Here is a 72,089-nt window from a genome sequence, read left to right as displayed (position 1 = left end):
GTATCCCCATTATACACACACAAAAGTTAAGCCCCAACTAAAAAGTTGTGGGATTCTGTGTTTGGGGTTCACAGATTTAAAAACGTATCCCCATTATACACACACAAAAGTTAAGCCCCAACTAAAAAGTTGTGGGATTCTGTGTTTGGGGTTCACAGATTTAAAAACGTATCCCCATTATACACACACAAAAGTTAAGCCCCAACTAAAAAGTTGTGGGATTCTGTGTTTGGGGTTCACAGATTTAAAAACGTATCCCCATTACATTTTATTTATTTATTTATTATTTTCAAGGGTATTATCTGCTTACTTGTGTTTTTTGTAATTCTTGTGAGTAAAATGAACCCAAGATTTCTTCTCCATTTAAATCATATAATTTGTAGGTCCAAGGGACTGTATCCATTACATCAATGATTTTAAATAATTCACGAGTCCATTTTTGTGTATAACCTTTCTCAAAATGACTTTTCCATTTGTATATTCTTACAATATCACCAACTTTAAACTTGGGCTTTCTCAAATTAATCTCCTTTTCATATTCTAATTTTGTAAATGTTTCTGATGGTTTTGATTGTGTTGATGAATGAACTGTATTATTGTAATTATCTACAATATCCTGAATTAAATACACCCATTTTTGAGAACCGAGTTGTGTGAATTTTTTATATAATTTCTCTTTTAAAGTACGATTAAAACGCTCAATAACAACTGCCTTTCCTTCATTAAAGGTGCTGTATAATTTAATATCCTTCCCCTTAAGAAATTTCATGAATATTTTGTTATAGAACTCTGTTCCCTCATCAGTCCATAACTTCTTTGGTTTCCTTTTATCCCGATCAAATATTAGCTTAAAGGCTAACATTAAAGTATCACCCCTTTTATTTTTTAAAGGGACAACCCAGGCAAATCTACTCCTCAAATCAATAACGGTTAAAGCATACCTGTATCCCCTGTCATTATTCAATTCAATTAAATCAGCGGACCATATGTGGTCAGTGTATTTAGAATAAACCTTCCTTCTTTTAAACTTTGTGATTATAGGTTTGTGTAATTCTTCAGCCAAAAGCTCCTCAGTCTTGATGACATCATTAGAGCCTAATAGTTTTTTGAGGAATAACCAAGACCAAGTTTCAATTTAGCATTTATCAAATTTCTCACAATAAACCTATCAACTTTCTCTCTCAACGTTGGATTTTGTATCAAAGACAAATTATACAACATTTCGCTGTCGGCTTTATGTTTTTCAGTCAACGTAGTGGTTTTCCCATAAGCAATATCATGCTTCATACACACTTCGTCAACCCTATTTGTAGGTTTAGACCAAGGTTTAGGATTGTCAGCCTCATCTAATCTTTTATCCAAGTTTGTTCCTGGACCACAGAAAGAATACCCTGGAAGGTGTAATTCCCCTGGAATTCCAGTTGTTGTAAATTTACTTCCTGACAGAAACTTTTGTATGTCTCCTCCTCTTTTAGGAGAGATGAATTGGCACTTTTTAGAGCCACATACTTGACATATTCCTTTTTGATAAACTCTATTATTTTTAGCTTTAACATAAGAGATATTTTTAGATTTAGTTTTCTTTTTACATTTGAGACAATAACTCATATTTATTTATCAGAAAAATTCCGACAGAGTATCAAAACCTTTTTGGTTTTCAACATATACATTTCAATCTTTATTTTTAAAACATAAAGAATCCTAAGGAATGCCTTCACTCTCTCCTCCATTTATTTACAAATAAAAACTAACTAAAGTCAATGACACCAACATCATCAATCACATAATCTTTTCCTTCTTCTTCTTCTTCTTCTTCACCACTTTCTCGTTTAAATCTCCTCCCTGAAATTGAAGACATTGACGTTCTTATTTTTGAAACCATTATCTTCATAAGAGTTGTTAATTCTTTAATTTCCTCTTCGGTGCGTTGAGATTGATTTATTTGCTTTAATACACTCAATCTTTTATGAATCTCAATGATTTCCATCTTTTTATATTTTTCCTCCCTCTCTCTTTGCTCCCTCTCCTCCTCCTCCATTTTCTCCCTCTCCTCCTTCTCCTTTTTCTCCCTTTTCTCCCTTTCCTCCTTCTCCCTTTTCTCCCTTTCCTCCTTCTCATTTTTCTCCCTCTCCTCCTTCTCCTCCTTTTTCTCCCTCTCCTCCTTCTCCTCCCTCTCCCTTTCCTCCTTCTCCTTTTTCTCTCTTTCCTCCTTCTCTTCTTCAACTCCTTCCTCATCCCTTGCTACCCTTGAGTTTGAACCCCAAAGAATATTATACATATACTCATCTGGATTTTGAGATATTCTTGTATCTATAATTATTTTTCTCATAATAGGATACCAATAAGATTTGTTGACGATTTCTAAAAGAGTTTTATATTTCATAACTTTGAGAAGTTCATTTTTATTTAATATTTTAAACAAGTCTCTATTTGTGGGTTTAACAATATCAGTATAAGGCCAGTTTTTAATGACAAAATTCCCATGTATATGCTCCAAATCATAAGGTATGTAATACCGAGCACCCTTTTCTTGTAGGTATCCTTGAATACAAAAATTATAATTCTCTTGTAGTCTTCTTCCTGCCATTTATGTATCAGAAATATATGTGAGATTAATATTATGACAGGTAATACCACCCCATCTTCCCACTACCAAATCGGTTTGTATTCCTCGGCTTTCTATCCTTATCTCATTACCTTCCTTCTTTGTCATACGAACCATCGCTATACTATCATATATTTTTCTTTTCTTAAAATCACGTATTTGTTGTTTACTAATTGTACTTCCACATAAATCCTTATCCTCACCAAGTGGATAATATTCTTCTTTACGAGACTGATTTAAATCATGTAGGTCTTCTATGTTTATTGAAAAAGACCAATTATACCCTAAATCAGGCATATCATACCCCCATTTATTAATTCGCATATTAACTAAATGTCCTTCTTTATAAAATTCAATTGTAAGCAGGTAGTTAAATTCAATGAGGAAAGGTGTATGGTCAGTATAACCAGGTGTTGTGGTTGTAAATTTTACTTCTTTCACAAAACGTGCTGTTTTCTTTAAAAATATATATTGTGATAAATCACTTAATCTAATTAAGTCATTCGCATCTGTAGGGTTTGGATAATTGATTAATTTATAAGTATTCTTCATATTAATATTTTTACTTACACTATATTTTTGTCGTTCAGCCTGTGCCTTTGTATAATAATTTGATAAATCAATATCCTGAGAGGATTTTCCAAAGATAGAACCATCTTTTCCAACATAAGTCATTTATATTAGATTAAAAATGATATCATAAAAATTTTCATTATTGTTGAGTTGAAATAATACATATAAACATAATTGACCACAACATTTAGAATTAATTTCTTGAACTTGAAATGTTTGATAAACACCATTCTGTAAGAATTGTATTACTTCAACAGGTGGTGGCATACCATAACTATCAAAATAATATTTATCCTGACTATTATGAATACAAACCCAATGAGAACCATTCTGTGTGTCTAAATTCATAATAATATTCTTTGTATTCTTATTTATATGTATTAATTCATCTCTCATACAGATTACCACATTATCAATTTTTAGTGTTTTACAATACTTGGCGAGTTCTATATTTGACGTTGTATTCTTTCCAAATTGTTTAAACCATTTATCCATTTATTTATGAGAAAGATACAATCCATTACCCCGTTTAGTTAGTTTAACACCCGCTTGAGCGATAGAGGAAAGCATATCACCAACCAACAATCTAGCTTTATCAGGTAGACTTTCAAGTTTTTGAGCAAAATCTACAATTACACCACTTCCACTAATTTGTTTCTCCAACTCCTTGTTATGTCTTTCCAATTCTTTTTGAGCTTTTAGTTGTGCCTTCCTTTCGTTAGCAGTTTTTACCGCTGCTGAAATACCACCAGTCAATGCTCCCGCCGCACTTAAACCAGCAAATAAAGGAATTAGAAACGGGAGAAATCCTCCTCTTGACTCGTCTATTGAATATTTCTTTAACATAGGTTTCGTCATTTTAATTTTAAGTGATCCAACATCATTTAGTGTTTTTACTTGTGTGTGTGTGAGTAAAACATCAATTCTTACAGCTCCTTTTCTTTGAATTGTATTAACATTAATAATACAAGGCTTTTGATTTTGAATACAAGATGTTAATTTATTAAGATTGATTTGATTAACATATACCCCTACCATTTATTTATGAGAAAAAACCTATGTGATATTAATCATAACACCATTATCTGTATTAATCTGTAATTCTGTTTCCTCCAAAAGCAAACAATAAGCATCAACTTCTTCATTCTCCCCTCTTTCAATGTATAGAGAAGTATCCACTCGATTAGACTTTATAGTTTCCTTTTGAGAACTCAGGTCAATTGCGTAGATTGTATATAAACCTTTAAATGCAACCATATCCAAAATAGGATCATTATTACCATTACTTTCACACACTTTTTGGTAGGACTTGTAGGCTTCCGCATAATCATTTTTTTCCCAATCAATTTCCAATCTATCTCGCGGATAAAATGTGCCATCAAGAGAAACCCGAAGTTGTTTCACCTTAGCATTATCACTCAGCGCATTATTCTTATTAGTACCCTCCTCTCCATCTGGTTTTTTAAAAATGAGCCATAGGTATCGTGGCTTTCCTTCAAGAACACCCAAATTCCAAGTGTAGGTAGTGTGTTCCAGTTTAACGTGTTGACATCTTCTTTTAAGGTATGATACATTTAGCGGTTTCTTTGAGTTAAGTCTTCTATTTAACATCTCCTCCGTTTTAAGATTAGGAGTATATTCATTGATATACCAACACAAATCATTAATAACAAATTTATTATTGTCGCCAAAAGCATTTTCAGCCCCAAAAAGCAATCTATTTACATTATCATTCCTTTGTAGTTGAAATCTAATTTTAAGACCATACAAAACTTTATCATAATCACAAAATCCAAATATACCTTTAAGAGGTACTGCTACGGTAAAACTATTCTCAGCTTTTGCGTCATCATTATACATTGACTTCCTTTGACTATAACCAGGGTCTGTGTTTGTTCCCGTTGACATATCAGGAATAAAGCCTTCAACAGCTCCCTTACCCATTCTATCACCAAACGAATATAGTGTAAATTTCATCATTTCAGATGTAGCAGAGACATAATCAACCGCTTCAACCTCTTGTGTTCCAATATACAGGCGAACACTGTCAAACATTTTCCAGAAGAAATCATTTACGAGTGTAGCATTAGTATTATTCGCAGCCTTAGTGAATTTAAATTTACACAGCAAGAAACTATCAGCTATATTCAAGTAAGTTTGTTGATTATTTATTTCAAAACTTTTTGTTCCGTTTGAATTCCAGTCGGTTCCTGTAATAGCATTTACCTTAAAATAGTCTTCCTTTTTAGTAGAGTTTGAAATGATAATCGTATCATCCAAATCATAGATACTATCAATCGCTTCCATACTTGTATTTATATAGTATTAAAATTGTTGAAACCCTGACCCAAGTATTTTAATGATTTTTTGTCGTTCTTGTGAAGATAGTTGAGTTTTACCTTTTTTAATTTCTTTGATTGCTTGTAATTTATGGGACTCCTTTTGAGCATCTTTTATACTCTTTACAACACCTGCTACATTTCCCATGAGAGAAGCAGTTGAACCAATTAGGTCTTTATGTTTAAGAATGGTTGAACCAATACCCATTAGAGTATCAATTATCCCATCTCCTTTATTTCGAAATTGATGACCCACACCCCGTTGTCTCTTAGGTTTATAGTATCCTTTACCCACATACCTTGTATAGTCTGGTGAAAGGAACATGCCCTCCCCTGTAATTATTTTATATTTTCCCAACTCGTGTTTTCTTACAATAACCATTATTTATTTATTGAAAAACTTCACGTAGGTGAATTCTGATGGATATAATTTCATCATTAAAGGATATCATACGATTATCTTGGTCGGTTATCCTAAAATTTACTCTGTATATGGTTTTTCCTGACACAGGTAAATAGACAAGATTTTTTGGTTCCATATTAAATTTATAACCAATCGGGGTTGAGTATGCACTGAATGAAAATATTGTATTTGTTCTTATTCCATCGTTATAAGCACCATCAATCAAATCACAATGAATTAATACTGAATTTATACCGGAGGATATTTGGATAACATTATCACTGTAAAACGTCCCGTTATTTTCAATCTTTTTTGAAGAGAAACCCAATAGCTCTCTGAACGAATTTTCAATCGTGAAATCAACTTTATAATTATTTTTCAGTTTAATAGTTGATTTTGAAGTGTGTGTTTGAATATCTATTACAATATTTTTTGGTTCATCACCTTTTTCTTTCATAAGGCGAGAGACTTCTGAAGATATTTGAGAAATCTCGTAAGCTCCAGGTGAAACAGTTATAGTTTTGTAGGCAGTGCCTGGATTATAACTAAACTTGTTGTTTTTCTCTGTGATATTAAAAAGGGTATTGTAAGTTTCCATTGACAACAAAGATGCCTCATATGAGGTAAGGGGGTCAAGTTGTAGTGGGTAAGGGAATGAAGCTGTGTAATCGCTCGTTGTGAAATTAAAACTAAGAATTGTGCTTCTCATCTTATTTAATATCTAATAAAATATCTTTGTATTGACATTTATTAATTATTTTCATGTTCATCAACTGATCTAAAATGGCTGAGGATTCATTAAAACAATTGTTGTTTCCAGCCTTCTTACTACCTAATAACAATAATAGCCTATTAACTAATTGTGATGGGTCATTTGGAAGAAAACTAACACCCGAACCAAGCTTACTTAAAGCATCAATAATATGTTTCTCCTTCTCATTCTTCTTACTTTTACCAGCAACAGAAACTCCATAATCAAGTGTATTTAACAACTCAATATATACCCTATCTTCCTCTCTTTCCATATCAAGTGGTTCCTCAAAATATTTTGAACCGCTGAATCCGGGGTTTGTTAGAAGAAACATTAATCTTGGAGTTAATTTAACATTTGGTTGAGTAGAACTCAAGAACATCAATTCATCATTAAATATCAATACCTTTTCTTCCACAAGATGAAACACTGCTGGTTCTTCTGTTGGAATGAGACCTGCTCTGGTTTTTGAACCCGCAGAATATTCATTGTTTTGAAGAGCTTCCACAACATAATTAGGGGGTTGATTTACCTGCTCAAGTTTCCGAAATAATCCCTCGTCATCATATTCTAATTCACCAAGTTCTTGTTTTGTTATCTGACTAAAATCTTTGAGCATTTGAAGTTTTTTCGGAGTAAATTCTACCGTGGGAACTGTAGGGTGTTGAGTTTTCAAAAGTGGTTTAAAGAATTTCTCTTGTTTTCTTTCAAAGGCTTCTTCACCAGTTAGTTTCTGTCTCCGTTTCTTCTTTATCTCTTCCTGTTGTTTAACAACTTTTGAAACTAATTGTTGATGTTCCTTAAACTTTCTTTCTCTTTCTTCAGTATTCATTTTCTGTATTTATTTATTGAAAAATATCATTTAGTATCTCATCTTGTTTCACAACAATATATTTATATTTTCCAATCGTGTGTTTCATATAATTTTCAAATTCTTTTTTACTACATAACGTAGAGCAATTATCTCTCCAAAAATTATTTACATCTATTGAATTTAACTTAAATAAAATAAAAGTATTGGCATTGTTTCTTATTGAGCGTCGAGGGAGTTGAAAATATGATTGACTAAGATATATACAATTACAAGAAGAATGTCTCCCTCTTGTATAGTAGCTATCCATTACTGTTTGGTTTCTCTCATTAACACAATCATCAAAGATGACAAGGTTCTTTTTTGATTTATCTAAATCTTGAGGTGAAGGTATATCATCCGTATTATCACTGAGAATACAAGTTATGGGTTTCGATTTTGATTTCTGTGTATCACAAAATAATTGTATTATATCATCAATATTATAATCATTTAGTTTGTTTTGAAGTTTAAATAAACCGATAATGTCTTCCTTTTTAAGACCCGCATTAAAACCCTGTGAGAGTAGTTGATACTCGGGTTGAAAACTTGACTTTGTAAAAATTATTAAATTATCATAATCTAAAAAATTAGAACCAAGGAGCATCTTTAAAAGTAAACAGGTTTTTCCACATCCGCTTGAACCAACTATTAGACATCTCAATGAATTTGGAATGTTTTTATGGTTATTAAATTTTATCTTATTTTCCCAAACGGGTAAAAAATCATTCATTTATATATTTGGAAAACAAGTTATCCAACTTTTTTTGAGCTATTTGAGAAACTCTATATTTTATCCTGAGTTCGGGTTTAATTTCAAAATAATCCATTATTTTATTTATATAGTATCTTGTATTAACATTTCCATTAAAATTATTTTGAATAATAAATATCATTAAACCCTTATACATTTCCTCAATACAATTAGTCTCTTCCCTTGAAAGAAATGGTGTATTATCATCACAATACTTAACATTCATCTCTCTTATTAATCTTGTAAAGTAATTCATTTTTGGTTCTAATTTAAAAGAGTTATATATTTTTTTATATTTCTTATTATCATTAATTAAAATTAAATCACAGAAAATACATTGTTTATATGAATCCTCATCATTAAGCCCCACTCTATCACAAGCCGGACAATTCTCTAATTTATCATATGGAGAGTCTGGAAATTCTAAATATCCTTCAGAACTTATCATATTTATGTGGTAAATTTTTACTTAAACTAAACGCAAGTTTATTCATTAATAAATACAATGTTTCAAAGCACAAAAGACAAATTTCAATCAATCTCTACTTCGGTGGAAGATATAGAAAAATATGTCAAAGATGTTAAATTGAACAAAGATAAATATGGAAATTTTTGGGTAAAACCAGTTATGGAAAATAACATGAGCCCCTCTATTTCATTTAAAGGAAGAGCTCTAACTATACCTGGAAAGACATCCATTAAAGTAAATCTAACAAAAGTTTCTCCTCTACTCCTGGCAATTTATTCAAAGCTTGAAAAAGTGATTGACCACGATACTTTGAAAAAGAATGATAAGACCATTAATAATTCTAGAGGAGACATTTGTATTTTCTTTAATAATCCAAAGGGTGTAGATCTAAGTAAAATGAATGATGTTAATATTTCTGGTGAAATGTCATTTCGTTCTATGATAGTTAGAGATTATTTAAAGATAACTTTTGATATAAAAATTGTAGAGATTGAATCTGTTAATGAAAGAAAGTATATAGATATTGATGGGAATATTTTTCTTGCTAATTAAATATGAGTCAATACAGCAGTGAAGATTTTACTATTTCATTGAACTCAGACGATAGTGATGATAGTATTTCATTGAACTTGGACGATGGTGATGATAGTATTTCATTGAACACAGATGATAGTTATGATACTAATAGTTTGTGCTCAAATGATAGTTATGAGAGTAGCTTTATTGATGACTCTGAGTATGATTCTGAGTATTCATGTGATAGTTATGACTTAGATGATTCTGAGTGAAAAAGTGTTTTAGTTTAAGCACAGCGATATATATAAAACGGAGCTGTAAAGCTCAAAAGTGTTTTATTTTAAGCACAGTGATATATATAAAACACCACGTTTTCTCACGCTATAAATATGGTTTATTGTGATACTTGCGAGAAGGAAGTAAAATATTATAAACAACATATTCTCACCGCAAAACATACATACAACATTTTAAACAAACTTTCCCCTCTTCCACCTGAAACAAAACACTGTTCTACATGTAATAAAAATATCCTCAAGAAAGGCTTCAAAATACATCTTAAAACAAATCTACATTTATCAAATTTTATCACAACTAAAAACTCTGATGGAGCATTCAAAGGACATATTAAAATAAGAGTCTTTAACTTCAAACCTCCTGAACCAGAGTCTATAGTTGATGCTGTAGAAATAGTTAAACCTGCTGTTCAAACGTTGATTGAAAAAACACTAAAGGAAATGAAACCACTTAAATTTTATATGGGAGTAAAATTAGAAATGACAAAGGATGAAGGAGTTATAGATGCACCATACATGAGAACTGAGCCACACTTTATATCTTCATATCAAGATTTTAAAACATCAGGAGTCTATGATGAACTTATTAAACAAGAGCAAGATGTGGATAATTCAATCGTAGGAAGTGGATTCAATATAGGAAAAATTATTTACATAGACATTCATATTCTTAAATCAGATCCTCTAAAAGCTTCTTCTTACATTGATTTACCCAGTGTTATCAAAAATAGAAAAGCAGTTATCAATATCAAAAATAAAGACAATAAATGTTTTCTCTGGTCTATTTTAGCACACTTACATCCTCCACATTTTCATGATGAAAGAGTATCTCATTATAAAAAATATGAGAATACATTAAATACGAAAGATCTAAAGTTTCCGATGACTTTAAATGATATTCCTAAATTTGAAAAGATGAATAATTTATCAGTTAATGTTTATGGTCTAACAGAAACAAACAACATTCAGGTTTTAAAGCTTTCTGACAATTGTAAACAAACTCATATTAATCTTCTATATTTTAATTCAGACGAAAATTCACATTATACATACATCAAAGATATTGCTAAATTAATAAAACCACAAGTCTGTAAGAGAACAAATAAAATATATATTTGTTTGCGTTGTCTTAACTTCTTCAATTCACAAGAAAGATTAGATAAACATTCAAATTATTGTGGCGAACATAAATCAACGGTAATCAATATGCCTAAAGAAGGCTCAAAGATCACATTCAAAGATGAAAATAAAAAGATCAAACATCCATTTGTTATATATGCTGATTTTGAAAGTATTTTAGAAAAAATTGATACTGCTTCTCAAGATCCAAAAGAATCATACACAAATAAATATCAAAAACATACTCCTTGTGGTTTTTGTTATTATATCAAATCATCCGTTGGTGATAAATATAACAAGTTAGAGATGTATAGAGGCTCAAATACCCCAGAGGAGTTTGTGAAACGACTAGAAAAAGACTGTGTTCGATTAACCAAGATAATGAGAGAAACCAATAAACCAATGTCCTTAACAAGTAAAGAAAAAAGGGAATTTATAAAAAACAATGTCTGTCATATTTGTGAGGAGAAAATTGGTAAAGGTCTAAAGGTTAGAGACCATTGTCATCTCACTGGTAAATATAGAGGTCCGGCTCATCAAAGTTGTAATATTAATTATCAACTCCCCTCTTTCATTCCTGTCTTTCTTCATAACAACGCTCATTATGATACACATCTATTTATCAAGGAACTCTCAAAGACTTCTGGAAGTATCTCAGCAATTCCAAACACGGATCAGAAATACATTTCATTCACAAAAACAATTCACACATCTCCTATTACTCATATCAGATTTCTTGATACATTTAAATTCATGGCAAGTCCATTGGTTAACTTGGTTCAAAATCTAAAAGAGTTTCCATGTCTTTCAGAGTATTTTTTAGATAAAGATTTTCTAACACAAAAGGGAATTTACCCCTATGACTATATGGACTCATTTGAGAGATTCAATGAAACACAACTTCCTTCAAAAGAAAATTTCTATAACAAATTAAATAATAGTCATATATCTGATAAAGATTATGTACACGCACAAAATGTTTGGGAAAAATATAACATCAAGAATCTTGGCGAGTATCACGATTTGTATCTCAAAACTGATGTGCTTTTATTGGCCGATGTATTTGAAGCCTTTAGATCTGTTTGTCGCACTGGATATGGATTGGATCCTGCTCACTACTACACAGCACCTGGATTGGCCTGGAGTGCGATGTTGAAAATGACAAAACAAGATTTGGATTTGATAACCGATGTTGATATGCTTTTGATGATTGAAAAGGCAAAAAGAGGTGGAATTTCACAAGTCTGCTCGAGTAGATACGCAAAAGCAAATAACAAATATCTTCCAAATTATGATCCAACGAAAGAGAGTTCTTACTTGATGTACTATGACGCGAACAACCTGTATGGCTGGGCAATGTCTCAGGCTCTTCCTTATGGAAAACTTAGATGGGTAAAGGAAAAAGACTACAAAAACGTTTTACAAGATGTATGTATCTCTACACAAAAAGAATTGGATGAAGAAAAAGTTGGTTATTATTTTGAAATTGATTTAAAATATCCAGAGGAACTCCATAACCTACACAAAGATCTCCCATTTGCTTGTGAGAAAGCAAGTCCAAAGAAAGAATGGTTGAGTGATTATCAACGATCGTTTGATATAGGTGAATCAACAGAAAAATTACTTACTACATTATATAACAAGAAAAATTATGTTCTACACCAAAGAAATTTGCGACAATATTTATCAAAAGGTCTAAGAGTAGAGAAGATCCATAGGGTTCTAAAGTTCAATCAAAGTCATTGGTTAAAGGGGTACATTGATTTTAATACACAAAGAAGAACAGAGTCAAAAACAGATTTTGAGAAAGACTTTTATAAATTGATGAATAATGCGGTCTTTGGTAAGACTATGGAGAATGTGAGGAAAAGACAAAATATCAGACTATCAACATCTTGGGAACAAGCATCAAAATTAATTAATAGACCGAGTTTTACTCGAGCTGAGGTCTTTACTGAGAACTTTTGTGCGATCCATTTGATTAAAGAGAGTATTGAAATGAACAAACCTATTTATATTGGAACAACAATTCTTGATTTATCAAAGTCATTAATGTATGATTACTTTTATAATAACTTGAGGAAGAAATATCAAAATGATGTTAATCTACTTTATATGGATACAGATAGTTTTATTTTGAAAATTAATACCAACGATGTTTATTCAGACATGAAAAGAGACATTAATATCTATGACACGAGTAATTACAGTCCAGAGAGTGAGTTGTTCTCTTCTAAAAATAAAAAGGTGATTGGAAAGTTCAAGGATGAATTAGGAGGAAATGTTATGAGTGAATTTGTGGGATTGAGGTCAAAGGCTTATGCTTATAAATACATTGTGAATAACGTTGAAAAGACTGATAAGAAGTTAAAAGGTGTAAAGAAAAATGTTATTAAAGAAACAATAAACTTTAAGGATTATTATAACTGTTTAACAACAAAGAAAGAAGAGTTTAGAAAGATTAATGGAATAAGAAGTTATAAACATCAATTATATTCAGAAGAGATAAATAAGAAAGCATTGGGGGCTTTTGATGACAAGAGGTTTATTTTAGAAAATGGAATTGATAGTCTCCCTTATGGTTATATAAGTATATAAGTGATAAGATATATATATAAGTGATAAGATATATATATAAGTGATAAGATATACATAAGTGATAAGATATATATAAGTGATAAGATATATATAAGTGATAAGTTAAAAAGGGGGGGGGTTGGGGATTTTAACGGGCTACCGCCGCCTTTTTTACTATTATATAAATGATAGAACCAAGTATCAACCAGACTAAAGAGTGGAGGTGTAATCAACCTTGGTATATAAATGGAAAACATAATGAATGTGAAAAATATCAAATAGGTATAATTGAAAAGGCAACTGGTAAAAAAGTTCACAAAACAAATAAGAGAATTAATTTAAATACCGGTGAATTGGGTAAAAAAGATGGAAATATTTTTGAGTGGACGGAAAACTTTGATGGTTGTCAGGAAAATATATACTTTAATTTAAAAATGGTATGTGGCACTGGAGGCGCTCAAACAAGAACATTGAGGGAGGTTTACCATTTTATCTTAGCTCAGTTAAAATATCTTAATAAAGAACCAAACTCAAACATATTTTTTGTTAATATATTAGATGGTGAAGAGAGTTGTAGGAGAATTAAATTATTTCCCACGCATAAACAAATATTTGTAGGGTCGTTGTTTGAGTGGGTTATATTCACCAGATGATATTAAGAGTAAAAGGTTAAAAGGTCCATGAGGTCAGAAGGATCACAGGTGTTTAAGTGGTCTAATGAATAAGGATAACATGTCAAAAGGTTAGAAGGTTCGTAAAGAACAGGGTGAGAGAAATATAGGTGTTTAGGGGCAATGAGGGAGGGAAAGAATTAATATGGAAGTGAATGGGTCAATGTTTGAGTGGGTCAAAGATTAATCTGCCAGATGATATGTAGAAGAAGGATGATAGGTCTATAAGAGAAAACAAATATTTGTAGTGTTTGAGTGGTCTAATGAACAACATTAAGGATAGGTACTACAGACAAAAGGTTCATAAAGATGAGGGTGGGAGAAATAGAGGTGTTTATGATTTTTGAAAAAGACAAGGGGGTAAATGACATTAGATAGGGATTTCCCATGTTAAACGGAGGTGTCCCAGAAGCAACATTATTACACTACTGACAGATTCTGACACTGTGTGTGTGTGTGTGTGTGTGTGTGTGTGTGTGTGTGTGTGTGTGTGTGTGTGTGTGTGTGTGTGTATATATATATATATATATATATATATATATATATATATATATATATATATATATATATATATATATATATATATATATATATAATAGAGGGATTATAGAGGGAGTTATGGCATAACATAATTCCCCAAAAAACGACTGAGAATATGTCTTCAACTTAAAGCACTTTCCGATTTTTTTTTCCCTCTCTACAAGATTGATGGTTGTGGAAGAACAACGTTTAAATGACAGTGGCTCGAGGGTAAAATAATGGGGACAACCAGGAAAGAAAGAGAGTGAAGGGGAGGAAACACTGAAATCAGCAAGGGAAAGGGTTGGGTTACGCAGGATTAATGGTGATAACAAAGATCTTTCGCCTGGATGGGGGTGGGGGGAGGTGGTGGTGCACTCCCCGTTTTAAATCCCAGAGGGAAGAGTGGGAATTAATAGTCTCTGGAAGGCAGTTCCATAGATGGGAGAAGCAAGGTGCGCAGTCAGCCTGGATTTTGGAAGGTTAACAACGAGGGGGTTGCTCGAAGAAGATATGCATCCTGGAGATGCTGGGGACGGTCAGACAACAGACAGCAGAGTGAGAAATATTGGAGAAGAGAGAAGAAAACAGTGACCACCGGCCTGCCTGCGGTGTGAAAGGAGCAATAGTTGTGCTTCGGCCTCATTGTGTGTGATTCCAATGATGTTGAGATGAGAGATTTAGATTTCTGCAGAATCCAGGAGACTGATATTATGCTTGGGTGCCAGCCCATAGCCAGGACTTCATTGAGCTATGGACTAAGACCCTGCACACTGTTATTAGCTCTGACTTTAAAAGGAAATAGGATCAACAGAGGATGCCCAGTCTGTGGAAGCTGACTTTGGGAGCCAGCTTTCTTACGTTGTTGGCCAGGAGAGGTCATGGCTGATGGTGAGGTCAATAATTTCAAGAGACTGAACCTCTTCCAGTGACTGACCATGGAAATAGACAGCTTGGTTAGTTTGACGATCCTCCCAGAGCGATTGGGTTTGCCTTGACATAATGATCAGCCATACACACATACACATAATTGCCTTATTTCAATATAGCTACAAACACACCCGTTCCCTCCGCGAGTGGCCCGGAGAATGTGGGAATGTTTTTTTTGTTTGCCATGGCGAGTAATCCTTCCTCTCTCCAGCAAGTGTCAGTAAAAGAGCACTTACACTGTGGCACATGTACAGGTGAAAATTGTAAGTCTTATCCCCACTCACACCAGGGAGAGGGAGAGAAGTGGTTGTGCCATTGACCTGACCCTGGGTAACACCAGAATGTATGCAAAATTAGGTGGAGAATGGCCCGGTCGTTTGATTCTATAATTAATCAGACGTACATTGCTAAACACAGAGAATTGCCTTGTTTTCTATTGTATGATGAGGAACATGACTGGGCCTAATACACTGCGTTGGAGAAATCCAGCCTCCATTGGATGAAGGGAGGAGATATGGCTCCATTGACAGCAACACGACTGCATGCGTGGAGAAAGTCAGAAATCACCTGATGAAGGTGCCGTTAAATGCAACAGGTAGATAGATTGGAAGGTAAAGCAGGTTGCCAGATTGTGTTGAATGCCTAAGATATGCCCAAGATCCTGACCTCTTTATTGAGATTTAACACCTCCAACATTTGCTAAGGGAAGAGCAAGTCCAGAGTTGTGTGACCAGGACGGAATACAAACAGATGGTCAGACAGGGATCAGGTTTTTTGAAAACTGGAAAGACAACATCAAAACAATTATGAATACCATAACTTTGCTTGCAATTGGAAGCAATCTCACTGGTCTGTCGTTAGAATATTTTAGCAACCTTCTTGTGGATGGGAGTGATGTTTCCTGACATACATGGAGAGGGGAGGTGGCCAAAGGACAAGGACAAACTGAATAGGGCAGATAGAGGGGAAGTAAGAATGGCAGAGAAGAATTTCAGAACATGGGCAACAATGCCATCTGGACTCATAACCAAAGCAGGGTGAGCTGGAGAGAACTTTCTCTTCCTTCTCGGGTGAGAACGAGAGTGTAAGTTAGGGACAGAGTTTGATGGGTGGGGTACATAGATTTGGGAAAAGTACAGAGTTTAGATATTTTGTTTTATCTCGGGCAGAGTCTGCTGGATTGCCGTTTGAGGTGAGGGATGGGATCAGGAAGGGGATCATACAGAGACAAGCTTGGACAAGGCATAACTATGACTTTGAAAAAGGAGACTGGTTGGAGAGTTCAGCCTCGAGATTTGTAAGGTGATGTTTTCTGAATTGGCTGAGGATGGACACACACTTGAGCCTTTTTATAAATATAGAGTCAAGGATTGTGGAAGAGCTAGAATACAGAATGGATCAGGACGCAACATAACAAAAGGAACATCAGAAAGAAAAAGGGAACATGCCAATAGTAGGGCCAATGGAGAAAACAGACAGAGACAGACAAACAAGGGATGCACATAAAGATGAGGGGTAGAGGAGAATGCAAGTGGTGGACAAGATGGATGCAGAACCAAATATTTTTTTGAAGGGGGGAGGAGGGGCGAAGGTTGGGGTAGTTTAACAGGTCTATAAAATATCACGGTTTTGGATGGGGGATGATCTGAGAGTGGTGAACACCTGTCTTGAAAACCTGGAGGGAAGAATGAGATTGAAGAGAATGTGGAAGTTGGTTCCACAGGTGGGGAAAAAGAGGAACAAATGAGTGGAGGTTAGTGTGGAGATGCTTTATTTCTGACCATTGTGGTAAGTAAATTGGAACAAATAATAAGCAGGAACTGTCCCACATTGTAATTCTTGCCTCGATTGCTCCACTGCAAGAAATCCAGGTCCACTGCTGGGGGTGTTGCATTCAGTAGTTAAAGTTCATAGGACTGTGCAAGTAACAATATGTCTATCGTAGTATAACTTTAATCAACATAAATCAATCTTTCTTGCTGAGGTTATGACTACTAAATTGCTGGTTTATGGTTCCATATATGAACAGAATGGAATTTCTGATTTAAAAATAACATTTCATTCCAGTTTTCCTAACACCAAATAACAAATGTGCACAATTAACCACTTATGGTAAGACGTGCTAAATTCTCACAAGTTTGCTGCAAAGTTTCTTTTAAACACAAATATCTCATCAGTGCTACCTTATGCCTAGGTCACACATAGGCAGATATTTTGGCGACTACTGGCGACTGCCGGCGATCAAGATTTTTCGGCGACTACTGGCGATTTCGGGTGGTCAAATATGGTCAGGCGGCAGTATGGCGACTGCAGGCGGCCACATTGCGACTGCATTGCAACGACGCCCCGAGTGGGATGGCGACTGTTGAAGATCGACGACGACTGCATTGCGGATGCACGGCAGCAGCGTGGCGACAGTCTGGCGGCTAGATTACGACCGATGGCGGATCGCGGCGACTGCATTGGGGCCGGGTGGCGGTTTACTCCGACGTCCGCAAGACTGCAATAAGACCGCCGGCGATTGGAGACGATTCACACAACTTTTTAAATCTTTATTTCTCTATTTTACATTTCACTTTATTCATTTCAATGATGTGTGACATGAAGCATAAAGATGTTTGATGTACAATAAGAAAGTTAATAAAGATGTATCATTGTAATGTAATAATCAAACTTTTCTGCAGAGAGAGAGAATGGAAATAAAGTCCAACAAATTATTTCCACTGGTCCCAAGTCCCATAAATAAAGTTTCGAAAGGACCAAAGTCCCAAAAATAAAGTTCCCAAAAGTCCCAAGTCCAAACAATAAAGCCATATCCTTGTCGGCACCACAGGACCTCACTCCACGGAGACCCTCACACCATCCTGTCTTGCCATGGAATCGTGGTATGTCGTAATGCAGTCGCCAGGCAGTCGTATCTCTGTCGCCAATGGCCGTAACTCGGCCGCCACTAGTCCTACTGCTGTCGTCGTCAGTCTCCCATAGCTGCAGGGGAGACGTGGCAGTTCTTCTGTAGTCGATACGCAGCCGCAACAGTGTCGGCCCGTAGTCAGGAAGATGCCGCAGGAAGGCTGTATGGCATTCGCATCTCTGCCGTGCTGGCTGGTGGGGCGATGCTGGGGCGATTGCGGAAGACTATGAGCGACTGGGTTGCAGCCGCTTTACGGTCTTATTACGGATACCGACGACAGCATGGCGGTTCCATCGCGACAGCATGGCGGATTTTTTTCGATTGCGACTGAGCGCGCCGTTTTTAAACATTAAAAAAAATTATTTTGCCCCTTTGCGGCTCTTGCCGACTGCAGGCGACCTGGGGAGGATAACCACGACTACAGGCGACCGTCCATTACGGTTTCATTACGATTGTCGGCGGGTGGTGGCGATTTTTTCAGTCGCCAGTAGTCGCCGACAAATCCGCCTATGTGTGACCTAGGCTTTAGTGTTGATCAACATTTTAATTTTAGGCCACCGATGATGTCATCCTCAACAAAAGGCAACTCGGTTGTAAATCTTGGATAACTTTAGACCTTCACAAATAAGGAAATTAAATGCTTGTAAATTATGTAACAGAGCCCCATGAATGTCTCCCTTTCAGATAGGTACTGTACTGTATTAGTCTGGCAAGGAGGACTTCCATCAGGATAAAATAATCGTATGTACATGGTCAAAGTCATGCTAAAATGTCTCAAGATAAAGGCATCTTTGCTTTTTCACCATAATATAATTTTCAAAAACAAGACATACAATTGGCAACATTTGTAACAAAATCACTCATTGAAATAAAATTAGGTTTTCCTGAACTTCAAGTTCTCCTTTCTTGAGCATTACTTGATAATCGTGCTGAGATTATTGTGCTATGAGACCAACTCCTTTGGTCTAGCAAAAGCCAGCTTGCCGTTCAAAAAGTCATAGCGTGCCCTATCTGCGGGCACCATACTTTGCAGACCAGTCCGTACGCCCATGAACAGGTAGTGTATGGGGAGTAACCTGCTGCAGCGCATAAGGTGAGGAGGGATTGTACCATGTTCGATGGGTGAATGATATTGGATTGTGGATGGAATCTCTTGACGAGAACAATCCAGTATTAAAACAGCCTTGACCTGAAATACAAGATGGTGGAATGAAACACAACTCTTGGTTCCCACACAAAAATGTTTTTTAAGCACACAATGACAACTAGGAAAGTGGTTTATACAATATATATATATACATATTCAAAATGACAATATTTTCTTGTCAATTTATATTTCCATAATAAAGTTGCTCATCAATATTTGCACTCCAGTTTCCAGTGTTATGTTGGGTTAGTGTACTCAGTGCTCCTTATGGAAGAAACTGGATATCAATTCAATCCAATAGCAAAAAGGAAACAATATCAATGTAAAAGTGACTAACCATACCAGGCCAATGCAATCCAGAATTTCAACCTCATTGAGCCACCTCTAAATATGGTATATGAATGAATGAATGAATGATCGTTTTAAGACCATTTTTCCTCGCTGGAGCGGGGGTTAGCCTTGCGGGCCCCATGACAATCATGGTTCCCTGTTTGAGGCAATGTTTATATGGCCGGATGCCCTTCCTGACACCAACCCTTAGTCGCCTCTTACGATGCGCAGGGATACGGTGTACCTATTCTAAACCGTGGTACACACCGGGATCATTCATCCCAGCAAGCTGGTACTCAATTTGCCGACCTCAGAAGGATGACAGGCATTATGCAGTATGTATATGCATGTACAGTGCCTTCAGAAAGTATTCACACCCCTTGACTTTTTCACATTTTGTTGGGTTACAGTCTGAATTTAAAATGGATTAAATTGACATTTTTTGTCACTGATCGACAAATAATACCCCATAATATCAATGTGGAACTTTTTATTTTTACAACATAATTAAAAATGAAACACAGAATTATCTAATTTACATAAGTATTAAACCAGCTGAGTCAATACTTCGTAGAAGCGCCTTTGGCAACGTTTACAGCTTTGAGTCTTCTTGGTTATGTCTGCATCAGCCTTGCACATCTGGATTTCGGGAATTTCTCCAATTAGTCATTGCAGATTTGCTCAAGCTCTGTCATGCTGGATGGGGAGCGTGAGCGACCAGCAATCTTCAAGTCAACTTTGGTTGGGCCACTCAAGAACTTTCACGTTCTTGTTCTGAAGCCATTCCAGTGTTGCTTTGGCTTCATGTTTGGGGTCATTGTCCTGTCGGAATGTAAATCTTCACCATAGTCTAAGGGCTTTTGCACTCTGAAGCAGATTATTTCTCAAGAATTTGCCTGTATTTGGCTTAAATCATTGTTATCTCTATCCTTACAAGTCTCCCAGTCCCTGCCGCTGAAAAGCATCCCCTTAGAATGATGCTGCCACCACCATGTTTCATGGGAGGGATGGTGTTAGATGGGTGATGAGCTGTGCTCAGTTTCCGCCAGACGTAGCACTTTGCATTCAGGCCAAAGGGTTCAATTTTCGTCTCATTCGACCACAGAATAGTTTGCCTCATGCTTTCCGTCTTTCACGTGCCTTTTAGCTCACTCTAGGTGTGCCGTCATGTGCCTTTTTCTCAATAGTGGCTAACATCTGGCCACTCTCCCATAAAGCTTAGATTTGTGAAGTGCTGCAGAGACTGTTGTCCTTCCGGCAGGTGCTCCAGCCAAGGAAATCTGTAATTATGTCAGTGATCATTGGGTTCTTAGTCATCTCCCTGACCAAGGTCCTTCTTACCCGATTGCTCTGTTTGGTCAGACAGACAGCTCTAGGAAGAGTCTTCTTTCCATTTCCTAATCATGGAGCTCACTGTACTTTTGGGAACTTTCAACTCTCTAGAAATTGTTTTCTCCCCTTCCCCAGATCTATCCCTCCTCACAATTCTATCTCTGAGATAGACGGACAGTTCCTTGGACTTCATGGTAGAGTTTGCACTCCGACATGGACTGGCAACTGTGGGGCCTCAGAGAGAAAGGTGTGTTTCCTACTAAATTATGTCCAATCAATTTAATTGGCCAAAGGTGGACTCTAATCAAAATCAGAAATTGGATACACCTGAGCTCAATTTAGATCGTCAAAGCAAAGCGGTTGAATGCTTAATTGACTCAAGACATTTCCGTTTTTCATTTTTGAAGTATTTTGTAAAAGTTTCAAAAAAATTATTTCCCCACTTTGACATTATGAGGTATTTATTATGTGTCGATCAGTCACAAAAAAACAATCTCAATGTCATCCATTTTAAATTCAGGCTGAAACACAACAAAATCTGAAAAAAGTCAATGGGTGTGAATACTTTCTGAAGGCACTGTATGTATATATATATATATATATATATATATATATATATATATGTATGCATGTATGTACAGTGCATTCAGAAAGTATTCAGACCCCTTCACTTTTTCACATTTTGTTATGTTGCAGCCTTATGCTGAAATCGATTAAATTCATTTTTCCCCTCATCAATCTGCACTCAATACCCTATAATGACAAAGAGAAAACAGGATTTTAGAAAGTTTTGCAAATTTATTCAAAAGAAAAAACTGAAATATCACATTGACATAAGTATTCATACCCTTTGCTATGACAATTGAAATTTAGCTCAGGTGCCTCCCATTTCTCTTGATAATCTTTGAGATGTTTCTACACCTTGATTGGAGTCCACCTGCGGTAAATTCAATTGATTGGACATGATTTGGAAAGGCACACAACTGTCTAAATAAGGTCTCACTGCTGACAATGCATATCAGAGCAAAAACCAAGCCATGAGGTCGAAGGAACTGCCTGCAGAGCACAGAGACAGGATTGTGTCGAGGCACAGATTTGGGGAAGCCTACAAAAAAAAATTCTGCTGCATTGAAGGTTCCCAAGAGCACAGTGGCCTCCATAATTCTTAAATGGAAGAAGTTTGGAACAACCGGGAGTCTTCCTAGAGCTGGCCGCCCGGCCAAACTGAGCAATCGGGGGAGAAAGGCCTTGGTAAGAGAAGTGACCAAGAACCCGAAGGTCACTCTGGCTGAGCTCCAGAGATCCTGTGTGGAGATGGGAGAATCTTCCAGAAGGACAACCATCACTGCAACACTCCACCGATCTGGGCTTTATGGCAGAGTGGCCAGACAGAAGCCAAACAGTTCAATCTTGGTTTCATCAGACCACAGAATCTTGTTTCTCACAGTCTGAGAGTCCTTTCGGTGCTTTTTTGCAAACTCCAAGCGGGCTTTCATGTGTCTTTCACTGAGGAGAGGCCTTCTAAAAAAAAAAAAAATTCTACATTTTTTTTTCTAAAAAGAACTTCTGAAATCATCATTTTTCATCCTGTTGACCCGAGTTTTGATCAAGATTGTAAATTTTAATCTTCATGAAATGGACAATTTGCTTTATCAATGGAAAACTTTGGGGGAGAGGGGAGGGGCGGATTTTGCAATATCGTGCTACGCATGACGTCTTCTTGTTTGTTTGTCACGGGCCTACAGGTCACAATTTTCAACCGATCTTCACAAAACCTCACCAAATGGTAGAGTAGGTCATTATCAAGAAGCCTATTGATTTTGGGGTCAAAAGGTCAACATAGGCCAAAAGGTCAACAAAAGCCGAATTTCTAAAATCACCAATTTTCATTTGATTGACTTGAAATTAGGATTTACATATATGGTCACTGAATTCAACCACCAACTATTTTTGAGGTCAACATAGGCCAAGTTTTTTAAATCCTCAATTTTCATGCGATTGACTTGAAAATTTAACAGCATTTGCACATTGAATCACTAAATAGGGAAACGAACTATTTTTGAGGTCAAAAGGTCAAAGGTCAACTCAAGGTTAACCTTCCAAAATCATTTTTCATCTGAAAAATCATCACTTTTCTTCCTATTCACCTGAGCTTTGATCAAGATTGTCAATTTTAATCTTGATGAAATGGACAATTTGCTGTATCAATGGAATTTTTTTTCTTGGGGGTGGGAGCGGATTTTGCACGTATCGTGCTCTGCATGACGTCTTCTTGTTTTTATTTGGTTTGGGAGATGGGGGACAACTTTATTTCTTCTGCAACGTACCAACAACAACAACATGCAAATTCCAATCGCAATAAAGGTTTCTTTGATTTCACATTCTAAATCGTCACTTATTGGTACTGTTTTTTTGTATACTCATGGCTCAAAAAGGAGAAAACACATAGAACATATATCCAAGGAAGCAGGAGACAAGAGGGGACAAGAGAGGGAAACACAACAGTAGAGAACAGGGCCATCAGATCTGTGGAAGAGAGAGGGCTGAGGTAGGGTACATGGGATAAACAAGATGGACACTTCAGAGACTTTCAGGAAAGAGAACAGGGCATTTGAAGGAGGTGGCTTTGGGGTGGATTAACAGGGGTAGAAAAGATCATGGTTTTGGATAGGGGAAGATATGAGGTGGTGGTGAACAGCTGTTTTAAAGACCTGGAGGGAAGAGTGGGATTGAAGAGACTGTGTGAGATTGTTTCAGATGTGGGGAAAAAGAATGCAAGAGTGAAGGTGAGCAGAGAGTCTTGATTTTGGAAATTTCACCAGAATGGGGCTTTTAAGTCTTGCAGAAATATCGGGGAGACAGAGCACTGACAGAGCAGTGGGTGTGATGCTGGAGAGGGGTCAGTAGAAGACAAAAAGACCACCAACCTGCCTGCTGTGACAGAGTGAAAGACCCTCAGAATCAGCTTAATCACGGGAGATACCATTGATTTGGAAAGCCTTGGTTCCTACAGTGTGAAGCCGAGTTCGGTGTGAGGTAGGAGCACCACCCCAGAGGGGACATAAATTCTCCATCAAGCAAGGTTTGATCACAGACACCTCTTTAAATTTGGATTTGGACAATATTTCCCAGTGTGGCAAATGTAATGAGGTTAAGTTTCCCAGTGTGGCAAAATGTAAAATGTAATGACGCTAATGTTTCTAAAACTCAATTTCTTCCAATCTCTCTCTAAAACTCCTCTCAACTCTCCAACCTCCTTTGAAATCCCCACAATTACACCATGTGATACAGTAAACCTACTAGGTATTCCCCTAACATCAAATTTATCCTGGAATCCAGACAACACACAAATAGCCAAGTCTGCCTCAAATAAACTAGGAGTCCAGTTCAGATGTCGAAGATTCTTCACCTCTCAACAGTTGCTCCAACTATATAAAGGATTGATTTGTCCTTGTATGGAGTATTGCTCTCACATATGGGGAGGTTATAGCTCCACATAATTACTGGACAAAATTGAATCCAAAGTAATTTGACTTGTCGACTCTCCCAATCTGACTTCAAAAGTCGACCCGCTCCACTTACGCCACAAAGTTGGCTCTCTCTTTTCTACAGATATCTCTTTGGTTTCTGCTCCAAAGAACGTGCTGCTTGTGTACCTCTGCCATTAGTGAGACCACGGGATACTCGACAAGCCACTACATCGCATGATTATTGTGTGGCCATTGGCAACTCAAGAGTGGGCCATTATGATGTTTGTTTCTTCCCCACCACTGTCAAACTCTCGAACTCTTTCCCTTCCCATGTATTTCCAAATACTTACAACCTTCCCCTTTTCAAAAAGCAGATTTTTTTTTACTTCCTCAAAAACTCTTAAACTATTCTCTCTTCACTTTTCTATCAATGCAGCTCCTTTATTTAAGGCCTGGCCTCGATGAGGGCTATATAGTCCATGAATGGAGCCTTCAACATTAAAAAAATTAGGTAAATTAGATATTTCTGTATGTCATTTTCAATAGATTTGTAAAAATTTCTAAAACATGTTTTTGCTTTGTCATTATGGGGTATTTTGCGTAGATCAGTGACATAAAAATTCTCAATTCTATCCATTTTCATTTCAGGCTGTAACACAACAAAATGTGGAAAGTCAAAGGTTGTGAATGCTTTCTGAAGGCACTGGATTAGGGGCAGATAGAATAGGGGATTAACTCAGAAATATTTTAGCAGCTAAATTAGCACTATGCAATCAATCCATTGACGGGGGATTAGGATTAGCTTTGAGTTTTGGACTGACCAACCATTTTGGCGTGGCTGTAATGGTGCATCCCTGGGGGAAGGTTACCGGTGGTGGAATTACCAATTCCAACCGGTGGTGGAATTACCAATTCCAACCGGTGGCGGAATTACCAATTCCAACCGGTGGCGGAATTACCAATTCCAACCGGTGGCGGAATTACCAATTCCAACCGGTGGCGGAATTACCAATTCCAACCGGTGGCAGAATTACCAATTCCAACCGGTGGTGGAATTACCAATTCCAACCGGGGGCCTAGAAGATTATTTATATTTGCACAATTATTCTGATTTTCCAGGAGTTTCCAGACTTACATTTTGAATTGCAAAATGCTTTTTTATTTTTCCAGTAATTTCAAGGACTGTGCGAACCCTGTTTGAGCTGGTAAACATTCCCATGATCACTTGGTATGACATCATAGAATTGCATTTGCAATTCTCCTTGTACCCAATTAAAAAGCTTCCATGTCATCAAACAACTGATTAAGAAATAATCGCTGATGTCTGCGATGTGTGCAAATTTACCAGGAACATATCGAGATTGCTGCAGGTAATGCCGCTTTGCCAAAGAGTTTTGTGGTTTTTTGGAATCTGGGGAATACCTTGAATCTGGATGTAATGCCTGCGATTTGAAGTTCATTGTTCTGCAGATAAACAAAGTGAACATAAAAATAATGAAAACAAATACGCTATTCCAAGTGAATATATTGTTGAAGTTAAAAACTACACTTGTCAAACTACAACAAAAAAAGAACCCAAGTTAGAAAAGTCAAGTTATCCATTAACTTTGAATTGTTGCATTCGTCCCTACTGGTGACACTGATGAAACGATGCACATACTTGTTTGGATTTTTCAAAGGGCCCAACTCCATGCTTGGCGTTTTGGTGTTTGAAGTGGATGGCTTGTCCTGCATGCCTGCCAAGTGAACTGGAACATTCGATGTTCTTTGGTCAAGAGTTGCACTCAACATCTGACTCTGATCATTTGAAGCCACAACGACTGGCTGGGGCACAATCTGTAGGAGTACAACATGAGAATCAGTTAAGCTAAGACATCATTGCAGGTTGAAGGGAAGCAAAGACTATGACTAGTGTATGGTAATTCTTCCCTTAATACATTCCTGAAAAGGTATAATACATTCCTGAAAAGTAACATGTTAAGTGAAATCGCATTGTGTGAAAACAATTTTCCCATTAAAAAAAATTGGAAAAGGTGAGGGTTGTATGTGAGATAGAGCGGGAGAGATAGAGGGAAAGATAACAAGGAAAGGACATACTGTATGTAACAATTAATACAATTATAACTTGAGCGAAGTCGATGGCGTGCAATCACCAAATCCCCACATCTGCCACTTAAAGCAAAGTTGAAAGATGGCAAAAGGTTCCACCAGGAATGACCGAATATCAAAAGTTTGAGTTAAACTTTTAAAATCTTCTGTTTTTCTCAGTGACCCCAAGTCACCATCACCTGGGGCATGAACTAGGAGTTAAAACAAAACAATCGTTACATGTTTCAAGTTTCCCCCAATATTGACTGCATATACAAATTATAATTTAAAAATGTTTCAAAATAATGTGCCCATATTGCATTTTTGGTATTTGACCTTTTGACCCCTGCCCAGGCACCCAGGAAATAGGGCTCAAAATGATACAGCTCTTGCACCTACTTACCATGTGGTGATCATAGCTACAAAGTTTGGTGAATTTCTTTTCTGCACAACCGTCTAGCTCTAGGAGGAGATAGTGTGACGGAGGGACAGACAGACAGCGGATTACAATATCCACTTGGAGTTATTGGGGGTGGGGGGAAGGGGAAGGGAGAGTCATCATGATCTTTTCACTCGTTATTTCAATGGATGGCACTGATTGATCCTAATAAAAAGTTATGATGTCACACAGCAAGATGGTGGGGCAAAGGACACATGTGAGGACATGTCACACGACACGATGGCAGGGCAAAGAACAGATGCAAGTTGTATCAATGCAAGAAAGGTCGTTGACCACCGCTTATAAACCATGTTATAACAAGCACCTTCCGTGATGTGCAGAAATTGTTTCCCAATAAAAAAAACCTGTGTTATAGGGAAATTGTGTTGTGTGAAACTGCATTAAGCGAGGAATTACCGTAGTTTTATTTTTCATGAGTAGAAGCATCAACAGCCTTTAATGAGGACCCAGACTACATCGCACTTAGTATGAACAAGAATCTTTCCAAAAGAAAATGGCCAAGAAAGGACAAGGCCTTTTAGAGTATCTTAAGATGACATCTGGCTTTAGAAACGAATTCAAGTATATGGTGAGCTAGAGACAAGTTAGTGCTCATGAGAAGGCCAAGGAGCTACAATAAAGAAAATTGAATAAAATGGTTAGAGTTATCCATCATAAAGGATCACAAGGTGCTGACGTTTCAGGCTTTGCTCTGATGAAGGGTAAAGCCCAAAACGTCAGCGCTTTGTGATCCTTTATGGTGGATATCTCTAAATATTTCAAACTTATATCGTTATGTTTTTACGTTTTTGTTCCCTTATGCCACCGACACAAACTGCTAGTTTTGTGATGAAATTAGGAACTACATTGTCACAAGGCGCTACAATGACTGCAAACCTATCAAAAGTTTTATCGTAAAACAAAACTGGAGGATTGATCAGTCTACAAGTCAGAAAAAAAAACACCCCCAAAACAACCAAACAAGGTAGGAAGGAATGACAAGTAAGGAATGACACCACAATCCTTTTCTGGATTGCCATCATGACATCTTTTGACATTTTGTCATAGATGGCAACAGCAGGTAGTTGTACATTTGTAGTGTGGATTGGTGTAATTGTGTAATTTATTTGTTGTGGGGTTGAGACGGTGAAATGGTATTGTAATGGTATGTTGGGTGCCGCATGAAATAGTCATGTTAGCATGTCAGATAAAAATGTGATACTTGAGCAGAGCTGAAGGGACTTAAATCAAAGTTGGTACAAGTTTTATAATGATGTAATAATGTGGGCAGAGGCATAATCGGGCGACGCCGCGACATCAAGGTTTTAAAATGCGTCTAGTTTTAAAATGTTTTTTTCTGACTTGTCTTCCAGAATTTTTTAATTTTTATTTCAACTATTTTTCCCAGTCTGTATGCCAAAAACATCAGCATCTAGTAACTTATTTTGAGGGTGGTTTACATGAGGGACCCTTTGACCCCCACCCTCCTTAATAATAAACAGTATCTCATGCAAGTACCTTCCCTAGTTCCCTTCATGTCCTATGCCTTGTCTCCACTCAGACATTCTGCTATCTTGTGGTCCTTCACTTTTGGAGTCATCTATTTATTTTGTATGCCAATATGGCAGAATTTTTCTTTACCCTCTCTCCTTTCTCTGCTCATGTCCTTTTATTTTATTCCCATACTCCTATATTCTTCCAATCTTCCTTCCCTTCTCTCCCAAACTCCATTCACCTACTTTCCTTCTCCTTCCATCCTACATTCTCTTCTTTCCCTCAATTATAATTTCAATTTACTCCCTACCGATACGTACACAATAAAGAGATACCTCCATACCAATCCTCTTCCCTTGTATTCCTTTTCTCAATGTTGGCATTTCTAATTTCTTCCCTCCCTACACTATGTACGTTTAATAAATGGATGCCTTACAAAGGCATCACATGATCACATCTATTTACACAAAGAGGAGGCATGGTATGATTTGCTTGAACAATATAAATAATACGCATACAGGTTATGGAAAGGTGAATTTAGAATGCTCTTTTCAATAACTGGTATGCCCCTCTGGTAACCTCAATGAAAATATCAACAGACAGTTCCTTTTCCTTCGTAAATTACACATTTTGTCATACTTTACAATCCATGTGGCCTTGCAATCCACAACATAGACTTTACGGCAGACAGGGAATTTCTCACTCTGTGCATGTGTAAATGGCATTTAACAGGTTGTGGTGCTCTGTGGTTGTATTCTTTTATAATCAAATGAAAAAAATGTTGTTGTTATGGTACGGACACAATACGCAAGAGAGAATGTCACTTGCTTCCATTGGAATAGTTGCAATTGCTTCAATCATTATTGTGCCAGGCTGGATGACATTTACCAATAATCCCGTGGATGAACAATTTGGGTATTTTGCAAACTCTTAATTTGATATTTTAGCGAAGTATTCTGGCATCTTTTTTAATTCTTGTTCGTGATGAAAATGTTCGAGAATAAAATGTATGGCTTAAAGGCTTATGACTTCACTCGATAGGAGCTCTTCAGCATATAATTTTGTACACGTTTGATGGGGCAGCAATTTTTTCCTGTGCCATCCCAACATATGGAGTACTACTGTACTCCATGTTATCACAGAATGAAAGTTTAGAACTTGACAGTATTTGACCTTATTATTCCATGTGGGTATAACAACCATTTTTCACATTCTCCAGATCAGTACACAGATAAAGCCATGACAGCTTGACCATCACAATATGAGGAACTGTCCGAGCAGAAATATCATGTTACAAAGGTGTTGTTTTTCCACTAAAGCATATACATTAGTTTTGAGAACCGAAAAAAAAACCTGCCCTTGCTTAATCTTTGATGCTACAAACGAGCTTTTAACCAACAAAAATCGCAAAGAAACGACAAACGAGCCTAATCTCTGATCATTAGTTGAGATTCCATCCTCGCACTCAACTTTGGTCATGCTGCTGCTGTTCTCTCAACAATGGATGTAGGCCCCGAATCTTAAACATTACATCAGATATTGGACATATCTCGGGCATTTGACCCAGTGTGGTCACTCTGCTCTGCTTGCAAAGCTTTTTTCCTGTGACACCCATTCATTACTGGCCGACTTCCTATGCTCATGTACAGTCACGTGAAAAAGTAAGTACACCCCATGTAAAGTTTTGACTTTTTCAACATATTTCAACATACAGCTATTTGATCTTCATTTCAACAATATTGACAGATAAAGGTGATATAATATAACAAATATTATGAAACATTTACATTTTGGAGTCCATTGTATAATTTAAATAAACATAAATGCAAATTTCGCATGTGGAAAAAGTAAGTACACCCCTACATTTATCACTACTTCAAATACCTAAAATTAGAATCAGGTGCACCAGCTCAGGTGCAAATGATTAGAACATCGTTAGAGAGGATCTTGGAGGAACCTGTCTCATTTAAACCTCAGACATTTACTTTGGTTTGCTCTTTGTTGTTGAAGTGTCCGGCGTCACCATGCCTAGATCAAAAGAGCTCTCCGAGGCCTTCAGAAAGAAGGTTATAGATGCGTACGAGTCTGGAAAGTGATTTAAAAAGATCTCCAAACAATTTGAAATCAATCATTCGACTGTCCGGAAGATTATCTACAAGTGGAGAAGATTCCAAACAAATGCCAACTTGTCCACGCCAGGCAGCCCCAGCAAGTTCAGCCCGAGAGCAGACCGCAAGATGCTGAAAGAAGTCTCTAAGAACCCCAGAATGTCATCACGGGACCTACAGGTAGCTCTTGCCACTGTTGATGTCAAAGTGCACGAGTCTACCATTAGAAAGAGGCTGCACAAATTTGATCTACATGGGAGGTGTGCCAGGAGGAAACCTTTGCTGTCCAGATAGAACATCAGGGCAAGACTAAAGTTTTCCAATGAACACCGAGGCAAAGACCAGCACTTCTGGAACAATGTGCTCTGGACAGATGAGTCAAAGGGAGAGCTAATTGGCCACAGAAACAGAAGACATGTTTGGCGAAAACCAAAGACAGCATTTGACCACAATAACCTGATACCAACTGTAAAGCATGGTGGTGGAAATATTATGGTTTGGGGCAGCTTTGCTACATCAGGGCCTGGGCAGCTCACCATCATAGAATCCACTATGAATTCTTCATTGTACCAGAGGGTGCTTGAGGATAATGTGAGGTCATCTGTCAGAAAATTGAAGCTCAACCGAATGTGGACCTTGCAACATGACAATGACCCTAAACATACCAGTAAATCCACCAAGGAATGGCTGAAAAGAAAGAAATGGAGGGTTCTGGAATGGCCAAGTCAAAGCCCGGATATAAATCTGACATCGACTGGGAGAAATTTTTGCCCACTCCTCCATGCAGAATTCTTTCAGCTGTACGATGTTTGAGGGGTTTCTTGCATGCACAGCTCGTTTCAAATCCCCCCACAACATCTCGATAGGACTGGTAGACAGTTATAAGAAACGCCTACTTGAGGTTGTTTCTGCCAAAGGGGGCAATACCACCTATTAGAGCCAAGGGTGTACTTACTTTTTCCACATACGAAATTTGCATTTATGTTTATTTAAATTATACAATGGACTACAAAATGTAAATGTTTCATGATATTTGTTATATTATATCACCTTTATCTATCAATATTGTTGAAATGAAGATCAAATGGCTGTATGTTGAAATATGTTGAAAAAGTCAAAACTTTACATGGGGTGTACTTACTTTTTCACGTGACTGTAAGTCAGCACATAAACCATTAAATGGAATTCTATCTAACATCTGCTACAGAAGATGCTGTACTTCACCAAGGCAGTATCTTGGGGCCAGTCTTTCTCCTTGTATCATTAAATGACCTCTCTAATGCCCTGGATAATCCTATTTTCATCTTTGTGGATGACACCATTTCATGTTTTACTGCATCTCATCCCAGCGACAGGAAAATGGCAGCTGCTTTGTTATTTTAGCACTTGGAAAAGATCAGATGTTTGTCTGCATGAATGGAAAATGCCATTAGTTCCAAGCAAATCTGAAAGTCAAACCCATTCTCTACAGAAAGGGAATTTACAAAATTACCAGAAATGTGCACAATCAACCGCTGGATGAGGTTTAGTCTGTTGAGCTTCTTGACATCATCAGTAATGACCTCTCCAAGATAAACAATGCATTCAAGCTGGCCTCCAAGTATTCTTCCCATAATCCCCTCATAATTAAACTGGCAAGATCCAGACTTGCTGCTCAAATCCACTCCTTTATCCCTTCTTTTTCCCACTTGTGGAAAGGCATTCCTGAGGGGGTGCAATCCTCCTCTGCCTTGCAGAGATTCAAGCAGACGATGCACCGTCACCTGTCAATACCCATCCTTACCCACAGTTTTGATTACTTCATTAACCCTTCCTAACCCAACCCTGATACTTATAAGATTGCATGTCGTGTTTCCTTCCCTCCTCTCTCTCTCTCCTCTTTTCCTGTTTGCTCATTCCCTTGGTTATTGTGTCTCAGGAGTTGCCCCGCTGCACTACCATCAGTTCATACAATTTGTCACCTTATTCACTCTTGCACAAGCCTCGATATTGTAGACAAAAAAAGAAAAGAAAAAAGGAATAACAAGGGAATGAGATGCATCCAAGATATCCTGTGAAAAAAGGTTTATGTTAGACAAATGAAATTTGCAAATGAAGCTGTGACCTGGAAGGAGAGAGATGTAGGCCTCTGTTTGTGGGCCACATGGAAAAGAGGTTGGCTGGTGTAAAGATGGGAAAGTGGAAGGAGTGGTGGAGTGATGGTAAGGGATGGGAGCACAGGTAGGGGGAGGGGCTGAACAGTCAGGAGCAGCATTAACAAATTTGGATTAAGACAACATAACTGTGTGATAAAAGGTGTTTTGTTATATTAGAGAAGGTGTAAACAGGTTAAAGACGCAAAAAAAAATAAGTGGTCAACATTCAACTCTTACTTGTGCTTTGTATTTGTTGTGGGGATAGAAAGGCTTCTGCTGCTTCATGGATGCAGGTAACTGTACAAAGTGTTTGTCCAGGACCGATGCATTTTGAGATATGCTCACAACTTGGCCAACTTTGAAATAAGTGTAGCGCAGGGCCTACATAGAGATCAAAAAAAGTGGAAAAGGAGTGATGATTTCATTTTATTTAACTAGTTTCAAACTAAGAAATCTCTACATTAGGTGTTGACATGCATAACAAATAGCAACGCTTGCAAAAAAAAATTAAAAACAAAGTTTGGAGAGCACTTTTCATTTAGAGACTGAATTTTATGAAAGTTCCACAAGCATCCTGAACCATCTCCACACAACAATAATTGCTTGCTTACCCGCAACAACAAAATGGAAAGTCATTTGAAAGGTCATTGATAGTTTAGGTTTCTGCTTCGTTAAAAAATGTTAGCCCAGTGCTCTGAATGTCAACATTAACCCCTTTATTAGCTTAACCATATGGTAATTGGCTTCTTCAATATATCAGAATTGACCTATTGCATATATGGAGATTTCAGGCTCACTGCAAATGCAGTAATGCTAAATAAATAACACCCAAGTACTTCCAAGTCAGAAATTTGATGTGGAAGGTTGTGATTCACCCAAGGGAAGCTTAAGCTTAGGCTGAAGCTGGCTGGCATGGTATGGTGTGAAGAATTCAGAAATCTCCAGTTTCATTTGCTTTGCAAATTGAACCTTAATTACATCACTCCTCGTGTGTTGTATCACAACGAACAAATCCTATTTGAAGAGTATATCCTCTTCAGGTGTGTCTGTCAAACTGTGCGGTGCATCCAAGGATTTTCTAACCTCAAAACGACTAGTTTAAATTTCAATACAATCGTTAGGTAATTGACATTGGAAGTCACCTGGGGTTTGTTCTTTGTTCAAGAGCTACAGCACCATACAAGATAAAAGTTTCCCTTTAAAGTATGTCGGGTGCCGCAATTGATGAATGCCAAACAATCCACAACACTGCTTCTGTATCTAAATTTAAATCATATTTCAAAACATAAAAATTCCATCAATCCAATTTGAGAATGGCAAAACCACTTTCTCAATAAACATATTTGCTGATCAGTTCGACCACAACATCAACTCCACAGTGCACATTATGTCACATATGTTCTGGGGATTAATGATTATGGTAGATTACAACACCAAAAATGACAGAGCAGCACGTTTTACTCCCTGAACCTGTGTGATTTATCAAAGGCCAATGACGTTACATCCATGTTTCTCATGTCAATTATCCACAAGGGATTTCTGTACAATTAATGGCCCATTGAGTCAGGGCGAGTCAGTCTGTTCAGTACAGTTGTTAGGTGTATATGACGGCTTCACAATGATCAAAGCATAAAATTATATTTTCCTTTTTAACAATGAATGAATGAATTCCAATTAACTTTAAATTATTCATTCATTCATTCATTCTTTTTAACACCAGCATTTAATAATGCATTGAATCATGTCAATGCATATGAAATTATCAGAGAAAACGCCTAGCATTTGCACCAATATACAGTTGCCTTCAGAAAGCATTCACAATCATTGACTTTTTTCCACATTTTGTTGTGTTACAGCCTACATTTAAAATAGATTAAACTTAAATTTTTTGTCACCGATCTACACAAAATACCCCATTAACGACAGAGTGAAAACATGTTTTGAGAAAATTTACAAATCAATTGAAAATGAAATACAGAAATATCTAATTTACATAACTATTCAACCCCCTGAGTCGAGACTTTGTAGAAGCGCCCTTTGCAGCAATTACAGCTTTGAGCCTTCTTGGGTATGTCTGTATCAGCCTTGCACATCTGGATTTGGGGAGTTTCCCCCATTCTTCCTTGCAGATTTGCTCAAGCTCTGTCAAGTTGTATGGGAAGCATCAGTGAACAGCAATCTTCAAGTCTTTCCACAGATTCTCAATGGGATTCAAGCCTGGGCTTTGGGTGGGCCACTCGAGGACTTTCACGTTCTTGTTCTCAAGACATTCCAGTGTTGCTTTAGCTGTATGCTTGGGATCATTGTCCTGTTGGAATGTAAATCTTCGCAACAGTCTTAGGTCTTTTGCACTCTGAAGCAGGTTCTCCTCAAGAATTGGCCCGTGTTTGGCTCCCAGCCACATTGTTCTCTGCCACTGAAAAGCATCCCCATAGTATGATGCTGCCACCACGATGCTTCATAGTAGGGATGGAATTAGATGGGTGATGAGTTGTGCCCGGTTTCCACCAGATGTAGCGCTTTGCATTCAGTCCAAAGTGTTAAATTTTCATCTCAACAGACCACAGAATATTTTGCCTCATGCCCTCAGTCTTTCACATGCCTTTTTGCAAACTCCAGGCATGCTGTCATGTGCCTTTTTCTCAGGAGTGGATTCCGTCTGGCCACTCTTCCATTAAGCCTAAATTTGTGGAGTGTTGCAAAGCCTGTTGGCCTTCCAGCAGGTTCTCCCATCTCTCAGTCAAGGAACTCTGTATTGGGTTCTTGGTCACCTTCCTGACCAAAGTCCTTCTTGCCCGGTGCTCAGTTTGGTTGGACAACCAGCTCTAGGAAGAGTATGGGCAGTTCCATATTCTTACTATTTCCCAATGATGGAGCTCACTGTGCTCTTGGGAACTTTCAACACTCTAGAAATTGTTTTTTACCTTTCCCCAGATATGTGCCTTCTCACAATTCTATCGAAGAGTTCTACATACAGTTCCTTTGACTTCATGGTGGAGTTTCTGCTCTGACATGCACTGTGAACTGTGAGACCTTATATAGAAAGGTGTGTTTCTTTCTAAATCATGTCCAATCAATTGAATTGGCCACAGGTGGATTCCAATCAAGTTGTGGAGACATCCCAAGGATGATCAAAGGAAACTGGATGCACCTGAGCTCAATTTGGAGTTTCATTGCAAAGGGGTTGAATAGTTATTGACTTTAGACATTTCAGCTTTTCATTTCTAATTAATTTGTAAAATTACAACAATAAAAAAATTCCACTTTGTTGATATGATGGATGATGAATGGTGGATGACACCATGATATGGTGATGAACATGTTTTCACTCAATGTCTGCTGGTTTCACTCAAATTTATCATGGTCTTATGTTAGCTATAATTGGATTTCAGACAATATAGAAGGCTCCAATCAACACAATCTTATCTTCAATCAATTCCCCATGCCTGAAAACCTATGATTACTTTCCAAAACCATATTTCTATATCCTTTACTTCAAAAGTTTTAAGAGATTACCCACACTGGCTATTCATCGGGGGTTTCATATGGCAGCCTTATTGCATTTATACTAATGAGGGATACTCCAATCGCAAAAAGTATTGCATAATTTAATTCCTCATACCTGAAACTCGACATTAGAACACACTAATCATCGTTCCATTTTTACGAAGTTGGTACTTATAAGAAATCTCCTGTATCAAGGGGTTTGCAGGTGGCCATCTTGGATTTATGCTGATAAGGAGTGTCCATTCGGCAAGATATTTGTTCGAATCGAGTCCCCATACCCAAAAACCTACATTTAGACACCAATTTCATAATGGCCATTAGTTCAGAAGTTATAAGGCATTCCCTATAATCGGGTAGTCAGGTCAATTACATTAAATGCCTAATTAAGGTACCAAAACATAGTTTGTAAATTGGACAGCGTCCAATTCCATATTCTACACACCCGTAAGTACCCAAATCAACAGAGAAATCAAAATAATCAGCAAAATCGAGCCAGAGGCCCTATTTCTTCCCTCCCAAACCTCACTAATATTATATACACACATATTATCCTTGACATGTTGGTACTGTATATTATGTGCACACAAACGCCTATAATTTTGCAACCCTTTAGTGGCGAGACTAATAAGAAAGAAAAACTGGGAGTTCATTAAAGGGAAGCAAGGGATGGGGGAGTGTAACAGAAAGGAAAGTCAGGGGAAAAGAGACTAGGGTCAGGAAAGAAGGAATGTTTGTGTGTGGGAGAGGGAATGGTGGGTGGGAGAGGGGGAGGGGTGGTAGTTGAGGCAGTTAAAGAGGGTAGATATTGGGGGAGGTGTGGATTAAAATACCACCATGCTTGTGTTCATAAGAAATAAGTGGCTACTTATCATGGCTACATGGGGCTACATCAGTGGCTACATGGGGACCGCAAGGCTAACCCCCGCTCTAGCAGGGAAAATGGCCTTAAAATGCATGTTGTTGTGTTGTTGTTGTTATCAAAGATATTACATATTTTGAGGAAGACAGAAAAAATACAAAAGTTTATTTGGAAAAGAAGGTTTTATGAACATTTTATACAGTATAGCTTTGAATACATATAGTTTTCCCCTGTAGTAACAACCAAAGCCTTGGCCAAATTATGACTTGAAAGCAAAATGGACGGAAGGATACAAACTTTATTGATGATTTTACATCTTGGTCAGGAAGGAAGGATTTATCTAGCTAGTGTTTCTGTAACATCACAATGGCAACAATTTGTTAAATAAAAAAGCTTTTATGTTGAAATATCATCAAAACTTTACAATAAACCATATTAGAAAACTTCAGTCAGTAGGATGAAAATATATATATATTGTGCATATGTGTCATTGACAAGAGATGTAAATTTCCATTCACCTCTGAGGCTGTCGGACGTTTTCTGGGATCCCAATTAAGCATATCATGCATCAACTCCAATGCCTCTATGCTGACTTTGGGGATTGCACTTTTTAGACTGCTGGGAACAATCTGTGGCCAACGGAAGTGCATGGATGCTACTAATTGGTGCCCTTCTGGCCAGTTGCTCTGTCAATATGAAAAACAAGCAGCAGCAACAGCATTAATGCAGTACAACAATAATGTTCGTGCACTTCACAAGTCAAATGGCACAAAGTAACCATGCACTGCTACTTGCATAAGAGGTACTCGATACCTGAGTGGGTGCACCAAGCACTTGGCAAATCTTGAAAATCTGGTCAATTTCTGAAGATCCAGGAAAGAGTGGCCGAAGTGTTATCAGCTCTGCCATGATGCACCCCACAGCCCAGATGTCAATAGGGAAGCTATAACGTGTCGATCTTAACAGAACCTCTGGTGCTCGATACCTAGAGAATAAAACAAATCAAACATATTCATGTCATAGCCTAAAGTGTGTGGAAGTTCTCAAGCTGCGGCAGGAGGATAGGCAGTTATTATAAAATAAATCGTCTGAAAATTAACCATATTTTTCCCGCCAATGTAGCTTTAAAATGAATAAACTCGCCAAAAGTTCATGTATCTAGACAAACTACTGCTGCTATACTTCATTAATGACAAATTATTCCCATCTTCTTGCGGGGCTCACGGGAAACATTTTAGCCTAAGTCTGGCACAAACCAGCTGGTCAGGCTAAACATTAGATTGAAGGTGGCAGCAATTTGGCAGAAATTTGGAAAATGGCCAGGGTGCTGGCAATAACTCGCCTCCTATTCATGAAAAACAGTGTGGGATATTTAATGGACAGCAAACAGCGCTGGAGATGGGTCCACTGGCGTAATGTCGATCCGACGAACAGCACACACAATGATGCGTTGCCCTGCAAGTGAAATACCAGGGTCACAGCATCCAGCTGGGTCGAGATTCAAACCCAGTCTAGACAACTCAAAAGTGAGTGCGCATGCTTCTTATTTTATCCTGGCAGCCTCTACACATCTAGACAAAACGATGGCAATATTTATTCTGTACCATTGCATCACCTTTAGATAATTTCTACCTTCCATCATTTTCGTACAATGTAATACAATGCATGTAATCTTCTGAATGCTATGATCTGTGGAAGCAAACAGTTTCAGAAGTGTGAATTGGGCTCAATTAATTCTTCTTTCTCTGTATAGGTTGTCCATAAAGTCCTTGTGCAAATTTTAACTTTTATAACTTATGATGTACACATGATAGAAACAAACTAAGAATGGCAAATTAAAGCATAATTCATCAAGTTTTGTTCATATTGTTATTATAGTCCGGCAGCTAAGCTAAATATAGCATAACAATTGTGCATTTTGTGAGGAAAGCACCAAATTTGGCACACTAGTAGACTATCATATTATGAAAAGATCTGGATATTGGGCCATCTCAGATTCAGAGATTTGATGTTTGCAAGATTTGCAGATTTTGCAGATTTGCAGGCTGAGATTGCAATGCCAGGGACGGCTGACTCCTTCCTGCGAGCTGCCCACGTCACCCGCACAAGAAGAGCTCATCAAATCACTGCAGCGGCACTGCACATCCTGCAACACCGTGCGTATGAACGCCACTGTATGACATATGCTGATGATGCAGAAGACCTGCCTGAGTTCGAAGACTGGTGTCACCAGAGAGAAGACATTCCCAACTTTCAGTACTGGGCAACTGTGCTGGAACTAGAGATGTTGGTACTGGTCTACGTGCGTTCTCTGCGGCAGGCTTCATTCACGATGTACCTTGATGCCCTGATGGAACTGGTCCCATGGTTCCATGCCTTAGACCACACACACTATGCCAGGTGGGTCCCTGTTCACCTGAGGGACATGGTTGCACTCCCAATGAAGCACCCAGATGTAGCCAGAGAATTCAGGGCTGGCAACTTCACTGTACAAAAGACGAAGAAGGTGTTCTCTTCGATCCCAATCGACCAGGCGCATGAACAGAATAACGCCTGCATCAAAGGAGATGGTGGAGCAGTCGGCCTCACTGACAACCCAAGTGCCCTGCGGCGTTGGATGATTGCTGGGCCAGAAGTTGCCAGGGCCATAGAAGAGTTCCAAGACGGCCATCAACACTGGGGGAGGCGAGAGGACACACGTCATCACGACCAGACACCAAGTGTGCAGACCTCTTTCGCCAAGGATGTCCGCACCCTTGTCAGCGTCATAGAAGAGCTTGGCAACCCCTTTGAGGAAGAGAGCATGGATCTGGTTGTCCTTGACACAAAGGAAATTGCAGGTCCTGCTGCAGTTGAGACTGTCAGGAATGTGAAGAAGATTGGCCAAGAGCAGTTCCAGGCTACCACCAGAGAATGCTTGGTGGAAAGGACCAAGCCAATTGATGATGCAATTCGTCGGAACAAGCTGAAGGTGTCATTTTGGAAAATGGCTGCCACAGCCATCAGGCGCTGAATTTGAGATGGCCCAATATCCAAATCTGTTCATAATAGGATCGTCTACTAGTGTGCCAAATTTGGTGCTTTCCTCACAAAATACACAATTGTTATGCTAAGTTACCCCACTATTATCCCCTCCCTTTTTGAAAAAAAAGATGGGATATTTCAATCGGCTCCATCTTTGTCTGTCTGTCTCTGCCTGTCCGTCCATCCATCCATCTGTCTGTCGCTACTTCCTCCTAAAAGGTTGTGCAGAAATGCACCAAACTTGATAGTTATGATCATTACATGCAAAGAAGGTGCAAGAGCAGTATCATTTTAGCAGCACCCACTGGGGTGAGGTTAAAAGGTCAAATACCAAAAATGCTATTACGGGCACATTTTCAAACATTTTAAATGAAACTTTGTAGATGAAATCAACATTCGGGGAAGCATGAAATAGGTAATGATTTTTTAAATTTGACCCCCGGTTCATGACCCAAGGGGTGGGAACCTCAAGTCATAGGGGTCAAAACGGGGGATTTTTTTCTTACCTCAACATTTGCTGTTGGGTGGCCGTCTGGCCACTCTGCCATAAAGCCGAGATCGGTGGAGGGTTGCAGTGATGGTTGTCCTTCTGGAAGTTTCTCCCATCTCCACACAGGATCTCTGGAGCTCAGCCAGAGTGACCATCGGGTTCTTGGTCACCTCTCTTACCAAGGCCCTTATCCCCCAATTGCTCAGTTTGGCCGGGCGGCCAGCTCTAAGAAGAGTCCTGGTTGTTCCAAACTTCTTTCATTTAAGTATCAGGGAGGCCACTGTGCTCTTGGGAACTTTCAATGCAGCAGATATTTTTTTTGTAGGCTTCCCCAGATCTGTGCCTCGACACAATCCTGTCTCTGAGCTCTGCAGGTAGTTCCTTCCTTCGACCTCAAGGCTTGGTTTTTGCTCTGATATGCATTGTCAGCTGTGAGACCTTATATAGACAGGTGTGTGCCTTTCCAAATCATGTCCAATCAATTGAATTTACCACAGGTTGACTCCAATCAAGGTGTAGAAACATCTCGAAGATGATCAAGAGAAATGGGAGGCACCTGAGCTAAATTTCAAGTGTCATAGCAAAGGGTATGAATACTTATGTCAATGTGATATTTCAGTTTTTTCTTTTTTATAAATTTGCGGAACTTTCTAAAATCCTGTTTTCTCTTTGTCATTCTGGGGTATTGAGTGTAGATTGATGAGGGAAAAAATGAATTTAAACGATTTCAGCATAAGGCAGCAACCTAACAAAATGTGAAAAAAGTGAAGGGGTCTGAATACTTTCTGAATGCACTGTATGTGCTCTCCCAAATGGCGTTCGAGTTAACATTGTTGTTTTTGCTATTATCAGCTAAATCTGCAATTTCCCTGGGTTTCTTGAGGAGTTGACATTTTCTTTTGAGGCAACTTCTACATCAGTGGCAAAGTTAACCACGACAGTTATCGCATTTGGAGGACAAAAAACCCTCAAGAAGTCTGGCCACATTAAAGAGTCACCAAAAATGAATGTATGGTGTTCTCTCAGGGAGTCACGCATCATTTGTCCTTTCTTTTTTGGAAGAAGCAACAGTCATTGGTGAATGTTACATTGCAATGTTGTAGAATTTATTTGTTCCCAAACTATGACGATGAAATCTTTCACATATCACATTGTACCAGTAAGACTTGGCTCCATGCCACTATGCTTCGGATGTGCGACGGTTCTTGAATGATGTCTTCCTAGACAAGTGGATCGGTAGACGTGGACCAACTGCTTGGTGACCTCGTTCACCTGACCTGACCACTGCACTACATTTTAAGGGGCTAAGTAAAACTGTCGTTTACTTTTTAAAACCACATTCTTTGGATGAACTTAGGGCCAACATCACAAATGCAAATCATGAAATGACTTGGCAACAACTGGAGAATGTTTTCAACAAGTTCCAACATCGGATTGAATGATGTATTTTACGAAAGATGGTGGTTATGTTGAAGCCCAAGAAATTGAACTGTAATGAGTAAAACCTTCATGAATCATTCTTTGATGCACCATTTACAGTTTGTTTCTGTCTTATGTACATAAAAAGTTATAAAAGTTCAAAGTTGCACAAGGACTTTGTGGACACTTTGCATATTTACCACATCTCTGCCACAAAGGCATGACCTAAAAACTTCTACATTTCTCCATTATCTGTGTGTATAGTGGGCTTTGAAGTTTCTTAGGACAACAGCATGCATAATCTTTTCTCAAATGGAAAAAGTATGCACATTTTATTTCATGATGAAAATGCACATAAATGTTTGAACATTTAGTACATGTGATAGTTATTTTAGTGTGGCCATGCAAATAATGCATCAGAGCAACATACCACCGTGTTGAGATGTAGTCGGTGTAGGGTGGCAATGAACGAATTTCTCGTGCAAGCCCAAAATCGGCAATCTTTATAAGCTCGGGCCCCATGCACAAGAGGTTTTCTGGTTTCATGTCTCGATGGAAAAAACCTGCAAAATTTAATCACCGATTAATTATGCATTCTTACTTCTATGGGTATGAAGGAATAATATACAAAGTTTGTTCCTTACATACTTCAGAAGTCATACCATGTTTGTGGATGTAAGCCAGCCCTTGAAGTATCTGGTACATGATGTTCCTAACAGTTGCTTCAGGAAAAAACTTGTTCCTGTTTGGAAAATGCAGTATTTTGAAAATCAAAATGATAAACAAAATGTACAGCAATGGAGCAATTAGACGTCAAAGGTCAAATAATTAATTTCATTTGAAATTGGGAATCTTAACACACTGCACAAAATAATTAAACAATTCAACATAGTGCATACCTACGTACATATAAATACCGTAATAACAAAAATAATTTTAAAATACTTGTTAGATTCACCATTCATAGGAAATGCCTCAAACCATAATTGGTTGGTGTTGTCATGGCATCAACAAGGAAAAGGGAAGGGGAGGGGAGGGGGAAGGGTAGAATGATAATAAACTCCATTCCGTATTTTTAGAATTGACCAATCTTAAGGAATGAACGAATGAATGAATGAATTAATTAATGATCGTTTTAAGGCCATTTTCCCCGCTAGAGCGGGGGTTAGCCATGCGGGCCCCATGACAATCTTGGTTCCCTGTTTGAGGCAATGTTTTTATGGCCGGATGCCCTTCCTGACGCCAACCCTTGGTCACGCTCTTACGATGCGCAGGGATACGGTGTACCTATTCTAAACCGGGGTACACACCGGGATCATTCATCCCAGAAAGCTGGTATTCAATTTGCCGACCTCGGAAGGATGACAGGCTGAGTCAACCCCCCTGGCGTTAATTCAGCGATCGATCGGGATTCGAACCCAGGATCCTAGGATCCCAAGCCGGCACCCTAACCGCTAAGCCAACACCAGGCTAAAGTGGAATAATGGAATAAAGGAATAAAGTGGAAATCCACTAACTGTGGAGTTTGGCCTGTCTGACAAATGACAAGCTTTGAGGAATGATAATGCAAGACATACATAATAATTGATAATACTAAATTCCTATCCCAACCTCCAACCCCAAAGTTTTTTTGTTTTTTTTTAAATATATATATATATGAACCACCTTTAGAGGCCATTTTTCCCCGCAGAGCAGGGCTTGGTATATATATATTTATGTTTTGTTTTTTTACAGATCCGAACTAAAGTTTTTGGACACCTGATTTAGTGAAAATCCCAAACAATCATTGGTGCGTAGCCATTTCATGTCCTAGGCCTAATCAGCATGGACACTAACATCTGCTACCAGTGCTTGATAAGTTAGAGTTCTGTTATCTACCTTTTCTTGCAAGGCGCATCTTCCAGTTCTTTCAGATTATTTTCAATGTTGTCCATCCCACATGGTTGAATTGGTTCAGGTGTGTAACTGAACTTGTTGCTTTACGAAACACATTTCCTGTTACTCGAAATAGTAACTTCCCAAATAACTTACTTGAAAGTGTGAATGCTGATTATTACCTCTGCCACCAAAAGATGGATGTAGGTTATGTTTTCACCCCTGTATGTTTGTTTGTCTGTGTGACGTATATCTCAAAAAGTTGTGGACGGATTCAGATTACATTTGGTGGATAGGTTGAGTGTGTGACAAAGACAAATTGATTAGATATTGTTGAAAATCCGGATCCAGATCAATCAGAATCAGATCAATCAGAATCAGAATCAGAATCAGAAAGATCAATCAGAATGCTTTAAGTGATTCTTCACCATTGGGAGATAAGGGCAAAAACAATATATGGCATGATATCTGAAGACGTTGTGGACAAGTTACGACAAAACTCGGTGGATGTGTTGGTTAGGTGACAAGAACAAGCTGATTAAATTTTGGTTCACGTCTGAATCCAGATCTGGATCAATGGGATACAAAATGTAAACTAATAAGCCTGACAGAAGCTACCGAGTGCCCTTCTAGTTAAAGCTGTGGATCAGATCGAGGTAAATTGTAAAATAGTGATGGGATGGTGGAGTTATAATGACTAAGGTGGGGGAGAGATAGTTGAGAGGTTTAGGACGGTTGTTGAGTTTTATAGTGTAATTGCATGACAAATAAATGTGTTTCGATGAGAGATTGCCAAGCTTTGTTTATTCATGTCAAAACGTCTGATAATTAAAAAAATATTCCACCTGACCAAACCGAATACAATCTTTGCTTTTCTTTTCAGCCTATCAAATATCAGGTTTGTTTTTAGTACATACCTGTCCTTCATGAGCTGATAAAGGTTCTCTTTCATGTACTCAAAAACGAAGTATAGCTGGTTGCCTTCTCTTATCACCTCTTTCAGCTTGATGACATTGACATGAGACAACTTCTGCAAAGACTACAAACAAATGCAAATAAGGATAATTTACCACAAAAACCAAATTCAAAAAATCTGTACAGGTTTTAGGGAAATAAAAAAAACTATTGGAACATCACAAGCCGTCTGGTATGAGCTAGGGTGGCACTAAAATAGGGGTAACATTTCAAACACATGAAAATTATGGTCTTACCATTCAGAGTGGTTCCATTTGTTGTATAAATCACACAAGGTAAAATTTTATGCAAATCGTATAATATTTAGGGATTGCTCACCGCAACATGGCTTGATGCGGTGAGCATACAATACAAAATTGTATAATTACATATAATTATATAATAATATTCTAATTACATTATTAAGTCCATACATATTACATAACAAACTGCAACATCGACGAATATAATCTGATCATTAATAATCCATAAACTTCCAAAATAATGAACATAAATCAGTTGCCAGTGGGCTTTAATGGGTTAAGATGAAAAAGAAAAAACAAAAACGTACCCTATTATTATTACTGTTATTATTATTATTATAATTATTATTATTATTATTATTATTATTATGAGGGAGCGGGGTGGACGAGTGAGTGAGACCGCTCGTGGTGGGTTGACCACGCCAGTAGAGAAACTTTAGAGGCCATGAGCAAACTCTAAATATGATTTGATCACTGAAAATTTACCATGAGTGTTTTCTCATGGGATCAAACAAAAGCAGACCCAAAGACCTAAAATTATGAAACATTCGGTTTTTAGTGCTACCCAAATATGAGCACATCACTTATCGGTCCGCATGAGCAAAGGACATGGGCCAGCCAGCTCTAGATCCCATGGTTGTGAAGCCAGTGAGGAGAAAGGAAAAAGATTGTTAATCAAATAAATAAATCAGGAACAAAGCACATTACAGTGAACTCTACCACAGTGAAAAATACAAAAGTAAAGAAAGAGGGGCAACAAGGCCTTGCTGAACACTGTCTTGGAAGACCTAAATTTTTGTTTGCAATAAATCTATTCCGAACATGCAATAAGGGTATAAAATTAGCCAGCAAGAAAGATCAATCAGAGATTGCAGACCCTCGCCAGGACGTGTTTTAGTGGTTTTTAAGGCTTTTGTGTTAAAATTAAAAGGCGGCCGAACCACGTGACCAATGATGTCACCATTATTTTTATTTTTCTCCACCAATTTATCCATAGATGATGCTCAAGAAATTTCATTTTGATCGGATGAAGTTTTGTACTTGTTGAATTATGACATTATAATAGAGGAACCGATGGCATCATCATTAACATATGTTATTTCCCATGGAGAGTTCTTTACAATGAGCCATGTCTCAAGTTTTTCTATGCAAGGCTTTCAGAGATTTACAGGTGCAAAGTTTTTCAGTTTTTTTTCCAAGATGGCACCCATATCACATGACCTATGACGTCATAATTGTCATTAAAAAATTATAGAGAAGGAGGTGCAACCATGGTGAAAATTTCCTGTCAATCAAACGAACAGTTGCAGAGAAAATAATATTTACTCTGTGCGGACAAACAAACAAATAAACAAACAGACAGATAAAATCACTCATAGAGCGACACTTGGCAAAACAGAACAAAGTAGAATGGTACTCAGTAGAGCATCCTTTTGACCTCAAAAATAATCAGTGGTTCTGATATGCAAATCGTCTTCAAAGTTTAAGTTAATCTGATGAAAATTGACAATTTTAGAAATTCGGCCTATGTTGACCTTTTGGCATATGTTGACCTCAAAAATAGTTGGTGGTTGTTTTCAGTAAGCTGATGTGACAATCCTTTTCAAATTAAAAGTCAATCAGATGAAAATTGAGGATTTTAGAAATTTGAAATTGTTGTTGACCTTTGACCTATGTTGACCTTTTGGCCTATGGTGATCTCAAAAATAGTTGGTGGTTGAATTTCAGTTTGCTGATATGTAACTCCCATTCAAATTGCCAGTGAATTGGATGAAAATTGAGGATTTAAATTTTTTAAAATTGTTGACCTTTGGCCTATGTGGCTCTCAAAAATAGTTAGTGGTAGAATTCAGTTAGCCGATATGTAAATCCTACATAAATTCAACTAGATGAAAATTGAGGATTTTAGAAATTCGAAAAAAGTGGTTGACCTTTGGCCTATGTTGACCTTTTGGCCTACGTTGATCTCAAAAATAGTTGGTGGTTGAATTCAGTTAGCCGATATGTAAATCCTATTCAAATTTCAAGTCAATCAGATGAAAATTGAGGATTTTAGAAATTTGAAAAAAAGTGGTTGACCTTTGGCCTATATTGACCTTTTCACCTTTTGACCTCAAAAATATATAGGATTTTGTCAGACCACGAATTTTACCATTTGGTTGAGGATCGTGAAGATCGGTTTAAAATTGTGAAAATTGTAGGCAAGTATATGTGAGCGGACTGACAAACACACAAACCGGAGTGATCAACATACAGTACTTGCAATTTTTTTTTTACCAAGTAACAAACACAAATGCAATATCCTCTCCTCTGGTGAGGGTAATTTACACTTTGTTTTTGTTCTAATGGTAAGCATTTTTGTTCTTTTTGTTCTAATTTGTTCCCCAAAAGTTCTTCTTTTTTTATACAAGATCGAGGCTCGTGTAAGAGATAATATTAATCACAAAAAATCAAACGGACACATTAAACATATAACAAAGAGAGCAGAAGACAAGATGGGGAGAGAGGGGGAAGCACACAAGTACAACATTTGAGAGCAGGGACATCGGGAGATCTGTGGGAGGGATGGGGCATGGGGGGGAGGAGGCATGGGAAGGGGGGGGGGGGTGGGTGGGAGATATAGAAAACACATGGACACTGCTAGGACTTCCAGGAAAGAAGTCGGTATTTCAAAAACGTGGATCTGGGGTGAATTAACGGGGGTAGAAAAGATCAAGGTTTTGGATGGGGGAAGATAAGAGATGGTGGTGCACAGCTTTTTTAAAGACCAGGAGGGAGGAATGGGATTGAAGAGAGTGAGGGAGTTTGTTCAGGAGGCGGGAGAAAAGAGGAATGAAAGAGTGAAGGTGAGCAGAGAGTCTTGATTTTGGCAATTGCACTAGAAGAGGATTGCTGGCAGATCTTGTGCGACATGTAGGAATATTTGGGGGACAGAGCACAGACAGAGCTGGGGGAGCTAGGCCAGAGAGGAGTCGGTAGAAGACAGAAAGACCACCAACCTACCTGCGGTGAGTGAGTGAAAGGCCCTCAGAGTTAGCTTTATCGAAGGAGATACCAATGATCCTGAAAGCTTTGGTTTCAACAGCGTGAAGCCGAGCTAGGTGTGAGGCAGGAGCACCAGCCCAGAGTGGAGAGCAGTATTCCATTGAGCTATGGATGAAAGCCTTGTATGTGGTGAGGAGCTCAGGTGTGCCAAGGAAGGACTTTGCACGACGGAGGATGCCCAGTTGGCGACTGGCTTAGGAGGCCAGCTTGGAAATGTGGTTTTCCCAGGAAAGATCATGGCAGATAGTGAGCTTGAGTGACAGAACTTCTTGGAGAGCATTGTTGAGAAAGTAGATGGGAGAGTTGTTCAGATGGTCTTTTCAGAGAGACATAGTGAGAGTGTGAGATTTGTCAGGATTGATAGACATGTTCCACTTGTTTGACCAGTCTGTGATTTTGTCCAGGTTTTCAGAGAGTGGGGAGGCTGCAGACTGCCAATCTGAGAGATGAAGTATGGAGCAGCAGAGAGTGGAGTCATCAGCAAAGAGATAGAGAGGATTTCCCAGGGAGTCGGAGAGATCATTGATGAAGACCAGAAAAAAGCACAGGACCCATAACACTGCCTTGGGGAACTCCAGCCTGAACAGGAAGGAGAGATGAGAGAAATCAATTCAGGGCCACATGTTGACTACGACCAGAGAGGAAGTCCGCAACCCGTGTGTGGAGATTTCCATGGATACCATAGGAGGAAAGTTTGGTGAGCAGAGCGGGGTGCCAGACCGTATCGAAGGTACGTGATATATCAAAGGAGACAGCTCTAATTTCCTGTTTGACATTGAGGACCTCCATGCATTGTTGAGACAGCAGAAGCAGCATGTCCAGAGTAGAGTGACCTGGTCTGAATCCAAATCGATGATCCGAGATCAAGCCATTGGATAAGAGGAAGGATTTGATATCCGAAGCAATGATGGATTCCATGACTTTGCTGATAATTGGGAGCAGGCTGATTGGTATGTAGTTGCAAGGATATGTTGTTGCACATTTTTTGTGTAAAGCAGTCATATTGGCTGATTTCCAAGCTGATGGCAGATTAACATGAGCAAAAGAGAGGGTGAAGAGAACAGAGAGAGAGTGTGAAAGAGTGGCAGCGCAGGATTTTAGGACCGGTGGGCTGATGCCGTCTGGTCCAGTTGCAGAATCAGAGTCGAGGATTGACAGAAACTTCTCCACCTTGTCAGGACAGAAAGACACAGAGGAGCAGCTGGGTAAGACTGGGTATGGTGGATGCAGAGAGAGACAGGTTTGGGACACAAGATTTTGAGGGAAAGACAGAGTTGAGGCATTCAGCTTTGTCACGTGCAGAGTCAGCTGTGTAGCCGTTTGAGGTAAGGGAGGGAATGGAGTGGAAACAAACACCAGAAACAGATTTGACCAGACGCCATCAGGACTTGGAAGAGGGAGACAGGTTTGAGAGTTGTCTTGAGAGTAGAGAGATATTCTTTCCTGGCTCTCCTGAGGGTAGACACACTTGTTCCGGGCTTTGTGAAAGGAAATGAGATTGCCTTCCGTTGGATTTGCCTTCCAGGAGGCGAAGGCAAATTGTTTCAGGGCAACTGCCTCACCACAAGATTCCGTGTACCATGGACGGGAGGAAGGGTATGACAACTGAAGACAAGATGGGATAAATCTGTGCATGAGAGAGAGCAATTTACTTTGGAAGAATTCCCACGATGAGTTGATGTCAGAGGCAGTAGAGATGGGGAACAGTCCAGATGAAAGATGGCCGCTTGAAGACCGTGCCAGTCGGCCTAAGTGAAATGCCAGACTCGTTGACGCTGAGGAGGCTCTCTGAGGATGGCCAGAGAGATGTCCACTTTAACAGGCATATGGTCAGATGAACCGATTGGAGCAGAAGAAGAGCAGCAGACATTTGCAGGGAAGTTTGTCATAACCAAGTCTGGAAGAGAAGATGCTCCGTTGACTGAGATCGGGGTCGGGAAATTGACAGATTGTGTCAGTCCCAGTTGGTCGCAGAAGTCCTTTGCTGAGGTGCCATGGCTGGTGTGAGAGGTATCCACACCCAGCCAGCTGGCATGATGACAGTTGAAATCACCACATATGAGGAAGAGAGAGTTGGGATGAGTTGATAGAACTTGGTCCATGTTATCAGACAGCGAGATATTTTTGTTGCAATAAGTAATAAATACAGTACAAACTAATTCAAAAATTGACAAAAAATGGTACAGTGAGAAGAGTTATTACCTTGACTTCTCGCAAGTTCATGCATTCATCCCAAGAAAAGAACTTCCTTTTCATCCTGTTAATGAGCAAAGCAAAAAGACATTTCTTTCTTTGAAAGAGAAAAATGTTTCATGAAGTTCACAAAAATTTCCAAAGGCAAAGGCTCAAAACATCAAAGTAGTCAGCTCCAGAAAAGTCTGATGCACAACAGAAAACTCACTTCTTTATCGCAACGAGTTCTCCTGTCTCATTGCTCTTCCCCATCAGTACAGACCCATATGTGCCGTCTCCCAAATGCTTCATTACAGTGAAATGATCCATGACTTTTTGTCACCAAATGGATCATATAGGAAAGGGGGTGCCCTTTTCAAAAGATGATGCTCACATTCCACATCCAGCAAAGCACAGACCCATTGTGAGAGAAAGAGGAAGAATGTCCTGCAACCCACAATACAAATGACAAAACTCACATTTTTTTTTTAGAAATGTTTGACATGACCAACACCTTCATAAGCAAGGCAATTTGAAGAAAATAAAAAATGGGGTGAGAGAGCTGAATAAAAACAGAAGACTTGCTCCATGCATCAATTTAAGCAAAATAACTTCAGTTAAACTTAAGTGATAGCAATGTTTAACTGGACCGGCACTCGGTAGAGAGCATACCCCCGCCAGGCTGAACACTTTACGTTTTGTATCCTACTAGCAGGTCGGATCTGCATTCGGACGGGAATCAAAATCCAATTGGCTTGTTCTTGTCACCTACCCAACTCATCCACCAAGTTTTGTAATTTGTCACCCACAACTTTTTGAGATATCGTACTTTATATCGTTCTTGGCACTATCACTCAATGATATCTCTCTACTCTCAAGACTGAATGGTGAAGAATCACTTTTAAAAAGATTGAAATATTCTCGTATCTGGATCCGGATTTGGATCTTCACCAAAATTGAAACAATTCCTCCTTGTCACACCCCCAACCTGTCCACAAAGTTTTGTCTGAATCCATCCACAACTTTGAGATATCGTGCTATACATCATTTTTTTGCCCTATTACTCAATGATAAAGAATCACTTTAAAAATTTTGTACTTGTCGAATTATGACGTCATAATGGAGGAACCAATGACATCATCATTAACATATTTTATTCCCTATGGAGAGTTCCTTACAATGAGCCATGTCTCATTTTTTTCTATTCAACGCTTTGAGATATAGAGGTGCAAAGTATTTTGGTTTTTCAAAGATGGCTGCCGAACCACGTGACTGATGACGTCATAATTATCATTAAAAAATTATACAGGTGTTGTTCTGTAGTATCTGTACCAAGTTTAAATTAGATCCCTTTAGCCATTCTCAAGCTATAGACCTATTAGACTTTGACCTCTTGACCCAAAAATGTAATCAGTTAATCTTTTCATCATTGTACATACCTGTACCAAGTTTGAATTAGATCACTTCAGCCATTCTCAAGTTATAAACATATTACAGACTTTGACCTTTGACCTCTGGACCCAAAAATCTAATCGGTTCATCTTTAAATCATTCCACATAAGTGTACCAAATTTGGTCAAAATCCCATCACTGGTTCACAAGTTATCGCAGCAACAGTATTTTTTACCTAACATGACCTCTGACCTTTGGCCTCGTGACCCCAAAATCTAATCAGTTCATCTTTACCTCATTATACATACCTTCACCAAGTTTGACTAAGATCTCTTCAGCAATTCTCAAGTTATAGCGGTAGTGAAAAACCTATCACGGAAGGATGGAAGGACAACCTGAAAACATAATGCCTCCGTCGGCGGAGGCATAATAAAAATATATTATAAACCACAAACACATATGATTACCTTTTGAAACAGTCACTACTGCTGGTTAACACTAACGTGAAAGGGAGGAAACTCATGGTGTGTTCAGTTACCAAGCATCTAACTAGTGCTTGCCTAGCTATCCATTCCTTATCAACGGTTTTGAATGGAGTGCTTGCTTGAATGCTCAAGCTTCTTGACGAGCACTCCACAATAAACTTAGTAACTAAACACACTCCCGACATTCTTGAGGGTCGAGCCTAGATCTACTATAATCTATATACGCCAGAGAGGATAATAACATGACCCTTCTTGCCGCTCCTGTGCGGGTTTGGATACTAGTGAAATAAATGGGAACCAAACATATAATGCAACTGTTCTGCTTTAGTAGCCAAAATAATACAAAAGGAATTTTCAAAGTTAGAATTGGTCCATTAAGTCCTTGCGCATATTTGAACTCTTATAACTTTTGACATACACATGGTCAAAACAAACTGTCAATGGCATATTAAAGCATAATTCAACGAGTTTTGTTAATGTTGTTGTTAAGTGAACAATTACCCTGGGTTTCTTGAAGACTTGACATTTTTGTGATCAGTTGTTAAGTTAACCACCACAATTACCGCATTTGAAAGACAGAAAAACCTCAGGAAGTTTGGCAGCATTTCAAAAACAAAATGTATTTTCTTCAAAACAAGATCCTTGGAACTACAAACCAATCAGCCTGCTCCCAATCATCAGACCAGGCCACACTACTCTGGACATGCTGCTTCTGCTGTCTCAATAATGGATGGAGGTCCTCAATGCCAAACAGGAAATCAGAGCTGTTTCCCTTGACATATCTCGTGCCTTCTATATGGTCTGGCACCCCACCCTGCTCTCCACACTTTTTCATATCCATGGAAATCTCTAGGCATGGTTCGCTGACTTCCTCTCCTGTCGTAATCAACGTGTTAGTGCAGGCCCATATGTCATAACAATATTGTTTGTGTTTTTTGTTTGTTAAAATTGATTTAGCAATGGATTCTGCTTCAGAATATTATAGAGATGTAAAAAAAATAGGGTTCCATTTTTTCTTTTACGTCTAATAGGTAGTAATTCGAAGAAATCCAAGATGGCCGCCATAAAATTTGGAAAATACACTTTTGTGCATATCTTTGTATCTAGATATCATATAAACATGAATAATATGTCCTTTTATATGTTTTCAGACCCAAGGAAGCCATTTCTGCCATTGTTTTTACAGAAAAATGCAAGGAAAATAAAATAGTGGACATATACCAGCCAAAGTGGGGTCGGCCGGCATGAAATCGGTTAATTAAGTTTCCACCATCTAGTTAAGGTCTGGTTTTGACTGTGTTGACGAAATGTGAATCTGAATAGTAGTATCTATCTTTGCAGGACCGACGACAGTTCAAGAGTGTCTAGAAAATTACACCTACCTTCAAGATGAGTGACTCACCACCCAGGAAGATTGAGAAGTCAGTAGATTTCGGACTTTGTTTTGTATGCCAAATGGCCATAGGGCAAACAGACTATACAACCTTTGTAACGAAACCAAAACTCTCCTCTGTCGAGAAACTGATGGCAGGTGCTGAGGAACAGTACACGTATGGTGAAACAAAGTTTGCATCATTGAATAGACGTTTGCAATATTCCTCTGCTGAAGAATTGCTCGCAAAAGGTCTCCGCTACCATAAAGCTTGTTACAAAGATGTTACCAATAAGATGCACATTGATCGAGCAAAGGCTAGGTTTGAGAAAGGAACAACATCAGGCAGTGCCGCAGAAATCCGACTGAAAAAGAGAGGACGACCAAGTTCTAGTGATCTAGGGGAAAGCACGTCAACATCCAGAAGGTGTTCCCGAGAACAGACATTTGACGCGCTCAGATGTGTCATATGCCAGGAAGACAGAGGAAGTGAACTACACAATGTGTCAACAAAGAACATGGGACTCCAGATCAGAAACATTGGCCAAGAAACAAGTAATGACAATCTGAAAGTGAGACTGAACAGTGTCATAAGTTCGCCTGACCCATTGCAAGCAGTGGCTGAGGACATGAAATATCATTTACCATGTGTAGTTAAGGCCAAACGTGCTATAGTTAAGACGGAAAAACAAACAGAAACAACCAATGTTAACTTTGGTCAGGTGTTATCAGACCTTGAACTCATTGAAATTGTTGAAACTGCGTTGAATGATACTACTGAAAATGCTGTGCTGAATATGAATGAAATTCATGTAACCTATGTCAATTTACTTAAGGAGCATGACTTTCCGGTCTCAGACAACCATAGTTATAAGCCATACCTGAAACAATTGATCCTAGACAACATTGCCGATGTTCATTTCAGCCGGCCCTCAAACAAAACAAAGCCAGAGCAGATTCTTTCCACAAAGCTCAAAGACCACATGATATCAAGCACAATTACAGCAGACAGCATCAAAGACGATTTTAAAGTACTTTTGCGAGCTGCGAAAATATTGAGGAAAGACATCGCATCTTCCCCAGCATGGAAATTTAATGGAACCTTTGCTGATTACAAGCCACCCCCAATGCTCAACATCTTCTGCAAGCATGCAGTCATGGGAACAAGGAAAGTAGGAAATAGCAACAGGGAGGACTCCATTGGTGTGAGTGCATCATTGTTGGCGCAGCACTTTGTCGGTGCTTATAAATCTGACCGACAGGTATCGTACGAACCAAGAAGCGAGGATGGATCATTCAAACAACGATTTGAAACTCCATTGAGTGTGGGCTTAGCTCTCGACATACACAAAAACACACGATCCAAGGCGCTTGTAGAGAAACTTGCACATCTGGACCTCGCCATCTCCTACAAAAAGGTCATGGAGATTGAGACCAGCATTGCCAACTCCGTACTGAAGCAAATGGAGTCCACCGGAGGCATCTGTCTACCACCATGGTTGGTTCAGGACACGTTCGTCTGGTTTGCCATGGACAACATCGATTTTCTAGAGTCAACTCCTTGCGGGATGAATACCCTTCATGGTACAGCAATTGCGATCTACCAGCCTGTATCACCGGAGAAATCACCCATGATACCACCAATTGAACTTGACCGGTCATCAAAAGCTCAAACGATACATGATGCAGTTGGCTGTAAAACGTTGACCTGCAAGAAGCCAGCACCCGAGAAGAGAAAGAGCGACTGCAAGCTGCTCACATCAAAACCCGAGACAGACAAGAACAAGAAAACCGATATGACCTGGATGATTGGATGCCTGAACTTCGAGGAAGAAGGAGAAGTTGACGTCAAACTCACAGCTCCGGGGACGTGGGGAGCCTTCAATTCCTTGCTATCTTCGTCCAGTGAGAAGACCAATGTTGCTCTCGTTCCTCCGTTGATAAGGTCGCCTCCTACAGACTATGATACACTGTACACGGGTCTGATGAGAGCTCACAACATCACAACTCGTGTTATGGGGAGTGAGGCAATCACAGTCATGACTCTCGATTTGCAGCTATACGACCTGGCGATGAAGCTGTGGGTGGAACGCGAGGACATCAGGAAGCAATTCCTCTTCCGACCTGGTGAGCTACATGTTGTGTTTTGGGCCTTAGCTGCATTAGGAAAATACGTGGAAGGGAGTGGAATTGATCAGGCATGGGTCGAGGCTGGACTTTTCTCGCCAACCACAGTGAGCCAAATACTAAATGGGAGGCACTTGTATCGAGCTCTGGAGGCACACATGGTAACACTGATCGCTTTGTACAACCTGTACTTCCAGAGATTCCTGGCAATGGAACCTGAAGAAAGGGCCTATCTGAACGAGTCATCTGTTCGTCTGGGAGAGGCATATCAGAGAGACATCAGCGGGAGCATGGAGCCAGAGAAGAATCTATGCGACATTCTCAAAAAAACATTGGCCATGATGGAGTCCAGAGATATGACCAAAAAACTGGAACAATTTGAGGTCAGCACAAACAAGATACAGCGCTTCATCCTGAACTACATGAAACAGTTTGAGACTATCCTTCTGTTCATTAGAAGTACAAGACAACGTGATCTGCTGCTGCATATGGAGAGCATCGAGTCTCTCACGAAGTACTTCTTCGCTCACGATCATCTAAACTATGCTCGGTTGCTCCCTCTCTACATTTCAACAATGCAGGAGACTGAAAAGCAGCACCCAGAACTGTGGAGGGAATTCATGAAAGGGAACTTCTGTGTGACAAAAGGATTGGCAGGCTTCACATCAATAGCCCCAGACCATGGCATTGAGCAAGAAAACCGTACACTGAATGTGATTGGAGGAATCGTAGGGATAACTCAAAATGAGAAGGCGCTTGACAAGTTCTTCCTCATTGCACCTGAGCTGTCAAAGTCACTGCACGAGTTTGCGGAGGGATATGGTCTTGGTGAAAACCAGAGCAGAAAACAACACCACGAAATCACGGGGGGAAAGCTTTCCCGGGTGATGAGCCATGCCTCCAAGCTTTCTAGGGTGTTCCGTGAACATGGCGATCCATTTATGGAAGAGGAAGTAGACGAGGTCTACAACCTGCTCACCAAAGAAGTCATGAATGAAAAAGTGTCCAGCGACATCTTAGAGCGCGACGAGATCGGACAACAGATGTTCCAGCAATTTGCCACAGATCGTTTAGCTGAGGGAAAACTTTCTGTGTGGGACAAAATGACGAAAAGAAAACTTCGAACATTCAAGAGTTCGAATGCCACAACAGAAGTGAGATCGGGCGACAAGCTGATCAAAGTCAAAGAAGAGCGAGGATTGTTGCAGAGGTTCATCGTTATCTCACGGAGCCGACCAGAGCTCGACCTGAAAGAATGTATTGGCACCTATGAATTTGGCATCGTTCCACGTTCTTTATTTGCATCTGATGGATCCCTCTTGTTGGCATACGACAAGGCAAAAATCCTTCGTCAACTTGAGCATCTGGCTGAGCCTGAAGAGCAGGATGTACATGATCCACCAGGAGAACCTATTTCGACAGAAATCAATGAGCATCAAGACGCGGGAATTGCCGCTTTGAATGATGCAGCAGCACACGCTGGGGAAGAAACTAATGACCCATCAACTGACTATGAAATCTCAAGCCAAAATTTGCAGGAACCCTCTCAGATCAGCCAAAACCCAGACACAACCACAAGATCAGGAGTGATCAATGAAAACGAGACTACTTCTCGCCATAGAGTGATAATCATTGATGGCATGGCTCTTGTTAACGGGATCTCCAAAACAGAACAAATGATTACATGCAGTGACTTTGCTCAATCGTTCATTGAACGCCTCGAAAATATTGCCGTGCATTATGATGACGTGAGGTTGGTATTCGACCGATACATCGATAACTCACTGAAAGACAAAATGCGCCTAAAAAGGACAAAGGGGAAATCAACATACTATCACGTCAGGGATAGTACATTGATCCAGAAGATTTCACTCAAAGATTTCCTTTCCAATGTGAAGACCAAGGCAGAGCTTACAGAGTACTTGGCTGTGAAGTGTCTATCTTACAGCAAGGCTCATCCAAACAAGTTGAAGAAGTTCATGGTGACATCAGGAACTAAGACCACGGGCAACACTGAAGTTCCAGACAGTCTACTCACGCACAGCCAAGAAGAGGCCGATACACTCTTAATTCTGCATGCTCTCACAGTCGACAAAGATGCAGAAGTTATCATTGATTCGCCAGATACCGATATCTTCCTCCTACTGATTCAGAGATTTCACGATCTACCACCTGCTACGAGGTTTCTCACTGGGAAGGGAAAGTTGAGGAGGAGCATTGCAGTCCAACCTATTCATGGCATGCTAGGAGAGAAACGTGCGTCTGCAATACTTGGATTCCACGCATTCACGGGAAGTGACATGTCTGGAAGGTTCGCTGGCAGGAGCAAGGACTGGTGCTTTAAGGTCTTCATGACATGTGACAACAAGATATGGGAGGCTCTGGAGTCTTTGGGACAAACTGATCCGTCACCAGAAGTGTGTTCCCAGCTGGAACGCTTCGTCTGTCTGCTGTACAAGTCTAAAGTTCACACGAAAGTAAACGAGCTTCGCTGGTTCTTATTCTCCAACCGTGCTGCTGAGGGAGAGAGTCTTCCACCTACCACTGGTTCGCTAAAGTTACACGTTCAGCGAGCACATTATATCGCAATGATATGGAGAAAGGCAGCAGAAAGCCATCCGTCCATTCCATCACCTGTCGAGTATGGTTGGCAGTTACTTTCGGATGATGGGGTTTATGCCCCAAGTCGATGCCTGAATCCTCCAGCCCCAGAAGCAATAATGAATCTCGTGAACTGTGGGTGCAAGAAAGGGTGTATGGGAAGATGTAGCTGTCGCAATAACAATATTCCTTGTACTGAAGTTTGTGGGTGTGTGGGTTACAGTTGTAACAACAAAGCAAACATCAATGAACCGCGTGTGATAGATATGGATGAGGATGAATGAGGCATTCGTTTATGTGATCGTTTATGTTCATTCATCGTTTATGTTTAGGTGTGTGTGTATGTGTGTGCGTGTGTGTGTGTGTGTGTGCGTGTGCGTGTGTGTGTATTCAAAATAAATGTTATCAGTGAAGATTGTTTATTGAATCGATTCTAATTGGGAAATTATACGATCCGATTTCACGACGGCCGTCTCCATTTTGGCTGGTATATTGCCCACTATTTTAATTTCCTTGCATTTTTCTGTAAAAACAATGGCAGATATGGCTTCCTTGGGTCTGAAAACATATAAAAGGACATATTATTCATGTTTATATGATATCTAGATACAAAGATATGCACAAAAGTGTATTTTCCAAATTTTATGGCGGCCATCTTGGATTTCTTCGAATTACTACCTATTAGACGTAAAAGAAAAAATGGAACCCTATTTTTTTTACATCTCTATAATATTCTGAAGCAGAATCCATTGCTAAATCAATTTTAACAAACAAAAAACACGAAATTACTAATCGCCCTAGACTATGTGGCTCTAAATGGAATTCTCTCGTCAACTCTTCCTGTCCAGCCTGGAGTTCCTCAAGGCAGTGTTCTGGGCCGTGCTTTTTATGCCTCCACCAACGAAGTCGCCGGAGGCATTATGTTTTCAGGTTATCAGTCCGGCTGTCTGCACGTCCGTCCGTCCGTCCGTCCGTCCGTCCGTGATAGGTTTTCGTTATCGCGATAACTTGAGAACGGCTAAAGGGATCATAGTCAAACTTGGCACAGTTATGTATAATGAGGTAAAGATGAATTAATTCTGTTTTGGGGTCACGAGGTCAAAGGCCAGGTCAGAGGTCATGTAAGGTAAAAATAGTTACCGCGAAAACTTGTGAACCAGTTATGGGATTCAGACCAAATTTGGTACACTTATGTAGAATGATGTAAAGATGAACTGATTACATTTTGGGGTCAAGAGGTCAAAGACTGTAATAGGTCTATAACTTGAGAACGGCTGAAGTGATCTAATTCAAACAAGGTACAGGTGTGTATAATGTTGCAAAGATTGTCATTAGATTTTAGGGCTATAGGTCAAAGGTCAAAGTCAGTAATAGGTTTATAACTTGAGAATGGCTGAAATGATCCAATTCAAACTTAGTACAGATATCTATAATGTTGTAAAGATTAGATTTTTGGGTGAAAGGTCAAATCTGTAATAAGTGTAACTTGAAAACGGCTGAAGTGATCTAATTCAAACTTGGTACAGGTATGTATAATATTGTAAAGATTATGTGATTCGATTTTGGGGTCAAAGGTCAAAGGTCAAATCTGTAATAGGTCTTTACCTTGAGAACAGCTGAAGTGATCTAATTCAAACTTGGTACAGGTTTGTATAATGTTGAAAAGATTAAGCGATTCAATTTTGGGGCCATAGGTCAAAGGTCAGTCTGTAATACGTTGATAACTTGAAAATGGCTGAAGCGATCCAATTCAAATTTGGTACAGGTATGTATAATGATGTAACGATTACATGATTATAATTTGTCAAGAGGTCAATGGTTAAATGTCAAAATCTGTAATAGGTCTATAACTTATGAATGGCTAAAGGGATCCAAATCAAACCTGGTACAGATATGTATAATGATGTAAAGATTAATTGATTAGATTTTGGGGGAACTGAGGTCAAAGGCCAAAGGTCAGAGGTCATGTCAGGTAAAAATGTGAGCACTTGTGAACAGCTGAATGGATTTCAATTAAAATTTGGTACAGGTATGTACAATGATATAAACAAGAACTGATTAAATTTTGGGGTCAATAGGTCAGAGGTCATGTCACATAAAAAGGTGCTAACTTGGGCACAGCTGAATGGATTTAAATCAAACTTGATACCACTATTATAATGATGCAATAATGTGGGAAAAGGCACATCAGTCGACGACGAGACGTCGAAGAGTGCCGTTCTAGTTCTGGTCTACATTAACGGTTTCTCGGACTCTGCAAAATCCTCTCGATCTCTTTGCTGATGACTCCATTCTCTGCCGCTCCATATCTCAACCTTCAGATGCAGCCTCTTCACTCTCTGCAGACCTGGATAAAATCACAAACTGGTCAAACAAGTGGCACGTCTTTCAATCCTGACAAATCTCACACTCTCACTATGTCCCTCCGAAAAGACCGTCTGGAAAACCCTCCCATCTCAACAATCCTCTCGAAGAAGTTCTGTCATTCAAGGTTTTGGATCTCACTATCTGCCATAATCTTTCCTGGGAAAACATTTCATTTCCAAGCTGGCCTCCAAAGCCAGTCACCGACTGCGCTCCGCCCATCGTGTGAAGTCCTTCCTTGGCACAACTGAGCTTCTCACCACATACAAAGCTTTCGTCCACAGCTTGATGGAGTACTGCTCTTCCCTCTGGGCTGGTGCTCCTGCCCCACACCTGGCTCAGCTTCACACTGCAGAAACCAAAGCTTTCAGAATCGTTGGTATCTCAAGTGATGAAGCTGATTCTAAGGGCCTTTCACTCTCTCACCGCAAGCAGGTTAGTGGTCTTTCTGTCTTCAACCGACTCCTCTGAGGCCTAGCTCCCCTGTTTTGTCTGTGCTCTGTCCCCCAAATATTCCTGCAGGACACACAAGGTCTTGCAGCAACCCTCTTCTGGTGAAGCTGCCAAAATCAAGACTCTATGCTCACCTTCACTCTTTCATTCCTCTTTTGGTTTTTTTCCCCACCTCTGGAACAAACTCCCACATTCGCTCCAATCCCACTCCTCCCTCCAGGTCTTCAAAACAGCTGTTCACCACTATCTCATATCTTCCCCCATCAAAAACCTTGATCTTTTCTACCCCTGTCAATCCACCCCAAATCCACCTTCAAATTCTGTTTTCTTTCCTGAAAGTCCTTGTAGTGTCCATCTTGTTTATCCTGTGTACCCCACCCCAGCCGTCTCCCTTCCACAGATCTCCCGATGTCTCTGTTCTCTACTGTTGTTGTGCTTCCCTCTCTCTCCCTCGTGTCTCCCACTCCTTGTTATAAGTTCTATGTGTTAGCTCTGACACAAGTCTCGACTTAGTATCCAAAAAAACATAAAAAAAGACCAAAAATCAATTTCTGGTATAAAGCCAATTTCCAAAATCCAATGCCTGGTGTAAAGAAGAAGAAGACCAATTCTTTAGCATCTTCAGATGCATAGGGTTGCAGAAGCAGTTTCCTAGGCTATTGGGCACAATTCTGGATGGGTCGCCACCCCGCCGCACAATACTCAAAACGGCTCATTTTTCCCAGTCATCTGCTACTCATTTTTCTGACCTTGGAAAGATGACAGGCTGAGTCAACCCACCTCGTGTTAAATCAACGACGTGACAGGGGCATGAACTCAGGACCCTGAGATGTCAAACCAGTCACCTTAACTGTCAGACCAACACCAGGCTTCCAAAAAGACTCTCTAAAAATCAATGTCTGATGTAAAGAGACTCACCAAAAATGAAAGCTGTTGTTTACTTTTCAAAACCACATTCTTGGGATGAACATAGGGCTAAGATCACAAAGGCAAATCATGAAATGACTCAGCCGCAACTGGAGAATGTTTTTAACAAGTTGGAAAATCAGATTGAATCACAAAAGATGGCGATTATGTTTAAAACCTAAAAAGTTTAACAGTATTGAGCAAAACCTTTATGATTATGCTTTCATTTACCGTTTATAGTTTGTTTCTTTCTATCACGTGCATATCAAGGGTTATAAAAGTTCAAATGTTTGATGTTGCGCCAACCTGGATGTGGAATGATAAAATAAAACAAAAAAGGGTAGAAAAGTGAATAACTTGTGCAATTGAAAAGAAAACGTTTTTCTGATGCTGAAAAGTCATCAACGATACCAAAAAGGAAATACAAATGAGAAAACAAGGCTTTTCAAACTTGACACCATGTTTACAGATTGGCGTTCAACATCAAGTGATGCATCACAAATTCACAACACTTTCAAACACCATGACACGATAATTTGGCAAGTGCACCACAAACCTCCAGGCTTATAAGAAGCACATTGACGTCAATAGATTCACAACTGGGTAGTATGTCAGCAATAAGGACAACTGTGCATAGTTCACATAACCGAAGCATAAGCTAACAATATTCTTCTTCTTCTTTACAAGGGGTGAGGTGCAATGGTACCAATATTCGGTCCTGCCTTACCCACGTTACTCGTCCACTTCCCTCTGTTCATTCTCCAACCACCCTCACCTCATTGATGCCCCTCCTCACACAATGTTCCAATCTAAGCCACGGTCTACCTCTTTGTCTCCTACCTTGCTTCCCATAAGCAAGGTAATACAACAACAACAGGCATTTTAAGGCCATTTTCCCTGCCAGAGCGGGGGTTAACCTTGCGGTCCCCATGACAATCTTCTCCATTTTGCCCTATTTTCTGCATCTCTCCTTGTTAACCCCCTTGCCCGCATTTCTTCTTCCACCATCTTTGGCCGAGTCTTTCGCGGTCTTCCCCGTCCTCTACTTCCTTCTACATTCATTTCCATCACTCTTCTCAACCAGTCACTTTCATCCTTCCTCAACACATGACCAAACCATCTCAACCTGTTCCTCTTCACAGCATCAATCACAGGATCCATCACAACTTCCAAGGAGTTGCAACATAATCAGAATAAAAGAGGGAAACGGGATACCAATCTTCGTCGCCCCCTCTCCCTCAATCTACCTCTTTTGCTCTAGCGAAAGCTTTACACCTGAAACATCAGCTCTTCCTTGCTTTCCACGACGGACGGCACACTTCCATCAACAATTTGTCCATTCTATCCACCAATCTACCTGTTCACCAACGCATACCGACACGAACCTTCACGATTACGAGTTTTCAATTCCACATTTCCACTTACAATTTGCTAAGTGGTGTGTGAGCTCCGCCAGCCGCTTCTGTCTCATTTGTGAGCATGTGAGATGGCAATTATTTTCGTTTTGGGCAGAAGAGGGTGTGTGTGGGGGGATGTGGGGTGAGGGGGACATGAAAGGGGGAGTAATCTGGAAATTGAAGCACGTGCATCAACATCTGACAGCAACATCATATGTATGGTGGATCGCAGGATAGCTCAGCGCTGATGTCTTCGCCTGTGAGCTGTCTGGTCCTGAGTTCGATCCTTGTCTGGTCCTGAGAGCATCATTGCTGGGAGTGCTGGTGTGCCACTGTTTCCAGGAAGCTTGTGTACTCATTTTGCTGATCTCGGAAGGATGACAGCCTGTATTATTCAAACGGCACGACAGGGGCTCCAACTCAAGACCCGGAGACCTTAAGCCAACCACCTAAACCGTTAAGTTAAGGCAACACCAGGCTTCCTAAAGTAAGTAATCACATGTTAATCAGAATTGGAATCACTCGGTTAGTTAAGAGTTGAAAACACGAACACGTCGATACAAGGGAAGCACAACATTAAAATAAATAAATAAATAAGATAGTCGCTTTTTAAAATTGACTTATTTATAAAATCTCATATTGATGATGAGGGCATCAACTTTAATTCACACAAGTGGCAAAAAAGAGATGGAAATTACCATGTCGATTACTCCTAATCGTGCAAAACAAGGCAATTCACACGGGCCCAAAAAACAACAACAACAACAACAACACCTTTAGAATTACTGCTGTGTCGCTGTGAACTGTAAACCGCAACCGCTACCACTACTGTACTTGTCTAATTCCCTCAATTCTTCCCACATACATAGTGTCTGGGGAACGTGTTTGGCTCGTCTTTCACGAACCTGTTGGCCAGGCCTGACGTTCAACTGAGAGCAATAGGAGTTTAATTTTGTTCAGGATGCCGGCGATGACTCGCTTACTAATCCCAAAAGACACCGCGGGATCTTTAACATCCATCAGCTAAGGCTAGGAGAGGGGACACACACCCCAGCACACACCGACGCAACACGTGACTGCGAAGCACCAATCAGACACTTCGTAGTCGGATCGAGAATCGAACCCACAACTCGCATAACCCATAACTCATTAAGTGTTGGATAAAGGAGCGACAAATCGGCACGAGTTTCACTTTACCTCAGGCCTTTGACGAAAACTGCCAGCAGTTGCGTCCAGCGTCGTCCAAGTTAACAAGCAAGCAGCAACGCGGAACTGTACTTCAGGACAAACCATAGCAACGTACCGTCATGACGTCATGCGTTTACGTTACGTCCTTGTGGTTGTTGTTTTTACTCCTGCGATTGGGTTAAAATCACACATACTATATAAATTGCACTCGTGTACGAAGGAAACGGTCCAGTTTGGCATTTTAAATATGAAATAGGTAAAAGCTAGAAACGAATAAAACCCTATATAATTACCTTTTATAACCCTCCAGAATTACCCTTTAGCTTTAGAACCCTTCCGAATTACCCTTTAGAATGACCCTTTAGAATGACCATTTAGAACCCTTTAAAATTGCCCTTTATAATTACCCTTTAGGATCACACTTTAGAATGACCCTTTAAGTTTAAAACCTTTATAATTACCCTTTAGAATCACACTTTAGAATGGCCCTTTATGTTTAAACCCTTTATAATTACCCTTAAGGATCACACTTTAGAATGACCCTTTAAGTTTAAAACCTTTATAATTACCCTTTAGAATTACAATTTAGAACCCTTTAAAATTACCCTTAATAATTACCCTTTAGAATCACACTTTAGAATGACCCTTTAAATTTAAACCCTTTATAATTACCCTTTAGAATTACCCATTAGAATTACCCTTGAGAACCCTCTTGAATCACCCCCTTGAAACCATCATAATTACCCTTTAGAAGCCTGTAGAATTAAATACGGTGGGTTAGAAAGGTTATTCTTCGTCATTTTTAAAGGCCAGACAGACGTACATAGATAGCCAAGCAGCTTCACTTCTCAAAACCAGAACAATGCGACTGTGTCGCCAATATGCCTCCGCATAGTCTCACAACGGGTAGATGCCATCACTCTGCATATGTATGGGTGGGGGATCACGTTTGTGAACTTTGGTGTTGATTGGATAAGGTTATTTTTTCTATCCAAAATGGCTGCCAAACCACGTGACCTATGACATCATCATTTTCAAACTATATGCAACAGTGCTGTTAGATGATATTTGTAAAATTTCGCATTGATAGGGTGAGCGGTTTCAGAGATATAATTATTTAATATATCCCTTCAATCCAATATGGCTGCCAAACCTTGTGACCTATGATGTCATAAATTTAATATTAATAATAATAATAATAATTCATTTATTTTGTATAGCGCTTTTCATGAAGCCCAAAGGCACTTTGACAGAGTGCAAAACATAATGCATAACAAAACATGAAAACAACAATTGCAAAAAGACAAGAATCAATAGGGAAATATTTAAAGCAAAAGGAGGGAGAAGGAGAAGTGATAGTCAGGGGTTAAATGCTGTGGGTTGAATGTTGAATGCAGTGCTGAACAGGTGGGTCTTGAGTGATGTTTTGAATGTGGTGAGTGAGGAGGAGTCTCTGATGGTGTGAGGTAGTGAGTTCCAGAGGGTGGGAGCAGCGATGGAGAAGGCCCTGTCCCCCCAGGATCTGAATTTGGTCCGGATGGGGGGGGGGTCAGGAGGTTGGTACCAGCAGAGCGGAGGTTGCGGGTGGGAGTGTGTCTGGAGAGGAGGTCAGCCAGGTAGGATGGGGCCAGGTTATGGAGGGCTTTGTAGGTCAAGAGGAGGATTTTGTACTGGATTCTCTGGGAGATGGGGAGCCAGTGAAGCTTGTAAAGGACGGGGGTGATGTGGTCACGGGTCCGGGAATGGGTGAGTAGACGGGCAGCGGAGTTCTGAATGTATTGGAGTTTATTGGTGATTGTTGAGGGTGAACCATAGAGGAGGCTATTGCAGTAGTCCAGACGGGAGGTGATGAAGGCATGGATGAGGGTTTCTGCAGCCGTGGAGGAGAGGGATGAGCGGAGACGGGCGATGTTTTTCAGGTGAAAGAAGGCTGTCTTTGTGATCTGTTTAGCGTATTTGTCGAAAGAGAGGGTTTGGTCAAAGATGACGCCAAGATTCCGGATGAGAGGGGAGGTGGATACTGGGATACCGTCGATGTTGAGGGCAAAGTTATGGGTGGATTTTGTGAGCGTTTTTGGGCCAATGATGATTATTTCAGATTTATCACAGTTAAGTTTGAGGAAGTTGATTTGAAGCCAGGATTTTATTTCAGAGATGCAGTTTGTCAGGATAGAGTGGGTGTCGGTGGAGACGGACTTGGTGGAGATGAAAAGCTGGATGTCATCGGCGAAGCAGTGGAATTGGAGACCATGACGGCGGATTAAGTGACCGAGGGGGGACAGGTAAAGGATGAAGAGGAGGGGGCCAAGAACTGAACCTTGGGGGACACCTTGGGGGAGGGGAGCAGTGGGGGATTTGCAGTTATTGATGGAGATGAACTGGCGTCTGTCAGAGAGGTATGATTTAATCCAAGAGAGGGCAGTGCCGGTAACGTTAAAGGTGGATTCAAGTCGGGTGAGGAGGATGGTGTGATCGATGGTGTCAAAGGCAGCGCTGAGGTCGAGGAGGACAAGAATGTTGAGGTTGCCAGCGTCAGAGGAGAGGAGAAGGTCGTTGGTGATTTTGAGGAGAGCAGTTTCAGTACTGTGGTTGGAGCGGAATCCGGATTGGAATGTTTCATACAGGTTATTGGCAGAGAGGTGATGTTTGAGTTGCGCGGCTACAGCGCGTTCCAAAACTTTTGACAGAAAGGGTAGGTTGGAGATGGGTCTGAAGTTATTTAGGTTGTCAGGGTTTAGACCAGGTTTTTTTAGAATGGGGGTAACAGCAGCAATTTTGAGGGATGGTGGGATGATGCCTGTAGACAGGGAGGAGTTTATTGTTGCAATGATAAGTGGAGAGAGAGCAGGAGGGGATGAGGCCTTGACAAAGCTGGAGGGGATGGGGTCAAGAGTGCAGGTGGCAGTTTTCAATCCTATGAGGAGTTCAGAGAGGTCAGTAGGGGAGACCGGGGAGAATTGAGACAGGGGAAGGCAGGATAAGGGGGGGCAGATGGTTGGAGGGGGAGCGGGTGCGGCGGTGGTCAAGCTGTTGTAGATGTTGTCAATTTTGTGTTGGAAGAAAGAAAGGAAGGAGATGCAGTTGTCTACTGTGAATGACTGGGTGGTGGTGTCCAGGGGGCGGAGGAGTTTGTTTATTGTCGAGAAGAGTGCTTTTGGGTTTCCGGAGCCAGAGTGGATAATTTGAGAGTAGTAGGCGGAGCGGGCATGGGAGAGGGCATCTTTGTAGTGTTGTAGGTGGTCCTTGTAGGCTTGGGAGTGAACTGTGAGACCTGTTTTATTGCGGAGTCTTTCAAGTTGGCGAGCACGAGTTTTCATCAGGCGGAGTTCAGGGGTAAACCAGGGAGCAGAATGGGTGAAAGAAACTGTTTTGGTTTTTACAGGCGCAAGCTGGTCAAGGCAGGAGGAGAGAGTGTGGTTGTAGTAGTCAGTGAGGTCGGAAGGGGTGTGGAGGTCAATGAAGGGAGAAGTGGACATTTTTTCAGAGAGGGTGGATGAGAATGAGGTAGGTGAAAGAGCGTTTAGCTTACGGAAGTTGATAGTGCGATAATGTCTTGGTGTTGGGGTGGGGATGTTGATGGTCATAGTGATGGCTAAGTGGTCAGAGAGGGTGAGGTCGGAGCCAGAGAGATGGTGCAAAATTAATCCAGTGGAGCAGACAAGGTCCAAAATGTGACCACGGATATGCGTAGGAAAGTTGACATGTTGAGTGAGGTTAAAGCAGGTGAGTAAATCAGTGAAGTCAGTGGTTATTGTGGAGTCAGTGGAGTCCATGTGGATATTGAAATCACCAAGGAGGAGGATTGAGGGGGAGAGGGAACATAGCTGGGTCAGAAAGTAGGAGAAGTCAGACAGGAATAATGGGTGTGGTTTGGGAGGGCGGTAGACGACAGCCATGACTGACTGCGTGCGACCAGAGAGTTTAAAAGCCAGGTGTTCAAAGGATGAGGATGAGGCGATGGGGATGAGGCTGGTCCTGATGTCTTGACGGTGGATAACGGCAATTCCACCACCTCGGCCCTCCGAGCGTGGTTTATTGACGTAGGAATATCCATTGGGTGTGGTGAGGTTGAGCGTGTAGTAGTCCAGTGGTTGTTGCCAGGTTTCGGTGAGACAGAGAAAGTCCAGTTTGTTATCCAGGATGTTGTCGTTGAGGATGAGGCATTTGTTGTTGAGGGACCGGGTGTTGAACAGGGTGAGCTCGATGTTGTTTTGAACAGCAGGGATGAATTCAGGTGATTTAGCCAGGGTTCGTAGGCAGGAGGTGCGATTTTGTGCGTTGCCGTGACTAGGTGCGCTGGGACGATGAGTGGGAGTGCGCTGAGCCGACCAGAGGACGGGGATGGAGTGACCTGATTGTACATATACAAACTTACGACCGGAGCCACGGTGAATGTACCTGGCTCGTCGGAGGAGTCCATTTGATTTGATGGCATGTGCATGCGGAGGATGGCATGTCCATCATTATATTTCAATACAAATGGGTCATAGATCATGTGCATGCAATTTCAGATTTTTAGGATAAGGAATTCGATTAAAACATTTTTGGCTGGTATACCACTTCACATATGATGTTATCATTATCATGCTTTTGTTCCCCATTGGGAGTGCTTGACAATGTGCAAAGTTTAAAAAATTTCCATTCAGCGGTTGCCGATAAATAATTTTTTAACTATTTGCTTTTAATCCAAGATGGCTGCCATTCCACGTTACCTATGACGTCACAATTATCATAAAAACATTCTGCATGGGTGTCACTTCTACCCTGAAAGTTTCGTCTCAATTGGACACATGGTTGCCGAGAAAAACGAGGTTTAGCCCATACGGACAGATGGAAGGACGTATGGACGGATGGAAGTACGTATGGTCGGATGGAAGGACGTATTTACGGACGGACGGATGTAAGGACGGACGGACAGAAGGACGGGCGGATGTAAGGACGGACGGACAGAAGGACGGGCGGACGGACGGACGGACGGAAGGACGGACCGGCCACTTTGTCGGCGGAGGCATAAAAATCTCGTATCCGGATCAGATTCGGATCTTCACCAAAATCTAATCATTTCGTCCTTGTCACATAGCCAACCTCTCCACCTAATTTCGTCCAAATCCGTCCACAACTGTTTGAGCAATTCTGCTCACAGACAGAGACAGATGGATAAACAGACATGGGTGAAAACATAACATCCATTCACCTTTGGTGGCGTTGGTAACAAACAAACCTTCTTCTTTTTTCAATTCCCCTCCCCCTCCCCCTCCCCCCCCCCCCAAAAAAAAAAACACACCCAGGCACTCACTGATGGACCTCTGAACTTTTGCCGAAGATCCGTTTCAGCCATCCCTGAGAAAATGGCAACACAGAGACAAACAGCTTATACTTATAGTACCTACAGATTCGGGGAATGGATGCTGGTGAATGTGCCCCTGATGTTTGTGGGTTCGTTTTGCCAATCTATAAATATGGTGCAGTTCATGAAAAAGAAGATGTACCACCATCATCAACCGCTTTAGGAAGAGGTTTATTGGTATTTAAATGTCCGGTAATTGCTTTGTATTTATTTATACGTACTAGTGGGCCCGTTATACCCAGGGTTGAGGATGGTGGTCCATGTGGGCCAGGGGGCGTAGGGGGGTCCTTTGGTCATCCCTGACTGATCAAGTTGTGTTATTCCTAAAGTTGATTCACATTCGCCAAAATATTGGCAATGGTTTTCACGTTTGACATTTTCACATTTGTTTTCACATTTGACACAAAATTTTGTATGTGTACTTTCGGTAATCGTCCAGCTAAAAGGGGGACATGTGATTGATGTAGCAACATCTATAGACCGATCCGACGGAGGGTTCAATGGACGGGGGCCCTCTATAGACGCCAACATAGTTGGGAGGCGTCCGCTTCATTCGGCTTGCTCTCCAGCGTTCAGATTACATGCAGTTACCGGTCTCAGTTCACTTTGCCGAAAGAATATCGATACAAAATATATTTGTTTGTTAGATTCATTGGAGAAGATGGAATCGTGGACGATACGACGGGTCCACCGAGCTATACGACCGGCGAGGAGCCGGTGTGGCGGCCCGCGCGGAGGTGGACTCTGAGGGAAGAATCCATGCGGGGCGGCAGTGATACACCCGCCGTGACCTGGCCGTATGGAAGAGCCGATGAAGCGATAAGGAGCCAGTGAGGCGGCCAGCGCGAAGGGACGGAGGCCCAGTCGGGTCTGCCAGACGAGCCGCGACCCTTGTGATCAAGGAACTTGGAGCTCGGCAGCGGCCACTCGGGGCCTAGCCGTAGTTGCCAGAGGTGTCCGGCCCGGGCGGAGGTGGACTCTGAGGGAAGAATCCATGCGGGGCAGCAGTGATACACTTGCCGTGACCTGGCCGTATGGAAGAGTCGATGAAGCGATAAGGAGCCAGTTAGGCGGCCAGCGTGAAGGGACGGAGGCCCAGTCGGGTCTGCCAGACGAGCCGCGACCCTTGTGATCAAGGAACTTGGAGCTCGGCAGCGGCCACTCGGGGCCTAGCCGTAGTTGCCAGAGGTGTCCGGCCCGGGCGGAGGTGGACTCTGAGGGAAGAATCCATGCGGGGCAGCAGTGATACACTTGCCGTGACCTGGCCGTATGGAAGAGTCGATGAAGCGATAAGGAGCCAGTTAGGCGGCCAGCGTGAAGGGATGGAGGCCCAGTCGGGTCTGCCAGACGAGCCGCGACCCTAGTGATCAAGGAACTTGGGGCTCGGCAGCAGCCACTCAGGGCCTAGCCGTAGTTGCCAGAGGTGTCCGGCCCGGGCGGAGGTGGACTCTGAGGGAAGAATCCATGCAGGGCGGCTGTAGTACGGCCGCCAAGACCTGGCCGTATGGAGGAGTCGATGAAGGGACGGGCACATAGTCGGGTCGGTCAGAGGAGTCGTTATCGTAGTGGTCGAGAAACTCGGGGCTAAGGCGGAAGGGGGCTTGGCATGGCGTAGCATAGCCATAGGGTACGCGGTTGCTAACAAAATAGGTTTGGTGCAGGTTGAAGTGGAAACCGGGTACCCCCAGGTGCCAGGTGCCTTCAGGGCGGCATGGCCGTGCGCCTACGGCGCCCGGCGATATCGCCGAAAACGGGGTTTGTATCGTGACCGGATATCGGGAGCATATAACAACCGGATACGGATGTACACGTCACTTGCAGGTCGGCGGTTCGGGACTGACGTCATACTTGCTGGTCGCACAATAAAATTAAAAGCAACTTCGAATTGAGCTGAAATGGTGTTCTTTTGAAGGAACTACACAGTAACCATGGCGAATATTAGACAGTATTTAATTTGGCTTTCCTCTTTCCGGACTCAGCTCCAATTCCGTTTATTTACCTATCCAGACACATTTGCGACATT

At 40.1% G+C, this 72,089-nt stretch overlaps 1 protein-coding gene across 6 annotated transcripts; it reads right to left on the bottom strand.

Moving 5' to 3' along the window:
- Positions 1-17,120: 17,120 nt before the first annotated feature.
- Positions 17,121-64,854, bottom strand: LOC137423152 (serine/threonine-protein kinase MAK). 6 transcript variants are annotated; one of them, XR_013622881.1, is made up of 13 exons: positions 64,729-64,850; positions 50,664-50,881; positions 50,465-50,519; positions 44,918-45,039; positions 42,788-42,867; positions 42,556-42,688; positions 38,006-38,177; positions 37,711-37,878; positions 33,064-33,207; positions 26,223-26,398; positions 25,908-26,026; positions 18,802-19,472; positions 17,121-17,562 (listed from the first exon to the last, which is right to left on the bottom strand). XR_013622881.1 is itself a non-coding variant. In XM_068109988.2 (12 exons), exons 2-12 carry the CDS (start codon positions 50,762-50,764, stop codon positions 19,291-19,293), a joined length of 1,452 nt encoding a protein of 483 aa, XP_067966089.1. In that variant the 5' UTR covers positions 50,765-50,881; positions 64,729-64,854; the 3' UTR covers positions 17,121-19,290. The 6 variants fall into 6 exon arrangements, 5 of the variants coding, with proteins under 5 accessions (XP_067966089.1, XP_067966091.1, XP_067966090.1 ...); XM_068109988.2 differs by having other exon boundaries at positions 17,121-19,472; positions 64,729-64,854; XM_068109990.2 differs by lacking the exon at positions 64,729-64,850 and adding an exon at positions 64,437-64,457 and having other exon boundaries at positions 17,121-19,472.
- Between the last annotated feature and the right edge of the window lie 7,235 nt (positions 64,855-72,089).

This window comes from Myxine glutinosa, chromosome 3 (genome assembly GCF_964187855.1).
Source record: "Myxine glutinosa chromosome 3, kmMyxGlut1.1, whole genome shotgun sequence".
Lineage (NCBI taxonomy): Eukaryota > Metazoa > Chordata > Myxini > Myxiniformes > Myxinidae > Myxine > Myxine glutinosa.
Note: the sequence above shows the minus strand (reverse complement) of the source record. Positions and strands in the feature narration are given on the sequence as shown.

Excerpts from the sequence above, each read along its gene's own strand:
- LOC137423152 (XM_068109988.2), bottom strand. The coding sequence starts at position 50,764 with ATGGATCATTTCACTGTAATGAAGCATTTGGGAGACGGCACATATGGG. Across the intron at positions 37,879-38,005 it reads TGCTTGGTGCACCCACTCAG|AGCAACTGGCCAGAAGGGCA; the intron begins GTATCGAGTACC and ends TCATATTGACAG. Across the intron at positions 19,473-25,907 it reads GCAATCTCGATATGTTCCTG|GTCAAGGCTGTTTTAATACT; the intron begins GTAAATTTGCAC and ends CTTGTATTTCAG.